This window comes from Microchirus variegatus, assembly GCF_963457635.1.
Source record: "Microchirus variegatus genome assembly, chromosome: 7".
NCBI lineage: Eukaryota > Metazoa > Chordata > Actinopteri > Pleuronectiformes > Soleidae > Microchirus > Microchirus variegatus.
In genome coordinates this window covers 1,954,884-2,026,972 of record NC_139808.1, presented here as the reverse complement: position 1 = coordinate 2,026,972, position 72,089 = coordinate 1,954,884, and the positions used below count along the sequence as shown (strand labels likewise).

At 40.3% G+C, this 72,089-nt stretch overlaps 2 protein-coding genes across 2 annotated transcripts; both read left to right on the top strand.

Moving 5' to 3' along the window:
• Positions 1–37,353: 37,353 nt before the first annotated feature.
• On the top strand, positions 37,354–42,881 carry LOC310929739 (caM kinase-like vesicle-associated protein; the record flags this gene model as incomplete). The annotated part of the gene is made up of 10 exons (XM_083892585.1): positions 37,354–37,457; positions 37,583–37,714; positions 38,605–38,679; positions 38,775–38,913; positions 39,046–39,166; positions 39,306–39,381; positions 40,795–40,931; positions 41,059–41,137; positions 41,273–41,360; positions 42,594–42,881. Exons 1-10 carry the CDS (start codon positions 37,363–37,365, stop codon positions 42,879–42,881), a joined length of 1,230 nt encoding a protein of 409 aa, XP_083748711.1. The 5' UTR covers positions 37,354–37,362.
• Positions 42,882–45,475: 2,594 nt separating this feature from the next.
• On the top strand, positions 45,476–60,329 carry rbm6 (RNA binding motif protein 6). Its single transcript, XM_083892342.1, has 23 exons — positions 45,476–45,527; positions 46,401–46,473; positions 46,792–48,295; positions 48,405–48,494; positions 48,604–48,673; positions 49,485–49,558; positions 52,543–52,614; positions 52,748–53,042; positions 53,534–53,691; positions 53,791–53,891; positions 53,975–54,044; positions 55,759–55,828; positions 55,934–55,983; positions 56,072–56,177; positions 56,762–56,859; positions 57,119–57,475; positions 57,558–57,707; positions 57,956–58,021; positions 58,116–58,343; positions 58,434–58,508; positions 58,599–58,696; positions 59,653–59,704; positions 59,819–60,329. The coding sequence occupies exons 2-23, from the start codon at positions 46,421–46,423 to the stop codon at positions 59,912–59,914; spliced, it is 3,933 nt and encodes a 1,310-aa protein (XP_083748468.1). The 5' UTR covers positions 45,476–45,527; positions 46,401–46,420; the 3' UTR covers positions 59,915–60,329.
• Positions 60,330–72,089: the final 11,760 nt, after the last annotated feature.

Below are 72,089 nucleotides of genomic sequence, written 5' to 3'. Positions count from 1 at the left end.
TTTCACTGTGAATCTTGTTTTCTTAATATCGTTATTGTTATTATTTATTCTAATGCATTAGAGTTTATTTGTCTCTGTGCAGGTTCTGATTTCAAAAGCTACAAAGACAAACGGTAACACAACAAATATTCACCATTAACTCGGTGCTTACTAACAAATAGTCAGTATGGCTAGTATGCTACTTATATTATAAGTATCCTATATTATAAGTAGCATACAAAGGAAAAGTCTTAATTCATGTCATAATAGAGGTGCTTAAAGGTGCATTATGTAATAAATCTAAAGCAACTGGGCATAAAATCCTCCTAATATGTCACAGAGACTCAGGAATAATGTTCATATAACAAACTGAACTCACCAACAACAACAGTACAGACAAAATATTTGGATAAATCAAAAATATTTTGCAGACTGCAAATCGTGTTTATGTTTTGAAATCATGTTTTTAGCATGTGGCGCCACCTACCAGAGTCTCAGCTGCCGAGCAACCACGGGCTGCCAGTAACGTCAGAAAACGAAACCGTTTTTGGCCACATTCTTACATATGGCGCCTTTAATGATTACTAATAAAGGGCTAGTATGCGACTTATATATGTTAGCAAGCACCTAGTTTATGGTGAATGTGTGTTCTCTAATCTCAAGTGTAAGCAGACTAACTATAATACCGAAAATGTTGATTTTGCCAAAGGAGAGGATAAGAATGCTTCGTCAACTTGTGACTTTTGGCTTTGAAAAAACACTTAACAACACATCCTGAAATCATTGGAAGAGTCAAATTAACTGTTAGGAGCTGGAATCATCGGTTACCTGCGGCTTTTCCGTACTTTCTAGAAGTTCGTTTCTATAAGGGGCAAAATGACGAGCCGAGGAAAGACTGAAGCAGCCCGGCAATGGACCGAGGAAATGCCTGGAAGTTCCTGAGCAGAAAGTTTCAGTTGATCTATTTATTCAGAAGCAACACACACACACACACACACAGAAAGAAAGAAAGAGAGAAAGAGAGAGAGACACCCATTCCAACCCAGTAGCGCAGTGAGGGGGAATAGCTGCGCTGAGACTGGACCTCTAAAGTGCCTGGTCTAAAATTCCTTTTGTTGTCTTCAAGTGTATATATTTATAAATATTTTACACGTTTCATTTCACACTGCCCTGTTCTGAAGGCAGGCTTTTGGTTTCGGGAATCTGCGAAACTGCAAATATCATACAGCAGCTGTTGTGCGATCCGTGGCAAACTGGACAAGGGGGAAAAAGCCGGTCTTGGCGAGTTGGTTTTTCTGCTAAGACGCACATATTTGTGCCCCACAGATGGGTGGGGGGGGGGGGGGAAGGAGCATGAGACATGTAGCACTGTCAGAGTCGTTGCCAAGGTTTAAAACTTTAATTACTGCTTGGGAAAGTGGAACCCGGTTTAGAAACCACTTGTGTGTGTGTGTGTGTATATGTGTGTGTGCTTCCAGGCACTTTGGTAAGGACCCACGGCCTTGACGGAGCCAAATGTGATGACGTAACGACACATTATGGTGAGTGGTTTCAGGCTGATAAACAAACGTACCATCTCTAGTTCGACGCCGACCGCTCGCAGTCGCAGCGCGGCCATTTTTTTTTTTGCGTCCAGTCGCCGCGTTCGTGCCCCGTCGTTCGCCGCCGACTCGTCCGAAACGACGCCGCGTTTTTTCCGCGACTCGTAGACCTTTTTTTTTTTTTCGTGCACATGCCAGCAGAGATGCTCTGCAGTGCACCACTTGGTATGAAATGGCCTGAGGAGTTAAAGAAAAGAAGAAGAAGAAGAAAAAAAACACACACACACACACACTCTCGCTTGTTGTCAAACCTTTCCTTGCAGGTGTTTTGAACTGAACTGTGTATGCGGTCTGAAGTTTTTCAGCGTTGCTCAAGGTCTCAGGGTTTTTATTTTTCAAGATATTGGGCGAGAAAGAAAATCTGCAGAGGGAGACGGTGAAAGGAAAACACTGCCTGTGTACTTACGAACGCAGTCTTGTTTTTCTCCCTCATGCACCATTTGTACTAAATTGTGTACGATTTAACTAAAATCTGATGTAAAATCCAGTGTATTTTGCACATTTCTATATAATGCATGAATATCGAAGGGGGAGGGGGGGGGGGAAGTACTCAGAAATATTCATATTCGTATAGAATATCAATCGTCGCCATCGTTTTTCAAACTGCAGTTTTTCTCACGTAACAGGCTGAAAAACCCTCTTGTGCAAAACATCTCCTTTGCAAAGTGAGTTTGTAGCTTTTTTCTTCCACTTTCTGTTCTCTGAACTCAATCCGCCGTCCTTGAGCTTGTGTACATCAGTAAATACCTGAATAGCGAGGCAATCTTCCTCCCCGCTTCCCTCGCTCTTCGCCATTGTTGCGTCGCGCTGAGAGGCGGGCGGAGGTCACAGATGGAGAGAGAGGTGTTGCGTTTGTTCCCATCTCTGCTCTCTCTCTCTCGGAGTGAATGTCTCCGCAGATGGATTATATTGAAAGAGGAGAGAGTGAGAGAGAGAGAGAGAGAGATAGAGAGAAGAGAATAAGAAGAAAAAAAAAATGAAATTTGCCGAGCAATTAAAAGCGTTTAAAGGCACAAGGCCGCCGTGCCCAGGCACACAGCTAACTGTACCTGTATGACAGGATTTTTTACTTCTTTCTCATCATCCATTTTGTTATCAATGTGTCAGAGAGGCTTAGAAAAGCTCTGTTGCTGCAGAGATTTATGCTCTTCGACATAATATAGTGAACATGGCGTACATGCAACTAAAGGGTGGTGTGTGATATTGGCTAAATATCAGTTACTAGTAACTGCCATTCTTAATTTGTAGAGCTTTATAGAGCCATGTGATGCATATACACATATAGACAGTGTTGCATTACCTTTTTGCTGTAACGTGTTAAAGGCGCCATATGTAAGAATGTGGCCAAAAACGGTTACTGCATTCAAAATTTCAAAATACCGAGGTCTTTTAGGATGAATTTTTCTGACGTAACTGGCAACCCGTGGTTGCTCGGCAGCTGAGACTCTACTGACTGCAATGATTGGTAGACGGCGGTAGGTGGCGCCACATGCTAAAAACATGATTTCACAACATAAACATGATTTGCAGTCTGCACAATGTTTTTTTTTTAATGCAAATATTTTGTCTGTACTGTTGTTGTTGGTGAGTTCAGTTTGTTATATGAACATTATTCCTGAGTCTCTGTGACATATTAGGAGGATTTTATGGCCAGTTGCTTTAGATTTATTACATAATGCACCTTTAATGTAAGACATTACTAAAAGTAAATAAAATAATATCTTACTCAAATGTCAGTAAAGTGCATTACAACGCATTTTAAACCTGAAATTGAGCCGTGTGTTGTTTTTGTACACATTTGCCAAGATTGGTGGAGGTTTACTTCCTGTTTACTTCCTGTTAGCGCTACCGAACTATCGATTGAGAACACATACGCTCATTATTTTCAGTTTTTCAGAGACAATAACCCAAAGAACAAAAGATCTGTCTGCCTCGCGAAATAGCACAAGATAGATAGATGCTATACGACATATAATTGATCCCTAAGGGGAAATTCAACGTCTAGTAGCTTGAGATATCATGCACAACGTGCGCTTACGGCAAAAAAAAACAGTGTGATAAAAACAAAAGAAACTCTAAAAAGTAATTTAACGAAACATCTAGCACAGTGCCACGCTATTAAGATAGTCACCAAAAGATCCGTCTACCTCGCAAAATAGCACAAGCAATTTAACAAAACATCTAGCACAGTGCCACGCTAACATTAAGCTAGTAACCAAAAAGAAAGCAAACGGAGGTTGAGAGTGGAGAGAAAAAATCAAAGCAGCAAAAAAAACCTAAAATTCTTCCTTCCTGTGATGCTTGAACCTCAAGAATCAAGCAGAAAGAAAGAAAAATTGTGAGAGGCTAACAATGTTAGCTTACCTTGATAGCCTAGCCTCAACAGGTAAGTGCTACTGGGCTTTTGACTACACTATAAACATCCATAGTTCTAGTTATTTTGGTGAAAGTAATGAAAAAGTATAGTGAAATGCCTCACAATTCAAAGACAGTAATATTATAATGTAACAAATGACTTTGAAAGGACAGTAACCAGTAATAAATAATGCATTACGTTGGCCCAACACTGCATATATAGAGAAGATGCACATATAACAACCGAGACTAATATGCTCCAGTATTTCACACTGACGTCCCCGCATCGCGTTTGTCGTCGTCTAATGTGTTTATTATTCGCCGTTAGTTAAGAGTTATTATGCGTTTACACGCATGTGTGCATAAGTGAGTGCGATGCACTCGAGAAACATTAGGGACGAAAGCCTTCGACGGTTAATGTCTCGCAGCGTTTCCTCCCATGTCTTGTACTTCATTAAGAATGTTTTTTCCAGTAAATAATCATTTGCAGATATGTGTAAATATGATGCTCGGGGGTCGGGGGTCGGGGGGGGGGGGGGGGGGGAATAGTCTACATTAGTGCTGTAATGGACATTTTCAAGCATTTGTAGGACACACAAAATGTGTTCAGGTGAACTCGTGAACCACCAGTGAAGTAGTTAGTAACAATTTTGCTCTTACCATGATTTTGTAAAAATATCACACTTCAGCTTTTTTTTTTTTTTTTTCTTCGTTCTCTTCTCTCTCTCTCTCGTCCTGACACTGAGTCAAGTTTTTAGTTTCACACCAAGCTTTGGAGGCAGCTCACCAGGATGTAATGTGTTTAAGTGTCTGGCGTGTGCTTAAGTGCAGTGACTAAACACTCCAGAGATTACCTCCTGGTGTCGTATCATGTCATCACATCATCATCATCATCATCACACTGTAAATTGTGTGGGATTCTTTATTTCATACCTGTCAGGATGTTGAACTGCTTTGTTTTATTATCGTCGCATGTGAGGACGAGTTTACTAAACAATAGTAGTGTGTGTGTGTGTGTGTGTGTGTGTGTGTGTGTGTGTGTTTTTGTACTTGCAGCATACTGAGGACCAGTGAGGGCATTTTTACGGAGTGAGGACATTTTGGCCGGTCCTCACTTTGTTTTCATTCAAATCACTTCCTTAGGTTGCTATAACATGCTATACTCAATTTGTCCAAAAAAAAAAAAAAATCTAATTTTGGACGACAGGACATTTTTTTGTCAAATTTTTGGACAAAAATTTTGGGTCAATTTTTTTTTTCACATTTTGGGTCAATTTTTTTTTTTCAAATTTTGGTAAAACATTTTTTTTTCAAATTTTGGGTCAATTTTTTTTTTTCAAATGTTGGGTCAAATTTTTTTTTTCAAATTTTCTTTTTTCTTTGGGTCAATTTTTTTTTCAAATTTTGGACAACAGTATAGTATGACGTTTTTGTCAAATTTTGAACTAAACATTTTTGTTGATGTATGATGTTTTTGTCAAATTTTGGACCAAAAATTAGTGAGGACATTTTGGCCAGTCCTCACTTTGTTTTCATTCAAATCACTTCCTTAGGTTGCTATAACATGTTATACTCAATTTGTCCAAAAAAAAAAAAAAATCTAATTTTGGACGACAGGACATTTTTTTGTCAAATTTTTGGACAAAAATTTTGGGTCAAATTTTTTTTTCACATGTTGGGTCAAATTTTTTTTTTCAAATTTTGGTAAAACATTTTTTTTTCAAATTTTGGGTCAAATTTTTTTTTTCAAATGTTGGGTCAAATTTTTTTTTTCAAATTTTGGGTCAAATTTTCTTTTTTCTTTTGGGTCAATTTTTTTTTCAAATTTTGGACAACAGTATAGTATGACGTTTTTGTCAAATTTTGAACTAAACATTTTTGTTGATGTATGATGTTTTTGTCAAATTTTGGACCAAAACTTAGTGAGGACATTTTGGCCGACATAGTATAGTACGATGTTTTTTCAAATTTTGGACCAAAAATTTTTTGTCAAAGATTTTCTCAAATTTTGGACGACATGGTATAGTATGACGTTTTTGTCAAATTTTGGGTCAATTCTTTTTTGTCAAATTTCGGACCAATTTTTTTTTTTCAATTTTTTTTTAACTTTTGGATGACCTAGTATAGTATGACGTTTTTGTCAAATTTTGGACAACATTTTTTTTGTCAGATTTTTTCAAATTTTGGACCAAAAATTGGGGTCAAATTTTCATTCAAATTTTGGACGACAGTATAGTATGACATTTATGTCAAAATTTGGACAAAAAAATAATCAACATTTTTTCCAGCCCTTTTTGCTCTGGGGCTCCACCTGCAGACATTTTATTGTACTGCAACCAGTAGTTCTTTGTAGATGTCATTCATGAAGTAGATATTTGTAATTGTGGTGATTTATAAAGTGGAAATGCTGGTCCTCAGTATGCAGCAAAAACAAGAATGTGTGTGTGTGTGAAGTGTAACACTCTCCTCCTGCTTACTTCTTCTCCTCCAAGTCCACCTTCATTCTCCACAAACCCGCCATTGTCTGTCCGCCCACGAGACATTTACAGACTTTCATACAAGTCCACTCGCTCACCTGTTTTTCTATTTTGTCACATGACAAACTGTCCTTTTTTGCTATCATTTTTGGCTAATTTTTAGCTGTATGTTAAAGGGGCCCATAAGACCGGAAGTTCCAATGAACGCTGTTTTTTTGGTGCGTATCTGCGCCGTTACCTGTGTTTATGAAGCCCTAAAGTTTGGAAACAAACAGTTCAGCCACTGCTGAGAACGCTGGGTTTTATTGTATTCTCGGTCTCTGCAAGCGCTCTGAAAAAAGCCTGGAATGGTGACTTAAGGATCCCGTCTCCTGAACAGCAGATCCTCCTGCTCCGGGCACTAGTCTGGGCACATCCTGTTGCATACATTGAACCGCAGAAGAAGAAGAACGACTGTTGTGACTCTGGGTCCGACTCCCGGTCAACTTTTGACTTTTGGCTCTCTTTTGAGACAAAAAGCACTTAAAGTCTAAAATCACTCGAAGGCTCAAATGCATCGGCAGGAACTGGAATCAACAGCTACCGGGCTTTTCCGTGGCCTCCTGGGGCCAAAACACATCCTCATGGAATAGTTTTAAGAGCAAATAGGCCTTCATTTGCAAAAAAATTGACTTTCTAGAAGTTTGTTTCTACTTAGAACGCTAGGTTTTATTGTATTCTCGGGCTCTGGATAAGCCTGGACTCATTACGTAAGGATCCCGTCTCCTGAACAGCAGATCCTCCTGCTCCGGGCACATCCGGTTGCGTACATTGAACCGCAGAAGAAGAAGAAGAACGTCCGTTGTGGAGGTGTTTCACTTGTGTCTCCTGACTCTGGGACTGACTCCGGGTCAAAGGTCGTAAAAATGGACCGCGACTGGGAGTCGTAGAGGGAAGCCATTTTTAAACATCGTTAAAACAATGTTTTGATAACGAGTAGCAGTGCATCCACCGTTCCAGAGGGGGGAGCTGCCGATTACGTCACTTCCAGTTATTGGCCGATCGCAAGACAGTCGGGAAAGCTCATGTCGGCTGGGCCAATCACAACACAGTTCTGTTTATCTGAGGGTGAGATTTTTAGGTCTGAAAACAGCGCGGCTGAAGAGAGCTTCAGTGAGGAGAGATTTCCGTTGTTTTTATGGTCAAAAACCTCCTAGTTGCTGTAAACTAGCCGATAGAAATCTGTCTTTTCTGACGCTGTTTTTCTGCTGCGAGATTTCAGAGTGAACTTTCACCCCCAGAAGACAGAGTCTTGTGATTGGCCAGTACTATCCAGCACATCCGTTCTCAGAAGCGCAGCGCCCCCCTCTGGAACGGTGGATGCACTGCTCTTCATTATCAAAACATTGTTTTAACAGTGTTTAAAAATAGCTTCTTCACGACTCCCCGCCGCAGTCCCTTTATGAATTTAAACCGGAGTCAGACCCAGAGTCAGAAGACACTGTTGCTCGTGAAACACCTCCACAACGGACGTTATTCTTCTTCTGCGGTTCAATGTACGTAACCGGATGTGCCCGGACTAGTGCCCAGAGCAGGACGATCGGTTGTTCAGGAGAACCGCTGTTTACGTAACTATTACGGGATTTTCAGTGATCTCGTTGAGACCCGAGATTACAATAAAACACAGTGTTCTCAGCAATGGCTGAACTATTTGTTTAGAACCTTCAGGGCTTCATAAACAAGGTAATGACAGACAAACACCAAAAAAACAGCGTTAATAGGAACTTCCGGTCTAGTTCCACTTTAAAGTGTCTTGTTCTGCTTTTATCGTCACGCCCGACAAAGATTGGACACGTGTTCACTCGCTGAAATGTCTTCTCCTGATGCTGATGTCACCAGTTCTGTGTCTCCACAACTTTGTCATGGCCTGTGTTTGAGCTCCCCCTTCTCTTGTTATGTAACCTTATGCAGCACTGGTTTCACCAATTAAAGCAGCCTCTCTCGTTCTGTTTCGAGTCCAGGTCCAACAACCTTGACCTCCAGACATTTAGAGACTTGAAATTTTAAATGTGTGTGTGTAGCATTTCGTATGGCGTCAGCGTAATTCTTTTTTTTTTCTCTCTCTCTCTCGCCTCCAGTGGTTTATCACTTTGCCTCATTAAAACCGCTTCCAGGACAGAACAGCGTGTCCGATAAAACCCCCTGTTGCTGTTAAATCTGCAGCGAGATGCTAAAAGTAGAGGAAGAGAGGAGTAAGTAAAAAAAAAAAAAAGAAGAAGAAGAAGAAGAAATTGCCGACACGTTCACCTTGACTTTTATGTCTCGCATGATTTGCCACCGATGCCTAAGTAAAGGAACGTGCGCGCGTGTCTCGGTCTTGACTCGCATGCCATTAGGTTAGTGGAGCGCTCGCGAGGAAGCAAAACGCACCAAAATATGCAAACTGCACACACACACACACACACACACACAGACGTCAGCTGTTCACATCACACTTAAACACAGGCCTTGTTTATTTCGCTGCATAATTACACATAAAAATGTTAAAAGTGACTGTTTCTTACAATCTTTTTATCATTATTATTATTATTATTATAATATCCCCCCGTGTGAACAGGCATACATGTTGAAAACCCATGTACGCTTTCATCTTTGGGGTTTAGATTGGTTTACAGAGAGAAAAATGTGCATAAGAGAGAGGTTTTTTTTCTCCCCCCCCTCCCCTCCTCTTATGCTGCTCTGTATTTGTCTTCCAAAAGCCCTGTTGTGGCTTGTGAGCCTGTTGCCATGACGACCATCATTTGATACCAGTGTGTTGTGTAGGAAGGCGGAGAGAGAGAGAGAGAGAGAGAGAGAGGGAGAGAGATATGGTTGAAAATTAGCAGCAAACTGCTTTATGCATGTTTTATAATCTATTCATAATTTCCATGTAGCGTGTGTTGCTCCTCTTCCTCATCTAATCCCCTGACACACACACACACACACACACATGCAATAAAATTCATTCAACTGTTTTAGTCAGTGGGTCATATTCCCTCCCATGATTAATTCAAGAAATATCATACTGTACATGCCTCAAAGTGAATACTTTACTGGATGCATTTTTTTTTTACCTCCCCACTAACTCACCAAATTGCCTTCTTTACCCATCTGCGTTAAATGGCTACAGGTGTGTGACCCACATCTTTCATGAGGATCACTCCCTGCACATAATGTGCGACAAAATGTGCTGAATAATTGAATAATTTCACTTTGCTGACAACAAATGGTTTGTGTTTTTTCTGTCAGGATGCGTATTAATATATATATATATATAAGTATGTAATATCACACTCAAGGAAGTTATTTATTGATATGATATGTGATATTTATCTAGAGCTGCGTCTAGCGATTGTTTTCATTATCCGTGAATCTGTCGCGTATTTTCACGATGAATCGAGTCGTTGTTTCACTTTTTTACTGATGTGAATATTTTAAAATTCAGAAAATATTCACATTTAAGAAGCCGAAACAATCAGAAATCCTGTTTTAATGATGAAAAAAAAAGAAGCTTAAAACCGATTAATCGATGGTCAAAATAGTCGATGATGAATTGAGTCACTATTTTTTTTATCCGTAACGTAATGTGTTTTTAAAATTTTTGAGATCGAGGCAAAATTGTAGCAGAATGGACAAAGACAACGAAAGGACAAACAAACTGTTGACGAACGTGTTTCAGTGATGTAAACTCTTAGAAATAAGGGTTCCAAAAGGGCCCTTCTACAACAGGGGTGTCAAACCCACGGCCCGGGGGGGCCAGAACTGGCCCGCCAGAGGGTCCAATCCGGCCCCACTGGGTGAATTTGTGAAAATGTCAATGTCAAATACAATATTTTTCACTTCCAGATACCTAGTGACTAAATGTTTACGCCTTTACAGATCCAGTGTTATGTGCACATGGTAAATCTAGGCATAACATTGTTGAAATTGCACGTATATCACTCAAGAATGTCATGTTTTGTAAAAAGATACTTTTATTATTTTATTTTATGATTATTTATAGAGTTCTTGTTGTTCATAGGTTATTATGCTATTATATTTACTGGTTCGGCCGAATTGAGATCAAATTGTGCTGTATGTGGCCCCTGAACAAAAATGAGTTTGACACCCCTGTTCTACAAGGGCTGAGGTTCTACCTGGAACCATTTTGCTTCTGAAAAAGGGTTTTTCAAGGGTTCTTGGTAACACTAATGGTTCCAGTAAGAACCCTTTAAAACTTTCCTGAGTAAAGGGTTTTAAAAGTGTTCTTGGTAGAACCTTTATAAAAGAAGGTTCTACCTGGAGCCAAAAAGGGTTCCCTTATGAGGACAAGCCGAAGAACCTTATAATATGGTTCTACTTAGCACTTTTATTTCTAAGAGTGTATCATAAGAGGACTTGCTTGCCTTTCCACACGCGATAATTACAATTTGAACCATGTTGATTTCTTTGTCCCGAGAGCGCGGTCTAATAACGAGACGCAGCTAAAGTTTTCTTTGGTGTCACTTCTTTAAAAAATATATATATATATATATAAAAAAGAGAGACCCCGGGTTATTTGAGCTGAGACTTGTCAGAGACACCGACTCCGACTTGGAATAGTTTCTTGTGAGCGTTACACAGGAGGCATCATATATATATGCACCACACCATGCCACCAGCTGATCGGCGTTATGGACATCCGGTTTTAGCTGTGTTATGGTAGCTATGGTAACCTCAAAGAGCACCAAATGTTCTACTTTGAAGTGTGAGGGTAACGATTGTGACACCATCCCTCCATCCCTCCATCCCTCCATCCCAGCGTGGAGGCAGAAACAGTCAAAATCCACATGACTTCTCCAACTGTCCAAGTCATTTCATCTGTTCACACACCGCACAACTACATCTACCAGTTTAATCTCATGTTTATTGTTGCAAGTTTGTCGCCGCAAAATACTGTTGTAGAAAGATTGTCGGAGACATTTTTTTTTGTAATTTGAATGATTTTTAAAATTTTAAATTGAGTCACTGGATAATAAACACTTTCAAAATCGTTGAAATAACAAAAACAGCAGCACATTATTGATAGAAACATCAGTATGTTTTGTTGCTGAGCTTTTTGTTCTCTCGCAAGTTTAATTGAGTTCATTTTACCTTAATTGGCTAAGATTTTGGTTTTAGATTTTCACTAATGCCGCTAGGAGAAAAAAATCTCTGCAAATGTTTACTTCCTGTTAGCGCTAGAGAACTATTGATTGGGAAGATGACTGCAAGAGTGAAATAGCCTTGTGCCTTGTGAAATAGCACAAGTAATTTAACGAAACATCTAGGGTAGTGCCATGCTAACATTAAGCTAGTAACCAAAAGATCTGTCTACATTGCGTAATAGCACATGTAATTCAACAAAACATCTAGCGCGGTGCCATGCTAACATTAAGCTAGTAACCAAAAGATCTGTCTACCTCGCGAAATAGCACATGTAATTTAACGAAACATCTAGCGCGGTACCACGTTAACATTAAGCTAGTAACCAAAAGATCTGTCTATGTTGCGTAATAGCACAAGTAATGTAACGAAACATCCAGCGCGGTGCCATGCTAACATTAAGCTAGTAACCAAAAGATCTGTCTACCTCGCGAAATAGCACAAGTAATTTAACGAAACATCTAGCGCGGTACCACGTTAACATTAAGCTAGTAACCAAAAGATCTGTCTACCTCGCGAAATAGCACAAGTAATTTAACGAAACATCTAGCGCGGTACCACGTTAACATTAAGCTAGTAACCAAAAGATCTGTCTACCTCGCGAAATAGCACATGTAATTTAACGAAACATCTAGCGCGGTACCACGTTAACATTAAGCTAGTAACCAAAAGATCTGTCTATGTTGCGTAATAGCACAAGTAATGTAACGAATCATCCAGCGCGGTGCCATGCTAACATTAAGCTAGTAACTAAAATATCTGTCTACCTTGCGAAATAGCACAAGTTATTTAGCGAAATAGCACAAGTTATTTCACGAAACATGTAGCGTGGTACCACGTTAACATTAAGCTAGTAACCAAAGATATTGGAACCTTACAAAACAGCCCAAGTAATTCAAGGAAACATCTAGCACGGTGCCATGCTAACATTAGGCTAGTAACCAAAAGATCTGTCTACCTTGTGAAATAGCACATGTAATTCAACAAAACATCGAGCGCGGCGCCATGCTAACATTAGGCTAGTAACCAAAAGATCTGTCTACGTTGCGTAATAGCACAAGTAATGTAACGAATCATCCAGCGCGGTGCCACGCTAACATTAAGCTAGTAACTAAAATATCTGTCTACCTTGCGAAATAGCACAAGTTATTTAGCGAAATAGCACAAGTTATTTAACGAAACATGTAGCGTGGTACCACGTTAACATTAAGCTAGTAACCAAAGATATTGGAACCTTACAAAACAGCCCAAGTAATTCAAGGAAACATCTAGCACGGTGCCATGCTAACATTAGGCTAGTAACCGAAAGATATGTCTACTTCGCTAAATAGCACAAATATTATAGTATAATATATTACAGATTTTAATAAAAGGAGAAAATGTCATGCGTGATGTAGCCTTAACCTCCTCTCTGTAAATAATTAAACCTATTCTGATATCAACATACCATTGATGTGTATAATATAGACATGTATTGATTGTATTCCCGCCAAAACTTCTTTCTTAACATTCTTAGCAAATTGCCATTTTATTTGTTGCATATCTTTCTGTTTCTACACAGTGAATATTTCCCAGTGCTATTATTATTAGAATTACATCCTAATGTCGAAATCATTTGAATTTCTTTGGCTAATTACAATCCCGTAACCCGTCAAGGTCTCTCTCCCTCTCCGCTGACGCCGCCGCTGCGAGAAGCGTGGACCTCGCGGCACCTTCAGAAGTTTCTATCACATCACAGACCTCCATGACTATTGGTTTTTAGTTTCTATGACAACTAAGATGAACCATAAGTTGACTCATCTTTTACAAGCAGTACAGGACTGTGGGAAAAAAAAAAAAAAAGAGAGAATATTTCGGTCAAAGGATCATTTCAGAGCCGATCCTCGTTTGTTTGTGTTCCTCTAAATTCAACGACTTAAACTCGTAACGTCGCCTGTTTGCTAAGAAACTGTGTTGATTTGAACTTTGGTTGATGTTTTTCTCACCACGTGAGTGTGATGCGATGACATGAAAACTGAAAGTCACTCTGTGGAGGAACTGTATTCCAGGTTGCGAGCGATGAAACGAGAAGACAGACATTTTAAAAAAAACTGTGAGAACAGGGAAGAGGAGGAGGAGGAGGAGGAGGAGGAGGAAGGGGAGGGAGTCACTCCAGTCCATTCATAGACTTACAAATGCTGGATTAACTAGATGCAGCCATGGTAACATAACGATGAGCCGAGCGTTCGAGTATAGTTTCACAGAGAAAGCACAGTGAGGCGCCGCCTGTGAGCTCAGTGACGCAGATTCCACTTTTGCGTACATGACTCTGACGGAATAAATAGCCTTGTTGTGGGTAACTGCGATGATGGGTGATGGGATCACATGAGAGGAATATATAGTACTGTTATTGTTTGGGGGGGGTGGGGGGGGGGGGGGGGATTAGAAATAGTCTATTGTAATACATGAGGCACAAAAAGAAAAAAAAAAAACTTATATCATACAGGGGATCCAGTTTTACTGCAACACTCCAGGCTCTCTCACCTGTTCATTATTCATGAGATACGGAGCTACAGAGCCTCGGTGTTCAAGGTTGAACTCTACCTCGCGCACTTTCAAAGCAATGCAAACAATTGTGACAACTCAAACTGATTCCATAACAGAGATATGGAGATAAAAGAGGGAGGGGGGGACGAGGGGGGGGACGGGGGGGGGGGGGGACTCAATTATCGCGGCGCCAGCGTGGAAGATACGACAAGAGGAAGCACTTTGACGAGAATAATCGAAATTTTGGACCCGTTTGGTTCGTCCGCCGTTTACTTTTATTGGCTTTTTCTTTCAAAAAAAAAACACGATGCAATATACATATCCCTTAAGAGACCGTTACTATGGTGACGGTGCACCAAAAAGGCACATGTCAATGACAATTTTGCTGTTGTGTCACGCACGCATACAAATGCTAATGCTACGGCGCAGCGTTGGCCTATATAACGCGCCGGCATTGTGTTCGGCATCTTATGAAACCAACCTCTTCACTATACTTTCAGTGGATAAGTGTTTTTGTTCTGTTGCAGCGGTGTCGCGCGTGCGGGGGGGGGGGGGGGTTATATACACGGATGCTCCCGTGAGTACTTTTAGTAGTTTTCCTCGTTAAAATCCACATTTTGCATGTCTGAAAACCACCGTTTTAGGCGCCTGACACTGAGGTGATTGACTTCTTCCTGCAGCAGAGGCTCATAAACGTCTCACTCTTAAAACGGATGACAGTGATATGAGGGATTTCAGGTCTGGGATGTTGTGATGCAGCACAAAACCCTGCACTGCAACGGCGAGGAGAAGTGGAGTTTTTCTGGAAAGCCCATGTGTAAGAGAGCGGAGTGGGTGGTTTTGTGGGTAGGTGTGGGAGGGGGGTGGGGGGGGAAGAGGTTAAAAGATGCTCCATCACTCCCCTTTTCCTGTTATCCAAGTGGCCTCTTAGCGGTGTTACTCATTTTAGGAAAGAGACACTCTCCTGTTACATAAGCCCGTGCTACAGAGGCTGCCTACCATCTAAAACCCCTACAGATCCTCCGTATACTGTACTTGTACATAATTGCAAAAACGCTGCCACTGGTCAGATAATTTTTTTTTCCTCTCTCGAAACGGATGAACGCACACATGAGAGAGAGAGAGAGAGAGAGAGAATTCTGTGTGCAGCTGCAGAGACTTTATCCCTTAGAACACATTACTATGTTAAAACGCACATTATATACACAATGTGCAACATAGAGTCTCATATATCCTTTTTTTGTGTGAAAGATGAAAGAAAAATGTAGTTTTCACCGACTATATAAACACACCTGAGCAAAAAGAAATTTGTGAAATACGTCACAGTCCAAAGTTCACTTGGCTCGTTTTTATGGACAAAAAAAAGTAGAAAAACACGTCTATTTTGTGACTTCTGCGCAATTATCGCGACTTAAAGTTGCCATAATTATGTAAGAATGTGGCCAAAAACTGATAAATCAAAACACAGAGGTCTTTTAGGTTTCGTTTTCTGACGTAACTGGCAACCCGTGGTTTTACTCGACAGCTGAGACTCTACTGACTGCAGTGACTGGTAGACGGCGGTAGGTGGCGCCACATGACGCCAAAACATGATTTCAAAACATAAACATGATTTTTAATGCAAATATTTTGTCTGTACTGTTGTTGTTGGTGAGTTCAGTTTGTTATATGAACATTATTCCAGAGTCTCTGTGACATATTAGGCCAGTTGCTTTAGATTTATTACATAATGCACCTTTAATGTCACTCAAGTAAAATACAAAATCCTAATTTTAAATTGTACTTAAAAAAAACAAAATACACAAAAAAAGTATTCTTGTTCAATAAACAGACCGCTCCAGTTCCACTGTAGGCGCGCTAACCGGCGCTAAAAGGAGCTAATGCAGCTAACGGAGCTAACTGGTTAAACGGTGCCCGGACTCCGGTGTCGCGGCGCGTAAAACACGACGTCATTCGCGTCTTTTTACGGTCAGTCGCCATGGAAACGTGTCAGGGGTTAACCTTTTGCACAGCGCTAGTAAACACACACACACACCCAGGATGTCCATATAAGGAGTTGTGTCTTATTCCCCACGGCTAATTACCATGGGTGCACCTATACTGAGGGTTAAACATAGTGTCTGAACACAATGGAAACCCTTTATTTTTGTCTTTTCACACACAAGTGGGAATTATTTTTGATAAGATATGACAAAAACAGAAAAAGGTTGTTTTAATAAAGACAACAAAGAGGCGGAGGATGTTGTGTTGACAGATCAACACAACATCGAGAGGTTTAAACCTTATTTAGCAGACAAAGACGGCATCATCTCATCAGGTTAATTCATTAAACCATTTATCATCCATGTACTTTTTTTTTTAAATCCGATTTTGATTTCACTTCCTCAGGAGGAGGTTGTTTTATTTCAAAGTCTGACAACCAGCAGGACAGCAGGGACCTGGAGTTAAAGTCAGTGTTTCTAGAACTTTTTTTTTTTTTTTGTTCAATTAATCTTTGTCTCAGAAGATCACTAGCTTTTTTTTTTTTTTTTTTTCTTACCTCTCTATGGGTTGGTGATTCACACTTTGATGAGGCCCGCATAATTTCGAGAGTAGAGAGCTGGATTCAGCACAACCGAGGAGAGAACCCATCTGCTGCTCGCTTATCAACAGGATTGGTGTGCTGCTGGCAGATGCATGGAGCTACATGTTCTTGCCTGCGACTTGCGTGCATGACTCAAAGTCAATGAGGCAGCGTTGTGCACTATTATTTTGTTTTTAACTGCCTTCTTGCCCCCCTGTTGGGTCCTGTTTCCAGAAAATATTATTCTATCACTTGTTTTTTTGTGTGTGTGTCTTTGTCACTGCCTCAACCATGGAAGAAGAAAAAAAAAACACTCTTTTTTTTTCATTTTCACATTTCAAAGGCATCACAAAAAAATTGCCTACATGCCCCAGACTTGTGTGTCTCCTTGTTTCAACTCCCCGACAGTGGACCATTTACGCCATGCTGTTCTTTTCCTCTCTCCGTATGTTTCCTGTCTCAGTCTCGTGTTTGGCAAGACGCCATAAAAGCATCTTAAGGACCAATTCCAATTCCTATCTTAACCCTTAATCTTAACTGGCCCCTCAAAACCAAGTGTTGAGGGTTATTTTGTCACTTAGAAATGGGACACCCCCCTTAAATGCAGATACGTCTTCAGACTGTAGGGGGCAGAATAACGTCCAGTCTGTCAACTCCAAAAAAGAATAAGAAGAAGAACACATTTACGTCAGGATTATTTATTCTGATCCGTTTGTCAGTCAAGTTATTAGGTTGTCAGTTAGTTATAAGATGATACTCATACAAATATTCAGCTGACAGTTACCACACACCACGACTTATTGAAAAGTAAACCACACCGGCCGACTATTGACAAAAGATCGTAAAAATAAAAATAAATGTTACGCAACAATGACGTCAGTAATCCATAATATGGGCCTAAACTAAGATAATACAATGGTTTTCATCATTTTTATATCTCTATTAACAAAGAAAATACTTCATTTGTAGCGTACTTGTTTCGCTGCTTTCGACGCCATCTTTCTTATGAGAAAACACGCAATGCATTCTGGGTAGCCCTTGCTCCCAAGGGTGGTCTCGGAAAATCTCAATATTGAGGGCGATACAGCCCTTAAACTTGGCCCTCAACTTAATTTTTCTGAGAATCGGGACAGAACTTGGACTAGAGGGAGAGCACATTTTTGAGATTGAGGGTTAAAGGGACAATGTGTAGTATTTATGGGTTTATATGACCCAAAATCCACTCTTTTATACATATTATGTGCTCCTGCATTGTCTAGTCGCTGTATAATAGTTTTTGTTTCATTTTCGTAGTGTTTCAAAAAGTCATGTAAAATAACATGGTCGCGGGCCGCGGTTGCATAGCCACTGTTAGCAGAGAGACGCCATGTTTCTACCGGAGCCTGTAAGGACAAACGCGAGAGAACAAATCAAGCGTCTCTTTACTTGTAGCTGAAGTCCCGCCTCCTCTCTCTCCGCTTCGTCTGCTACGGCCGCGGTAGAGGACGACATTTGACCGGCTGAGGACACCGTAGCGCTCAGGGAAGGGAGGGGGTGAGCAGAGGAGCAGTTCTTTGTTGTAAATTTCCGCCTCTCCTCTAGATGTCACTATAAACTACTTATTTCCCCTTTAAGCAAGGAATTGGAATTCACCCTTTATCTCCTCTAAGGTTCTAAGTTCAGTTTATTTCATTTGTTTCGACTCCTCCTGCCTCTTTTTTTGGTGAACATTTTTACCTTCTTTTTACAGTATTTGGCTGCAGCGTCTGTTGAAGAGCGGAGGCTCTTTAATTATTTCCCGCCGCTCTCTCTGCTTCAACCTCACCGTTTTTTTTTTGTTTTTTTCTCCTCCTCCTGACCACGATAACAGTCGATTTCACTGAGCAACTTCAGAAGCAGGTGGAGAGAAGGTTGCTAGGTGCGTTGCTGAGGGATGTGATGACATCACGATGCACAAGTCCTGAGGTTCTGTCAGCTCACACTCCCACATGCTGTTTGCAGACAGACCCATTATGAATTACGGGACCCCGGGAAGTGTGTGTCTTCGCGATCGTCGTGGACCAATAACAACTCCTCGCTTGTCGCTGTCCATCTGTGGCGGTGCTGAAACATGCATCGTGTCAGCGAGGGACAGTTTGTGTTTAGTCAAACAGTTTAACCAATAACACTATAATGCATGTATGCTCCTCCTTGCAATTTTGGAGTAATTGGTAGCTCCCTGACTGCCGACCCAATTAGGGGTCGGGAAATGTATGAATTAATTTAGTTTAGGGTTAGGGTTTAAATGATTGACGCAGGACTACATGTTAGAGTGTGATATGTGAACACGTGAAGTCGTTAACCGTTTGGCCTTTGAGTAAATATTCTTGCAAGGAAAGGAATATCGCTCTGTAGACCTTTTGATGTTATTTAAAAAACGTAGATAAAGGGTACCGTCGACCCTTTGATACCCTTTGATAGATATGATAGATAAAGGGATAGGTAGGCATTTACTGGACAATGGTGGACATGGACCCCCGTTAGAAGCCGTGCTGCTAGGTTTGGTGTGAAAAGGTTCTTTCACCGTTATGTTACGGTTCAATCTATAGATCGTCTCACAATTCACAACCTGGAACATCAAGGGAACATTTCTATGTGTCGTTGATCCAAGAGAGGGCTTGGATATAATAATATGTGGATGGAAATGTAACCTGGATGTACAACAAGTGGAAATACATGTGCAAACCCCTCTGTAACATGACTCTTCCTTGCCTTGGTGATAGAGGAATATTGAAACAGCACATGTACGAGTCAAGCCCATAGGAATCCTGGCTATAGCTGACGACTCCGGGTCTGCTTTGGAATTAAAGTTTACGTTTGCCACTACAGTCTAATTCCATATTATTGTATTTTGTCCTGTTCATCTCATTATTTCTTTGGAACTTTGGGTGGAAAAAATGTGTTGTTCTCTTCCTGTTTTACTTACAGTTCATGACGTTGTCACTGTTGTCTTCGTAGCTTGACCAGAGCCATTATTTTCCTCCGTCCAGTCCAGATATCCTCGTCCGGACGTGGTACTGACATACACACAGACGCTATGTTGAAATTGTTACATTTGGTTGTGTGCATCTGAAAAAAAACTTTAGAAGCCGAGTGAATAAATGCTCTACTTCCGCTGCTGTAACACAAAATAAGACTTTTAATCATGAGAAACCAAAGAAATCATGAGGTGATATAAGTGTTGATATTGTCTGTAAAGTCGCTAAATATGCACACGGAAACGGCACGAACAGTAAACTTAAAGGCGCCATATGTAAGAATGTGGCCAAAAACGGTTACTACACTCAAATTCACTCAAATACCGAGGTCTTTTTTTGGTTTCGTTTCCTCCGCCAATGTAGCTCAGACGTAACTGGCAGCCCCCTGGTTGCTCGGCAGCTGAGACTCTACTGACTGCAATGATTGGTAGACGGTGGTAGGTGGCGCCACATGCCAAAACATAATTTCACAACATAAACATGATTTGCAGTCTGCAAAATATATTTTTTAATGCAAATATTTTGTCTGTACTGTTGTTGTTGGTGAGTTCAGTTTGTTATATGAACATTATTCCTGAGTCTCTGTGACATATTAGGAGGATTTTATGTAGTGTGCGAAATACCCATTAATAATTGGGGGGTCCCATCTCCCATTTGTTGTGCAATACTGTTTCACCACCACAGGTGCCACCCTGCAGTATTGGCTATCTTCTTCCCTTTCAGATGTGGGCTTGTGTGGGCCTTTTCCACAGGGCCATTTGGAAAGCAATTAATTAAAACATTAAATTACAAATAAAATAATTTGCATTTTGTGTGGTCATAAAGGATAAGAAAGCATGCAAAGTATAGTATGTATGTAGATCATATAAAACTGAAATCAGAAAAATCCAATGACTGTCACATGTTTAGACCACCCTCAAATTTTGCCTTTGAGGCTTTCAGGGGGTCTCAAGTGTTGATCAGGGGGGTCTAGCACATTTTATTATTTTATGGCCAGTTGCTTTAGATTTATTACATAATGTACCTTTAAACAAACAGACATTATTTCCCTTTCTTTTCCTCTGGCTCTGGCTAATAACGCAAAATAACCGCGCCGTGCCGAGGTGTGCCACGCTAGTGGGAAACGCATCACAACCCCTTCCACTGTATTTCATTCCATTTATATATATATATATATATATATATATATATATACATTTATTTAGTTTAATTTGTAATCATTATTTTTCATTGAGTCCTCTCGTGATGTTAATTCCTTTAGATCAGATGGGAGGGGCCTCGGGAACGTCCCTCCCTCTAATAGTCTGGCTCCGCCCCTGACGTTGTTGACTGACTGGTCTGGCCACCAACTTCCGGAGAAACTTTAAGGGGGGTAAAAAAAAAAAAAAAAAAAATAATAATAATAACAAACATGTATTGACTCTGCTGTTTTGTGTCAGCGCAGCGCAGCAGCCTCCAGCTGAGCATCACACACACACACACACACACACACACACACACACACTGATACTGCTGTCAAACCACGCTGCTGCACTGATGTGCACACACACACGCACACTCACACACACATTACGCACACACACACACACGCTTCCCCTCCTTCCTGCATCATAGCCCGCTGTTCCCATCATCATCATCATCATCATCATCATCATCACACGTTCACGTAATGCTCCCGTGAACAAGCTGACTTGTTAGAAAATGCTCGAGGAGCTTAAACCGCTCTGATAGCGCGCGCTGCTGCTGCTGCTGCTGCTGCTGCTGTCTGTCTGCAACCAAACACACGTCCTCGGTGGAATCATCCAGAGAAAAGTGAAGCTCGCACCACGGGAAATAATCCCAGATTAAGACGAAGGCGAGTGGATTATTCACCATTTGCCTGTTGACTTCAGTGAAGGTAAGTGGACACTGTTTTTGTTTTTCACATCACATTTTTTTTTTTTTTTTTGAAGTGAAGTGAAGGAATCTCTCTGCGGGAGGAAAGTGTGTGTCCTCTTTGTGCACGTTTGTCACAAGTAATGTTTGTTGGTGAAAACTTTTACGCATCGTTTTTTTGCGCACGCGTTTGCTCGGGTTTTTTCTATATGCGATAAATCCGCGCGTGCAGCTTCGTCCTCAGTCCAAACCTGGATAATGATGATGATGATGATGATGATGCGCAAATCATCCACTGCCTTCATCTGTCAAACTCATCATTATGACGACTTCATTCACAATAAAAGCATCGCATTTTTACACTCGTCGTTCACGAAAGAAGTCTCGTGAAGGAAAGAAAGAAAGAAGAAGAAGAAGAAGAAGAAGAAGAGTGAGTAAAGCGCGCTCCAGTCTTTACATAATCCGGCTCTTGTTGCACTCAGACTGCAGCACTTCTTGAGTTCACAGTCTCACAGTCTCGCGGTGTCCCTGCCTCCTTTTATTGTCGTTATTTGTCATCATTTCACAACCAACAAGCTTGTGATCGCAGTACACACTTAATTGCATGGTGCCTGAACCCACACACACACACACACACACACACACAGAAACAGACACACACTCACACACACACACTGGTTTCCATCACTTCAGAATACATTGCATTGTCTTACATTAATTTCCTGGAGACTAACCCACAATAACTACTGTCCTTTAACCTCAATCTAACATTAAAGCATGTCTTTGCCGTAAAATGAAGTCATTTACATGATTACATATTGATTGTTGTCCCCATAACGGAAGACAAGTTCCACATAATCTGACAGATTTAGGTCCCGCCGGTCCCCACGACATAAGGAATACCAGGTACACGCACGCACACTCACACATGTTCGCGCAGCTGACCTCGCAAGGACCTCACATTGATTTTTTTGCACAGAGCCTATAACCAGTTAATCCCAATCACACAAATCCACATCATCTGACTGATTTAGGTCCCCGCGACGTAAGGAATACCAAGGTAAACGCACGCACACTCACACATGTTTGCGCAGCTGTCCTTACAAGGACCTCACGTTGATTTTGCACAGCCTTACAAAGTCTAACCAGTTAATCCCAATCACGCTTTAACCTTAATCTAAATCTTAAAACACGTCTTCATCTTAAAATGTAGTCATTTACATTATTAGGACTTGGTTTTTGTCCCCATAAGGAAGACAAGTCCCCATAATCTGACTGATTTAGGTCCCCACGACGTAAGGAATACCAGGTAAACGCACACATACACACACAGGACCTCACATTGATTGATTTTGCACAGTCTAACACCTTAACCTTAATCTAATCTTAACACGTGTTCACTTTAAAATGAAGTCATTTACTTTATTCAGACTTGGTTTTTGTCCCCATAATGTGACAGTGTGTGAACAGATGTAGGTCCCCACAACATAAGGAATACCAGGTACACACACACACACACACACAGGTTCACGCAGCTCTCCTTATAAGGACCTCACATTGATTTACATTGATTTTGGCACAGCCTCACGACGCCTAACCAAGTTAATCCCAATCACACCTTAACCTTAAAACCTAAAAGAAAACGGGGTTCTGCCTCACTAGGACCAGGTTTCGGTCTCACACTACCACACACACACACACACACACTCACACATATAGTTAGTGCTCGTCCTCTTCGTGAAAAAACAAAAACGTGTGAAACTTGCGAGGAGGACGGATCAGATTTCCTTTTATCCGTTGCCGAAATAGATTTTTGATCGAATCACGGGGGCCACCGCATAGGGAGCTCATCGTGTTTAATATATAAACTGTGCACACACACGCACACACACACACAAACAAAAGTTTGTTGGTTTGTGAGGCAGTGGAGGACACGCGAGACAACAACACACAACAGGAAAAATAGTTATTTGTTCTTGTACGAGTGTGATAGATTGAGATTATTCGGATTATTTCTTTAGAATCGAGTCCGAGCTTTAAAAAGAGACAAACTCTGCTGCTCTTCTTTTAACAAGCTTATGATTTATACATTTCTAGTTTCTGGTGAGAATGAAAGTCTTTTCGTTTAGACACCAAACTTCACGCTGCATCGTGACTGGATTACCCCTTTTTTATTCAGTTGCTGACAGATTACAGGGACGCACAGATGAATGTGGGGGAAATAATCTCATTTTGTTGTCGTCTTTATGTCTGTTTTGTCAACGACTGCTGACTTTAGGGGAAAGTGTTGACTGCGTCGCTGTGATGTCATCGAAGGGAGAAAAAAAATCAACGACGTGGAAAAAAGATTGTCACGAGGACCCCGCCCCGAAAAATAAAAATCCTAATCCCCCCCCCTCCGCCCCCCCATTTTAAACTTGAGTTTTGCTGCAATGCCACTCATGACTGGAGACACGGCAGCTCAATCTCATGTATTATTTAATCCAGCGTGCCGTCACGGAATCAAACCGTACACATGCATGTTTGTGCGCAGCGTCTTTTTTCTCGTGCTGTCAAATGTTTTTGTTTTTTTATGTATCATTTTTTCTCCAAATGAAAGCAAATTGAGTTCCAGTCACACGGAGTGGCGGCGGCGGCGGTCTTTGTGGATGAGCGCGCGGGGAGCCGTTTTTCTGTGCACACAGTACCGTGGTGGTGCATTACTGTAGAACTTGGTCGCCATGGCAACAAAACAACATCAAGAAAGAAGGAGCCCCGGTTAGATGAGCCGGCAATTGCCTAAAGAGATGAATGGGTTAGACACGGCCGAGCACAAAAGCTGTTTCGCGATTCACAATATTCTTCACCTCTGGTGGACGAAGAAAACGCTCGATTCTGAAACAAAACGTCCTCGAAATCTGAGCGTTCACAACCAGCGTTTAAAGTGACGGTGAGGTCTTTAAATGAGGCTTTACAGGATTGAGGATCTGGCTCACACACGCTCTCACCACCATCTGCCCCCTATCACCGAGCCTCTTCCCTTTGAAGAGACTCGACTGTGGCCAGATCCACAGCTCCGGCTCTGGCTCTGGCTCTGGCCCACCGCCGCCACCGTATCTGACTTTAATCGAGGGAAGAAAAAAAAACACACGGGTTCTAAAATAGCACTGGGGAATTATTTATTTGATTACGAGCCCCTTTGTATACGTCGTCACGTGATGGAAACACAGGACACAAAGCGTGTTTTCTTTATTTAAAAAAATCTGTCTGAGGGAAAAGAGAAATGGCTTCGATTTTTAGTGAGAAGGAGCTTTTTTATTTTTTATTTTACATTTATTTGAATTTCCGGACGTATTTGTTCAATATCGACCTCTGTGAGTGTCTCCGTCTTCCTTTAAGAGCGAGAGTCGTGCAGGACGGCGTGGCCTTGACGCCGAGCACTTTTGATCCTCGTCGGTGTGCTGTAGTTCTTTTAATCCAATGAGTGAATAAATGATTGACTTAATTCTTGTTTGTCTATAATGTAATTTCGTCTTTTTTTTTGTTCAGTTCATTATGTTCTCACACCTGTTCTCACACTTCCTATCCAATCTATTGTTGGGTATTTTTCGGGTTATCAAGCTTGTAATCTGAAGATTCCTCCCTATTTTTCTGTATGGACACTGAATGGCTTATAATCCACTTTTCTCCCCACACCAAAGATTTTCCATCACTACAGTCAGACGTTGTTAATCCACCACCGTCTCCTCTCGTCAGTTCAAATGTTATTATAGTGAATTCGTGCGTTTTGAAATCCTCCGTTCGGATTCACCTATGTGACAAATAACCAAACACGGAAGCAGACGACCAGGGCGTGACGGTGTAAAGCCCAATTTATACTCCTGCGTAAAGTGCTCTGCGTAGGTTACGCAGAGTCCTCAGCGTCGACGCAGAACCTGTTGTAGAGTCTCTGCGTCGTCTCCGGCTGCACGGAATATTTTTTAAGTGTCCGTCACTCCGTCAAGGGACAACGGAGACGGCAAGAGCTGCGATTGGTCCTCAGGACAGGCCGAGATAAGCTGCTCTGTGCCGGCTCACAGTGAGCACCGAGCGTCCACAGAGGGCGGAGCTGATCACCGCCGATAACGCCGCTGCCAAACTATAAATACGTCATATCTTAACACACACAGCACATGTTTAGACTCTAAATGGCCAATTTCTCGCCTCAAATTATCTTAAAACTGCGTTCCGTCACACAGAAAAGTGAGAAACGGCCACTGTTTCAACAAAGACAGTCTTTCTCTCTCGACGCCATTGCTCACTGTAGCCAAAAGCACAACAACCTTGCGCAGCGACCCCTACTGATCGGTGCGGGAAATTGCAGCGTCTATCCGTCACCACGACGCAGAAGTATAAAGGCTCGAGTGGTCTACGTGGTGACGCAGACGGATAACGCATTACGCAGTCGGAGATGTATAATGTGGCCTTTAGTGTGGGATAAAAAAAACACTGGTTTTCTTCATGGGCTTTGGTGCAGGAGAGTGAGTCTTTTGTTTCCATGTTTTTAGCATACGAACCTTACGTATCACTTCAAGCTCACGGCTCTTTCTGTTGTGTCTCCCATGCCATTTGCATGATATCTTTTTAGGTTGCCAGTCCTCACTACCGTATATTATGTAAATGGTCTGTTCTTGATAACCACTCAGAGCTGCTTTACACTGTGCCCTTCACCCATTCACACCCATTCGCTCACGCTTTCATACAGCGGCTCTATGTGCGGAGCTTGCCCAAGGAGCCCGGGAATCGAACCCCAAACCCAGATCTCTTGTTGCCCCACAACCTTTGAGTTGAAAGACAACTCACTCTACCAATGAGCTACCGTCGCCCCTAATAGTGTGTGGGGATAATAAACAAAATTCAGCATATTAAATCAGCATAGTAAAACTAAAGTCAATAAACTGGCCATTTTTGTGATTATACTTAAAATAAAGTGACACTTGTTTGGTGTAAATATCACAACTTTAATTACTGTTATAATCAAGCAATGTCAAATTCAGTTTAGGGCCCCATAAAGGCTTGGGCCGGCCCTGTTGGGATTGTTTTTCAGGAAAGTTTTTCAAATTTGGTTCAACAAACAATTATTTCCATCACCTATCAATCTGTCGAGTAATCGTTTGGTCCATAAAATGTCACACAATCTTGAAAAATATTGATCAGTGTTTGTCAAACCAGGAAATGACCAAAATGAGTTATGAAGGAGCAAAGAAACCAGACGATATTCACTTTTAAGAAGCTGAAACATCACAGAAATGGGTCTAAATTCCTTAGAAAACACTCCAAACAGTTGATGATTAATTTAGCAATCGATTAATAATCGACTTGTGCGACCACACAAAATAAGTATTTAGACACAACTCAACAAAAATAACGATATAACACACAATATAGAATGATAAGGCGATGACTTCATCGTGTGCAATCGTTGATCTTTATCGCAATCATTTAAAAGTGTAGTGCATAACAATATGACCTGGTAAACACTTCTCGCCCCTGCGCGACCTCTGCATACACACTAACGCTCCCTCAGTCACTGTTTTTCAGATGAAGGATGCACATAAAGTGTCGTTATTATGTTCGATTCACGCAAAAACCACAACAGAGGCAGAATAGCATCGAAAATCACCCCAAAATTTATAGGCACCGCAGCTTCAACGGAGTAAAACACCTCATCGGAGTAGGAGGGGAGTTGAGATTGTGACTGTATAGTTCTTCTTGTAACGCTGACTTGGTTGGCAGACACATGCAGCTGCTGTGCACTAGCTCCATTCCCCCCCTTTAAAGATTTACAGGAGCTGTTGCCGTTTTCCACAGGGGTAATGTTGCTCCTGTCACTGACAGCTCTGTCTCCCATAACTCCCCACAAATATCGAGTGCGACTCATTCGACACCCAGTCACCGCATGATGTTGCCACTGTACCAAAAACTGCAGCACTTACGTTATTTTGTTTACAGCCGTGCTTTTGTGAGGAATCTTAAGTGATACTTCGACGTCCTTTCCATATTTTAAAGGGACACTGTGTAGTATTTATGGGTTTATATGACCCAAAATCCACTTTTTTATACATATTATGTGCTCCTGCATTGTCTAGTCGCTGCATAATAGTGTAGTAGTTTCAAAAAGTAACATGGTCGCGGGCCGCGGTCACATAGCCACTGTTAGCAGAGAGACGCCATGTTTCTACCGGAGCCTGTAAGGACAAACGCGAGAGAACAAATCAAGCGTCTCTTTACTTGTAGCAGAAGTCCCGCCTCCTCTCTCTCCGCTTCGTCTGCTACGGCCGCGGTAGCTCCGCCCTCTCCCTCGCCTCACGAACCTCATCTGCTGACACGGAGAAAGACGACGAGGACGACATTTGACCGGCTGAGGACACCGTAGGGCTCAGGGAAGGGAGGGGGTGAGCAGAGGAGCAGTTCTTCGTTGTAAATTTCAGCCTCTCCTCTAGATGGCACTATAAACTGCTTACTTCACCTTTAAAGGTGCCATATGTAAGAATGTGGCCAAAAACAGTTACTACGTTCAAATTCAAAATACCGATGTCTTTAAGGTTTTTGGTTTTTTTGACGTAACTGGCAACCCGTGGTTGCTCGGCAGCTGAGACTCTACCGACTGCAATGATTGGTAGGTGGCGCCACATGCTAAAAACGTGATTTCAAATATGAAATATGTGATTTGTTATATGAACATTATTCCTGAGTCTCTGTGACACATTAGGAGGATTTTACGGCCAGTTGCTTTAGATTTATTACATAATGCACCTTTAAGCGTTAAAAAAACGGCACAATCGTGAACCCATAGCAACAAAAGAGGCAAAAAACACTGACGTTTGGCTTTGACCTGGTCCCGAACTGTGGTTTGTTTCTTAGTGTAACGTAAGCACAATTTGCCAAAACTGATGATTTTTTTAAACTGAGAATGAAGCATTTTGCATGGTTTGCAGAAAAGTAAAAAAAAAAAAAAAAAAAAACATTTTTTTTTTTTACTGGAAGACCAGGCTGACTGGATTTGAACCCTTGAACCTCGGGGCAGTATTTGCAAAGTGCTCTCACTGCAGATTCTCTCTCCTCGTCCTGTCTTGGTCTCATCAGCCATGAATGCTCTAAAAAAAACCAACCTTTTTTTATTTTTTCCATTAAATTATGCCGACAAATAGATTAATATTGAAGGAATTATGCAGTTTATTTTCCGTTGTTTGTTAATCGGGGTTAATGTGTCGCGTACGTGCTGTTGTTCCCTCAACACAGAGAACCGTTTTCATTTCATGCCGCCGCTGGAAAACTAGATCAAACTTGACTTGAAATTTTTAAATGTGTTAATGAAACAGCAACAGCTTTGCCTTTTCTTTTTCTTTTTTCTTCATTAATTCCCCTCAGGGACGCAGTCACAGTGAAGTTTTCTCGTCGCCAAGCGTCTGCAGAGACTGACTGTCATTCCCATTAATGAAGAACACTTTCATTCAGATATTTTCGGAGGACAGAGATAAAAGAAGTCTGATTCAGCAATAGTCAAGTGCCTCCTATCTGTTTCTTCTTCTTCTTCTTTTTATGGAATCTTTCATCGAAAAGGAGGAAAAACAAGCACGCAAAAAACATTCCGCCTCACTTGTCACAGTCAGTGTTTCGTGTTTGGTGCAGTGTGAGCTTCCACGAACAGGTGTAGAGATCTGTCGTTCATTTTTAAAGTGACGATCGCTCTAAACGGGTCCAACATTAGCTTTTTTTTCCTTATTTTACTCAACATATTGTTTGTAATGTTGAAAATGCAGTGGTCACAGTGAGAGAAAGAGACCCATTTTTCTGATTTTGTTGAATAACACCGTGGCAAAATGCGGTCAGCTGTGGAGCTGTGTGTGCGTTCACCGTCGAATGAAGATGGACAGGGAAAAACGCAGAAGAACTAAATCGCGGCCGTACTTCTCAACAAAGACAGAGGCCGACACAGATCTCACTTCTGCTATGTCAGTGGACTCGTCAGCGTTAGCATTTAAGCTAACGGATTTTATGCTAACGCGGGGAGCGTACGTTTGTTCCCCGGGTCCTATGTTCCCTGATTTTCCTTAACGGGTCCAATAATATATAGGGATTATTTTTTCCATGATAATTTCCATGAAAGATTTTTTTTTCTTTCGCGCGTAATTTTCGTCACGGAGCTGTGGTCACGTGACGATGCGCTATATCCCCTAACCCTGTCCCTTTCCCTAACCCATAACCATAACCATAACAGTAACCGTAACGCGAGGTAGAGACCTGAAAAATCTCCGTAATAACTGAGAAACAGAGGGTTAGGGTTAGGGTTTCATAATTTCCATGAAAGATTTTTTTTTCTTTCGCACGTAATTTTCGTCGAAAGAAAATTACGTGCGAAAGTAATTTTCGTACGTAAAATTACGTGCAAATGGTCACGTGACGATGCGCTATATCCCCTAACCCTAACCCTTTCCCTAACCCTTCCCTTTTGAGGGAAAGCGGGGAACAGCTAACGGACTTTATGCTAACGCAGGGAGCGTACCTATGTTCCCGGGTCCAATAATATATGGGGATTTATTTTTCCACCATAATTTCCATGAAAGATTTTTTTTTCTTTTGCACATCATTTTCGACATAATCTCCGTAATAACTGAGAAACGGAAGCTCCCTTTTGGGGGACAGTGGGGAACATAGGGATGATGCCGCATTTAAGATAACGGATTTTATGCTAACGCGTTAGCTAAAATGTTAGCATACTTCATCGCAAAAAACAACAAACGGACGGATGACTTAGCGACACCTTGAGGCGAACAGACACAGCGGTTAAGTGTGAATTTGACTGCACAAACTTTGGCGAAAACACGACGAAAACAAAGCCATCGATCTGGTGTTGTCTTGTCTGCACTTGTGTGAGCTCAGGTCAGAGCCTGAATTAATGGCGAGTCTGAGTGGTTTCCTTGCAGGATTCAGGCAGATGGGGTGATTTAGCTGAAGTATATCACCCGAGTGCTCAAAGTGCTCCAGACTAATTGAACCCACAGCCCTCGTCTTTTAGGAAAAGGAAGACATCGTATGCAGCATTTTGATCGTGGGGGGGGGGGGGGGTATGGTTCGGTTCGGAGTAAAAGATGGCTCCCGCGTTTGTTTTCATTCACCCAGAGGAAACGTTCTCCATTATTTTCCATTTCTTTACTCGTGTAGACGTCTGGAGAAAAAAAACAAAACAAACAGCCCTGAGTAAAAAAACATTATCAAGCACGGAGTTATACTCAAATATGGGTCGAATGGAAGAAGCTCGGACCCTTTGGCTAAATGAGATGTCCTCGAAAATGGACTCGGTCGTAGGTGCTTTGTCACGTAAAAAGTAGTAGTGACTTCAGTATCATACAACACACTCGATGAATGAGTGTGATTAAAATCTCGTCGTAAAACACAGATGTGAGCTTCAGGGCAGGCGTGTTTTTAGAGATACAACAACAACAACAACTACTACTAAATCACCTCCAGGTTATGTAGAGCTGCAACTAACGACTATTTTCATCATCGATTCATCTGTCGATTATTAATCAAATACTTGTTTGGTCCAGAAAATGTTAAAAAAAAATGTTGAAATGATCATGTTCCTGAATGTCTTGTTTTGTCCAACAAATGGATTCTTTGTTATATGGAGCAAAACAAACCCGGAAAATATTCACATTTAAGAAGCTAAGACAAGATAAGATAAACTTTATTTATCCCCACTAAGGGGAAAAATTCACTTGTTAAAGCAGCAAAAACAACAGTTAATGTAATGCAGACAACACAAAAACAAGCAAGGGATTAAAGAAAGATAGAACAGAGAAAAGGGACTAAAGTCTATGTGCAGTTTATATACACAGAAAAAATATGGACATTATATGTAGTGAAATATGTATAGAAATATTGAAGTATCGTTGCAGGTATGCGTAAGCTGAGAAATCAGAAAACCTCATAATAATGATGAAAAAACCTTGTTTCAGTCCTAAAGTTCTGTTTTCACCCTGTAATCTGTTATTAATCTGTGTTGACAACATGCCAGTATAATTTGCCATGAAATAGCATTTTATCTACTTTATTGATAGAACTGGCAACCGCACAGTAATCTCAGGCCAGCTTTTTAAAAACAGTGAAATAACTCAATAAATAAATAAATAAATAAAACGAGATGAAAATGCACGTCGTCATATAAAGCCTCCGCGTCGACGTTTTCCCCTCTCTCTTCATAATAAAAGGTAATTCAACCACCATCTGCCTGGAGGAGAGTATCGACTGAAGCAGTTACTTCAGTACCGGTATTGGCGCGTTGGTCGGCTTCCAAACGCATAAAAAAAAAAAAAAATAAATCATGGATTATTTCTTTCCTCATCAAAGACCGACAAGATCCATGAAATCACTGTCAATAAAGAGGCTGAAACACTGGTGGGAAAAAATAAAAAATAACACTGCTCTTTTTTTATTTTTTTATTTATTTATTTATGATAAACCAACCAATTTAAATAATGTAATGTTTTTGTTCAGATCTGTGGAGACAGGATCACAGAGTCATAATGAGTCCCCTCGTGGACAGTCGCTCGCTTTATAACACAGCTCCACTAAAGGTCTCCCTGCTGATTTTACTCTATTATATACGACGTAACACGCGATGCTTTAAATTAACGCACGTTAAAGGTGAAGTAAGTAGTTTATAGTGCCATCTAGAGGAGAGGCTGAAATTTACAACAAAGAACTGCTCCTCTGCTCACCCCCTCCCTTCCCTGAGCGCTACGGTGTCCTCAGCCGGTCAAATGTCGTCCTCGTCGTCTTTCTCCGTGTCAGCAGATGAGGTTCGTGAGGCGAGGGAGAGGGCGGAGCTACCGCGGCCGTAGCAGACGAAGCGTAGAGAGAGAGGAGGCGGGACTTCCGCTACAAGTAAAGAGACGCTTGATTTGTTCTCTCGCGTTTGTCCTTACAGGCTCCGGTAGAAACATGGCGTCTCTCTGCTAACAGTGGCTATGCAACCGCGGCCCGCGACCGTGTTATTTAACATGACTTTTTGAAACACTACGAAAATGAAACAAAAACTATTATACAGCGACTAGACAATGCAGGAGCACATAATATGTATAAAAAAGTGGATTTTGGGTTATATAAACCCATAAATACTACACAGTGTCCCTTTAACTTCCAGCTTTACGTAACGCAGTCCCTTTGTTTTGTTGCCCCTGCGGATTTTTTACCTTTTTTTTTTTACGTCAGATATCTCTGTGCTCTGTGATCGGGTCTGGACTGAGACTCCAGACATCACCTCAGTCAGATTCTCTCTCTCTACTCCCACTCTTCTTGTGCTTGGCTGCCATTTCTGCTGGAAGTTGTGCCAAGAAAAAATAGAAGAGGGAAGAAAAAAATAGAAAAAAAAAAGAGTCTGTTTTTCATGCAAGCATCCCATGTCACTAGTAAAAAAAATAATAATAAAAAAAAAAAAAAGCTGCTGTGGTGGAATTGTGTAATGTTTAGTGCAGCTGAGGTGATTCAAAATGGTTCAAACGAGGCCTTGTTTGTGTTTGAGTCACCTGCAGCCGCTCAAACGTGTCCGAATGCCCTTTTTTTAAAAAGAGACAGAGCTACTGTAGCGTCTGAGAGGAACATGTTAAAGCAAATGATCCAGTGTTAGATCACCCTGTGTCTATGCAGTAGAGGAAAAAAAAAAATCAGCTACAGCATTTTGTAGCCCCGGCTGTGAAATTGGCATATAAACGTGTTAAAGGACCTCATGTTGGTGAATTTCATTTAATAGGTTTTTTTTTTTTTCGTTCTCTGCGGTGAGAAGATTCTGCTGCGCCGCTCGTACTTTAACCCTTTAGTAAGATCACGTGGCACGGATCTGTGCCGCAGGTGCACCTGTGGTAATGCGTAATAAGTCCTTATATGGACATCCTGGGGGTGTGTGTGTGTGTCTTTATAGGTCACATATTCAGGCTTTAAAAAGTCGTCTCCTTGTGTGTCGTTGAGTCAAAGTTATGATTCATTTTAGCAGTGATGTAAAGACACAATAATTGTGCAGAAGTCACAAAAGAGACGTGTTTTTCTTTTCTTTTTGTTCATAAAAACGAGTCGAGTGAACTTTGGACTGCGACGTATTTCACAAATTTCACAAATTCGATCCAATTTTAAACATTTTGAGTACTTTTTGCTCAGGTGTGTTTATATAATTGATGAAATTTAAGGTTTTTTTCATCGTTTTTTGCTTAAGTTGTACTGAAAAAAAGGCTAGAAAACACTCTAATTGCACATTCTTATATCCTCTGTATACACTCTTAGAAATAAGGGTTCCAAAAGGGTTCTTCTACAAGGGCTGAGGTTCTACCTGGAACCATTTGCTTCGGAAAAACCCTTTCCTGAAGAAAGGGTTTTTCAAGGTTTCTTGGTAACACAAATGGTTCCAGTAAGAACCATTTTGAGCCAGAGAACCCTTTAAAACCCCTTTCCTGAATAAAGTGTTTTAAAAGGTTTCTTGGTAGAACCTTTATGAAAAGGTTCTACCTGGAGCCAAAAAGGGTTCTCCAATGAGGACAAGCCGAAGAACCTTATATGGTTCTACTTAGAACTTTTATTTCTAAGAGTGTATATAGAGGTTGGGGAAGTTATGTTATGTTAAGAAATTAGATAACATGTTTTTTATTTTACCACAGAATCCATCTAGAGCTGAAACAAATGCTCGATTAATCGATTATTAATCGATAACTAAATGAATCGTCAACTATTTCTATATTTTTGATCATTTTTCATGATTAAAACAAGATTTCCGATTGTTTCAGCTTCTTAAATGTGAATATTTTCTTCATTTCTTTGCTCCACACAACAAATAAATCATTAAAAACTGAATCATTTCCACAGACAAAGACATTTGAGAACATCGTCATTTTAACGTTTTCTGACATTTTTTGGACAAAACCATTACTCGATGTACGTTTTAACACAGTAATGGGATAAAAAAGCAAGTTAAGAAATTAGATAGATGAGATAAGTTGTGTTTTTGTACCCATTGTCGGCATCAAGGAGAACTACTTTGTTGATGAGTTTCTCCAGAGATTAATAAGAAAAGATGCTGTCGTTAAAAAAAAAAAAAAAAAAAGTTTTTTGTGTTGAATTAATTGTTATATAAACGTAAATGTGTGTGTGTGTGTGTGTGTGTGTGTGTGTGTGTGTGTGTGTGTGTGTGTGTGTGTGTGTGTGTGTGTGTGTGTGTGTGTGTGTGTGTGTGTGTGTGTGTGTGTGTGTGTGTGTGTGTGTGTGTGTGTTCTTGTACTTGCGGCATACTGAGGACCAGTGAGGGTTTTTAACCAACAAAGTGAGGTCATTTTTACAGAGTGAGGACATTTTGGCCGGTCCTCACTTTGTTTTCATTGAAATCACTTCCTTAGGTTGCTATAACATGTTATACTCAATTTGTCAACAAAAAAAAAAAATTCAAATTTTGGACGACATAGTATAGTACGACGTTTTTTTCAAATTTTGGACCAAAACATTTTTGTCAAAGATTTTCTCACATTTTGGACGACATGGTATAGTATGACGTTTTGTCAAATTTTGGGTCAATTTTTTTTTGTCAAATTTTGGACCAAATTTTTTTTTTCAATTTTTTTTTCAACTTTTGGATGATATAGTATAGTATGACGTTTTTGTCAAATTTTGGATGACATTTTTTTTTGTCAGATTTTTTCGAATTTTTGACCAAAAGTTGGGGTCAAATTTTATTTTCAAATTTTGGACGACATAGTATAGTATGACATTTTTGTCAAAATTTGGACCAAAAAAATAATAAATAAATAAAAAAAATAATCAAAAAAGTTTTCCAGCCCTTTTTGCTCTGGGGCTCCACCTGCAGACATTTTATTTTACTGCAACCAGTAGTTCTTTGTAGATGTCATAAATGAAGTAGATATTTGTAATTGTGGTGATTTATAAAGTGGAAATGCTGGTCCTCAGTATGCAGCAAGTGTGTGTGTGTGTGTGTGTGTGTGTGTGTGTGTGTGTGTGTGTGTGTGTGTGTGTGTGTGTGTGTGTGTGTGTGTGTGTGTGTGTGTATACCTCATGTCAGTGAATGTGAGATGGTTGTTCCAGTTTTCAGAGTCTGGAGTCAGTGAGTGAGATGATCAACTATGGAAAGAGTTTTTCCCAGAAAAAATAAAAAACCTGTGGAGGTGATAGATAAATAAATAATAAACAAAGGGCTACAGCTGCAGCAGTGTGGTGTGGTAAGGGGGGGGGGGGGTTCAGGTTGATGTGCAGATTCTTTTTTGGCTGTGAAAAGCAGATAGAGATGAATAATGCGAGCGCTGCCTGCTGCAGCACAGGCGCTGACTCACTGCAGAGACAGAGGCGAGAAACAAGAGTGGCAGCACTGACAGAGCTCACTGAAGATCATGTTCATTGAAAAAGTCTTTGTTCTCGTGGAGTTGTGTATTTTTGGGGCTGATTTTGCTCATCACATGTTCAGATCATATACTTGACACAAAATAGGCACAGATTATTTTTCTGTAATGCAGGGGTCTCAAACTGACGGGCCCCCCAATTGATTACATGCGGCCCCCCCACTTAATATCATGTAGAACAGGGGTTCTCAAAGTTTTGATACCTGAGGGCCAATTTAGGAACCCAACATTGGACTGAGGGCCGCCAAAGAAAAAAAAAGGGGGAAAAAAAACAGAAAGAAATCCCATTTGTAATAATTTTAATGACCAGATTGCAGTTCTACAGATTAACGTTAAGTAATATAAGCATTAATTTAATAACGCTTTACAATTTACTAGGTAATTACCCAGTATTTTGGCCATTGTTCTTACCTTCTAATTACAGGTTAATACCATGTAACACATTTCTGTTACCATATATTTACTGGGTAAATAGCTAGTAATTGGGGGCTGTAGCTACCTGCTTATTACCAGCTTATAACACAATAATACACTAAAATTCACCATATAGAAATATAGGCATATAGGCTCCTGGCACAAATTTTAATTCCAGTTGTCCACACTATTATTTATGTAATTCAAAATAAATGTCAGTTTTTGATATGAATACATTCATTTTGCATCATAAATAGTATTATTAAAGGGACAATGTGTAGTATTTATGGGTTTATATAACCCAAAATCCACTTTTTTATACATATTATGTGCTCCTGCATTGTCTAGTCGCTGTATAATAGTTTTTGTTTCATTTTCGTAGTGTTTCAAAAAGTCATGTAAAATAACATGGTCGCGGGCCGCGGTTGCATAGCCACTGTTAGCAGAGAGACGCCATGTTTCTACCGGAGCCTGTAAGGACAAACGCGACGAGAGCAAATCAAGCGTCTCTTTACTTGTAGCTGAAGTCCCGCCTCCACTCTCTCCGCTTCGTCTGCTACGGCCGCGGTAGCTCCGCCCTCTCCCTCGCCTCACGAACCTCATCTGCTGACACGGAGAAAGACGACGAGGACGACATTTGACCAGCTGAGGACACCGTAGCGCTCAGGGAAGGGAGGGGGTGAGCAGAGGAGCAGTTCTTTGTTGTAAATGTCAGCCTCTCCTCTAGATGGCACTATAAACTACTTACTTCACCTTTTAAGTATATGTGTGGTATTATTATGATGCAATATTGTGAACAGTTGTTTTTTTTTAGGCCGGCCCCCTCTTGACCACAATAGATGCGCATTGGCCCCCCCAGATCATTTGAGTTTGAGACCCCTGCTGTAAATTATTGTCTAAATAATGTTGTGTAACATTGTGTGTGTGTGTGTGTGTTGTGTGCAGGTTGTGTTGTGGCAGAGCACTGACAGGGCAGGAGCTGCCATGCCATTTGGTTGTCTGACACTCGGGGAGAAGAAGGATTACAACAATCCCTCAGAGGTGACCGACAAATATGACCTCGGACAGATTGTCAAAGCGTGAGTACGCGTCGCGTCGTCGTCGACATAAGTAACATAAATCCTTTTTTTTTTTTTTTTTGTAAAGACACCTTGGGTTCAAATATGTGACACATTCTCCTCTTTTGTGGCTCTTCTTTCTGCAGCGAGGAGTTTTGCGAGATTTTCCGGGCCAAGGACAGGAACACCTTGAAAATGTACACCTGTAAAAAGTTCCACAAAAAGGACGGGAGGAAAGTGCGGAAAGCTGCCAAGAACGAGATAATGATCTTAAAGATGTGAGTGAAAAGGGTTTTTTTTCGTTTTTTTTTATCTCCTCGTTATAATACAGTTTTACATGCCCGAGGCAGAGTCTGTCGGCGCTGCCAGTGTAATCACCGGTGATCAGCGGATTTTTCTGATTCTCTCCAAGTCGAGCACAAAAGTGTCAAATACCCTCAGAGTTTTTTTTTCTCCTTTTTTAGTGGCAATAACACAACAGTTAAGTTGAAGACTCACAGTGTATCGTGCACTTCTGAGTTGGGTGACATGTTCTTTTATTACCGTGGACATTCACAGTAGAAGCTGCAGGTTATTCTGAGTCAGACTGAAGATTGCACAGATCAGGACACCAAACCACATCCTGACAGTAAATGGAACCATTTTATACTCTGTTTGACAAATGTACTGAGACTCCTTCATTTGTGTGCCGTATTTTTCCTTAAATGTACGGTGTTATGGGACTTTTTATGGGATTACAGAGATTATTGTTGACGTTTGAGCCGATTTGTCCTTTAAATTTGCTTCAAATATTGGCAGTAACTGGATATTTTACAGTCGGAAATAGGAGGATAGTAGGAAAGATAAGAAAATAACCCAAATTAATTGAAGAAGTTGTATTTTTGTGGCAACGATGATCAGAATGAAACCTATTCTAATTACAGGATATACTGCTGCTGTTTATCCATTCACTGCAGTGTCTGATGTAAATTAACTGTCTTTTAAACCTTTTACTTCATTTTTAAGTTAATTATTTTACATTATACAAAGAAAAAAGGGGAAGAAGAGAAAAAAAAGAACACGGGAAGAGCACAGTTGAGCGATTAGTCTAAATTAAATTAAACTTTTCGAGCATCTTTTCGCCCTCTTGCTGTTAATCTCTGTCCTGTTTTTTTAATGCTTTTTAAAGGGTAAAACATCACAACATCCTTCAGCTGATCGACACGTTTGAAACCAAGAAAGAGTACTTTCTTTTTCTGGAGCTGTGAGTATCGATGTGTACTTTCCTTGACTCGTGTACATTCAACATTTCCATATTATATTATTTTTTGAAACGTGTCTGCGTCTCTTTCTCTTCAGCGCTACGGGCAGAGAGGTCTTCGACTGGATCTTAGATCAAGGCTATTACTCGGAGAGGGACACGAGCAACGTCATGAGGCAGGTGCTGGAAGCGGTGGCTTACCTGCACTCCCTGAAAATCGTCCACAGAAATCTGAAGGTGCAGTACGTTGCAACGCTGACACCTAGTGGGGGGGCAGCTGCACTGTCCCTCGTTTTTTTTTAAATTCTGTAAATTTGGTTGTGTTCCAATTCTTTCTTTCTTTCTTTCTTTCTTTCTTTGTGCACACAGTTGGAGAACTTGGTGTACTTTAACCGTCTGAAGCACTCCAAAATCGTTATCAGCGACTTTCAGCTGGCCAAACTGGAAAATGGACTCATTAAGGACCCGTGTGGAACGCCAGAATATCTTGGTATAACAGTGAAGCACACACACACACACACAAATGTTAAATAGGTTTGTTTGATAGTTTTGTGCGCGGTGGAGACAAACAAATCTTGCTGCAGCTTATGTTTTTCGTCTGGATAAATAAGTCTTGTTTGCGCCTTCAGCTCCGGAGGTGGTCGGCAGGCAGCGATACGGGCGACCCGTGGACTGTTGGGCCATCGGTGTCATCATGTACATACTGTGAGCGGCGGCGCACTGCAATTTCATCTCAATTGTTCCTGTTTTCTCATTTGAATTTACATGATTGCTTTTTTTTGCAGGTGCAGCCGCGGTAATTTGCCGTGGGAATAATACACAATACGACTTCTGCGTATGGACGTCCTGGGGGTGTGTGTGTGTGTGTGTGTGTGTGTGTGTGTGTGTGTGTGTGTGTGTGTGTGTGTGTGTGTGTGTGTGTGTGTGTGTGTGTGTGTGTGTGTGTGTGTGTGTGTGTGTTTATAGGTCACATATTCAGGCTTTAAAAAATGTATTGTTGAGTCAAAGTTATGATTTATTTTATTTAGCATTTTCAGTAGTGATTTAAAGTAGCTATAATTGTGCAGAAGTCACAAATTGGATGGGTTTTTCTTTCCAGATTTCACAAATTAACTCCGATTTTAAACATTTTGAGTACTTTTTGCTCAGGTGTGTTTATATAGTTGGTCAAAATGATTCTTTTTTTCATCAGATTGCCAGAAAAAGTATAGAAGACACTCTATATTGCACATTCTTATAACCGTAAAATATGTATATTTTTAACCCTTACTGTTCCATTACTATGTTTAAACATACAGTATTCACTCTTAGAAATAAGGGTTCCAAAAGGGTTCTTCTACAAGGGCTGAGGTTCTACCTGGAACCATTTGCTTCTGAAAAACCCTTTCCCAGAAGAAAGCGTTTTTCAAGGGTTCTTGGTAACACTAACGGTTCCAGTAAGAACCATTTTGATCCAGAGAACCCTTTAAAACCCCATTTTAAAAGGGTTCTTGGTGGAACCTTTATAAGAAATGTTCTACCTGAAGCCAAAAAGGGTTCTCCTATGAGGACAAGCCCAAGAACCATATATGGTTCTACTTAGCACTTTTACTGTATCTCTAAGAGTGTATACAGAGACTATAAGAATGTGCAATATAGAGTGTCTTATATCCTTTTTTTCAGCACAACTAAGACAATCTGATGAAAAAGAAAAACATTTTTCACCAATTATATAAACACACCTGAGCAAAAAGAACTCAAAATGTTTAAAATTGGATCGAATATGTGAAATTTGTGAAATACGTCACAGTTCAAAGTTCACTTGACTCGTTTTTGTGAACAAAAAGAAAAGAAAACATGTCTATTTTGTGACTTCTGCACAATTATTGCTACTTTATATCATGACTAAAAATATGAAATCATAACTTTGACTCAACAACTTTGACTCAACAACACATAAGAAGACACATTTTTTAAAGCCTGAATATGTGGCCTATAAAGACAGACCCCCAGGATGTCCATATAAGGAGTTGTGTGTTATTCCCACAGCACCGTGCACTAAGGGTTAAATTAAACATAATCATGTAAAATAGCGGCCAAAATGCTCTGTGTTCTAAGTCTTTTTCCTTTTCTCCACAGTCTGTCTGGGAACCCTCCGTTCTACGACGACGCCGAAGAAGACGACTCTGACAATCGTGACAAAAACCTTTTCCTGAAGATTTTGTCCGGGGACTACGAATTTGATTCACCGTACTGGGACGATATATCAGATTCTGGTAAGAGACGATATCAATCAAGGGCACTTTTCGTAGCGGTGTAACTGCATTTACGCCGATCACAGTTATTGGAAAAAAAAACGCGACTCCTGCACCGTTGATGTTTTTCCTCTCCTGTGCTTTTCAGCCAAAACCTTAGTGGCATCTTTGATGGAAGTGGATCAAGACCAGCGTCTGACTGCACAGGAGGCCATAGCTCATGAATGGTAAAAAAAAGAAAATACAATTTGTCAAAAAATACTGGGACTGGTACGACCAACACAGCGGTTATTAATCACGCCGTATAGGTGCCGCAAATCTAATAATATGCTGGAAAATGTTTTCTTTATTCCTTCTCTTAGGATTTCTGGAAACGCGGCCTCAGACAAGAACATAAAGGATGGTGTTTGTGCACAGATAGAGAAGAACTTTGCCAAAGCTAAGTGGAAGGTATTGCTTCTCATATATCTTATTTCTGCTCCTATATATATATATATCGTTATTTATCACGTGTCTGTGTTGTGTTCATGGCCTCAGTGTCAGGACTGCAGTGCAGAGTTTATTTGAAATGGCCTGGATTTTTTAATACTCTCTTAATGAAAATGTGTTATAGATTTTCCTATAATATAAACACACTTTTAAACAGTCTCGTTCAAACACATTATAAAATCAGGCGTTTGGAACGCCCACGTTTTAGTGACATCAGTACAAATATTGCTCACATGAGAAATAATTGAGAAAAATAGGATAAATAGTTGATTATAAAATGAATACAAACATTAAATGAATTAACATATTTACAGTATATAGAAAAAAGTATTTACAGTATATACAGAGGTTATAAGAATGTGCAATATAGAGTGTCTTATATCCTTTTTTTCAGCACAACCTCTGCAACCTGATGAAAAAAAAAATTACTCAAAATGTTTAAAATCGGCTTGATATTTGTGAAATATGGAAATACGTCACAGTTCAATGTTTTTATGAACGAAAACAAAATAAAAACGCTCTATTTTGTGACTTCTATACACAATTAGTGCTACTTTATATCACTTCTAAAAATGCGATATAAAATTAATCATAACTTTGTCTCAACAACACATGAAAAGAGGGAAAAATACACAGTTTTAAAGTCTAAATATGTGACCTATAAACACACGCCCCCAGGATGTCCATATAAGGAGTTGTGTATTATTCCCACGGCAAATCTCCATGGGATTTAAGGGTTATAACAGTTAAAACAGTTTTTGGCGGGAAAATATTCTCGCTGCTGTGTTCGTCTTGTATATAAAGTATAGTGCTGGTTAACAGCGTCCACGTTAACGCACATTGATGCAAGACGTGTTTCCGCGACGACTAACTGAAAAAAGACGCGTGTGACGACATTACGTTTACTCCATTAGCTGCGTTAGCTCCTTTAGCGCCGTTAGCGCGCCTACAGTCGAACTGGAGCGATCTGTTTATTGAACGGAAAGAGCAGCGCTACAAACAAGTAGCGTACCTGTGTACTGCGTACGTGTGCCTCTGTTTTTAAAGTTCGGTGTTACTTTCGAGACTCATTTTAACAATCGAGAGTCACGTGTCATGCGTTAACGTTGCCGCCGTTAACGCCGTTAGCCACCGTTAACGCGTTAACGTTGACCCAAACACTAAAATGTATACATCTGTTTGAATCCCTCACAGAAAGCCGTCAGAGTGACCACCCTCATGAAGAGGCTGCGAGCGTCTGAGCAGGGTGAACCCGGGGCAGGGGCCGCCGCCGCCGACCCCAACACGCCGGGCGGCGCCCCTGCCGCCGCGACGCCCCTCGCCGCCAGCATAAAGGCAGCGCTCAGCGAAAAGGCTCCCGAAACACAGACTGCCACCATCACCACTCTCACCCTGCCCAGCGCGGCGCGACAGGACGAGCAGCCTCAGACCAGGTGCAACGGCGACGTCCCCCAGATGTTGCCACAGAGAAAGGCCGAGTAGGCGTCGGGGGGGTCAAAGTCGTGGGTAAGAAGAAGAAGAGGAGGACCCTCTTTGCCATCTGAGAAGCACACCCAGTGCAGTACAGCCATAAGTTTGGCATGATGATACCATATCTGTGATGTTCGGCTATCCCCAGTTTGCAGAATAATTTCACGCCCATGCATTTCATCCCTTTTTCGCTCTCCTGTACTGGTTAGTCTATTGAGTAGTGTTCTCTAGTCTCCCCTTGTTATTTTATGTACAAGTCCCTTTAAAGATAGTTGCAAAGTAGCTCTTCTGTTCCCCCCCCCCCCCCTTTTCCTTAAGACTTTAAAAAAAAGAAGTGTAATTTAGTGAAATCTCTCCATCTTTTATTCGTCCAGCTCATTGTATATAGTTGTGTTTGTCCGTTCTGGAAAAAAAATGTGCTAGTTTTTAGCCGCAGAACTTAACAATTCATGTGAGTTCATGTCTTGTGACTTAAAATTATGAGTTGAGAGAGTTTTGTAAATTGATCAACGTCAAGGTTTGATTTCAAGAAATACTAAAATAAAAGTATATTTAAAGGTGCCATATGTAAGAATGTGGCCAAAAACGGTTACTACGTTCAATTTCAAAATTTTAAAAAATTATATTTTCTGACGTAACTGGCAGCCCGTGGTTGCTCGGCAGCTGAGACTCTACTGACTGCAGTGATTGGTAGACGGCGGTCGGTGGGGCCACATGCCAAAACATGATTTCAAAACGTAAACATGATTTGCAGTCTGCAAAATATTTCTTTTAATGCAAATATTTTGTCTGTACTGTTGTTGTTGGTGAGTTCAGTTTGTTATATGAACATTATTCCTGAGTCTCTGTGACATATTAGGAGGATTTTATGATTTATTACATAATGCACCTTTAAAGACGTTTTAGAGACCATACCTCAAATTAGGATACAGGGAATTGCATCATGATCATTTAATTTCGTTTGCCTTGATTAATTTAAAAAAAAGTATATTTAAAAAACATAAAATATTTAGACACAATTCACGATTCGACGCCCTGGAAAGATATCTCCTGGTTTTTTTTCAGCGCAGCGTAACTTTTAGACAACTTAGAATTTTAAGGCACGAAGAAAGTCTATTTTTAAGTTAAAGTGCCTTAATATTTGTTGCTGTAGTGTTTTAAAAGAAAACTTGATGATTATGCTTAGTTCTTTCTTTTCTTTTATACGTTTTAGCCTCTTTCCTTTGCCTCCTCCTCTGTTTAGTCTGACGCTGTTGTACTGAAGCTTGTATTACGTCCACTCTTCACACTTCATTTAAAAAAAACTAACAAAAAAACACACAGAGAAAACTATAGGTTTAGAGCATTTCCTATGTGGAGTGATGTTTTTAGCTGTTATTGTGTTGTCACTTGTAACCAGTAAAGAAATACAGAGTTTATTGCCCAGTCCCTATACTGTACTGCTATGTATATTTGCATTGTATACATGTGTATTTTTTTATTTACATGTGTATTTAGCAACATTTAGCTGAGCTAATGGGTTGCTACAGCGCTTGTGAATGAATAAAATGAGCAATACTAATCCTGTCCTTCATTAAGTGCTTTAATGTTTTCACTTAGCGTCTACATTTTTCAATATTTAAAAATAGAAAACATTGTGTTTTTTTTCATAATGAATATCAGGAGACGTTATTCAGGCGCTCAGCCAATTTCACAGTACATCGTAAAACGATAAAACGATCAATTCCCTTTGTCGGTTAGCGGTAATGAGCAGCTCGTTTACGGCACGACTGACGCGTCATAAACCTTAGTTGAATTAACATCGTAATTCATTTAAATTACGATACGCAGATTTTAAGCACGTTTTAAGAGAGTGGCCCCTAAGGAATTCTACTGTGATAAACTACAGCTCTTAACATCTTCTATAATAGTAATGCAGTAAGATATAGTATAGATATTTACATAGTACATGCCATGCTATTCACACTGTATATATGTATATATATATATATATATACTGTATGTGTGTGTGTGTGTGTGTGTGTGTGTGTGTGTGTGTGTGTGTGTGTGTGTGTGTGTGTGCGTGTATATGTATGTATATATATACAGTATATATATATACACATGTATATTTGTGTGTGTATATAGATATATATATATACACATATATATGTATATATATATATATGTGTATATATGTATATATATGTGTGTATATATACATGTGTATGTATATATTTATACATGTATATATGTGTGTGTGTGTAAGTACAATGCCATGGCACTACATAGAATAGCAGTACTAACTATTACTATTAATGTGCCATAGTTAGTGGTAATGGTATACACTAATCGTATATAATTGTATATTATAGTAAATCATATATATAGTTCAAGTAGTCCACGTCGAATAATAATAAAGAAATAGTTGTAAAATCATTACAGTAAGAGGTTGTTTTTAAAGGTAGGTGAGCTTGGGTGTAATCTCTGATCCACACTCCGGAACACAAGGTGGCGGTAGTGCGCCCACCGCGGAGGATCGCCAGCCGCTATCAGAACACAAAAACACATGAAGAAGAAGAAGAAGACTCTCCTCCATTTTTCGACCATATTGCTAAAGCTGTTCCGAGACATCGTCCGAGTCACCGCAGTATTGACGACAACAAGGCCGAATAACAAGTAAGATACGGCTTTAATAATAATAACATTTACGATTTGAAAACAATGTCCGTGAGATGGTTTGTTCTCGAAAGGACGGCGTCGACGACGCAAATTAAACCGCTTGGTCGTTTGACGTCAACGTTAGCAAAGACGCGTTAGCTGCGAAACAGTCGTCCTTCTGAATTGTCTCTTTGGTGGAAATGGTTCTCTTTGGCTCGCTATTGTAATCCGGAATTCCCAGCACGATGCTCCATTTCCTTTTGAATTTTCCTGAATGTTCCTGTTTTTTCCCCCCATCCGTTTTCATTTACTGAATTCGTGTTATTTGATTTAGTGGTGGCGCAGATTCTGTAGGCCTATTGATAACCCAGTGATGGGCCAGTATGTAGGCTAACCTCGGCACTCTTGCTACCACCGGCTTTGGATATTAAATCGAACACTCACCGGCCTCTTTATTGTGGAAAACTTGTTCAAATGCTTGCTAACGCAAATCTTTAACCAGCCAATCACATGCAGGCATGGCCAAGACGAGGAAGGGAATCGCTTTAAGAAGCTATGGGTGTATGGATTATTGATTGGCCGGTCTGTGTATTTCTACTGGGACTTTCATGCACGACCATCTCAAAGGTTTAGATGTAAAACGGTGTAGAAAAAAAGGGAGAATTGATCCAGTGAGCTAAAATGCTAAATTTGTTGTAAATGTTTACATGCTGCAGGGGGACAAATGTGAAAGATCAGACTGATATGTAATGCATGCATCAGTAAATCAAGAGTGCCATTTCTGGGTGTCGCTGCAGGTCTCCTGTGAAACTAATAAAGCGGTGTTACAGTTATGTGTTAGGTCTGCTAGTTGTTGCAAAATAGAAATCGTTGGATTCATCTTGCTTCCAGATAAAATACCGACTGCAAACATGTGGGATGGACCTGGGCCCAGGCAAGGACCACGAGGAGGACCAGCCTTTCGGTAAACAATCATCATCTATGCATATTGATTCTATCTGTCTGGAAACTGTGTATGCACTGTATGGTTAATTTACACCACTTTTCCAGCCCCTTGAAGAGTGGTAGAATGTACTTATTTTACTCTGGTAAAGAAATTGAGTATTTCGGGCTTTATGGCTGTAATTTGTGTGCTCACGACAATGAAGTCGATGAAAGACTGAGTCGTGTGGAAATAAGCCGGTTAATAGTTCTCCTGCTTATGTTATTTATTGAAGGCTTTGTTTTGTGGCTATGTGCATGTCAAACAAATCAGTTTCTAATATATTAACAAATGTTCCAGTGGTGATCATCGTGGAGAAATGTTCGGGGGCAGAGATCGCCCCATGCCTGACTATAGAGGTAGAGACGAGATGAATATGGGTCACATGGGCCCAAGACCTCACGATCTTCCATCTATGGACATGAGAAGGATGGACGGACCACCCACGAGAGGCCGTGATATGGACCCACGTGACATGCGGGGTAGAGAGCCTAACAGAGATTTTTTCAGACGGGGAGAGGAACCCGATTTCACCCTCAGAAGGCAATATGAAGTTTCCATCAGGGAAAAACTGATGAATTCTTCTGGTCCAGGCAGGAACGTTTCTGACATGGGAGGGAGGAGTATGCCACCATGGGATCAAAACAACCAGTTCAATGACATGAGAGACAGAGAGTCATTTCATCCCAACATGCCACGGTTCAATAATCCAAATGTTGATGGAAGAAGAGGGTTTCCAATGGACCGAAATGATGGATGTAGGGACATGCGTAACTGGCAGCCAATGGGCACTGGTGACGGAGACCGCTATGATATGGATTTACCTCCAAATGAGAACAGAAGGATGGACTCTGATAGGAGAGGAGGTCCACCCTTCAATCCAAGAGGTGAATTTGATTCCGATATGGATTTCCGAAATCGTCCTGGACCATCTGCTGAATTTAGAGGAAGAGATCGATCACCGATAAGATTTGGAAGCAATGATGTTCCCCCGGTGGACAGGGCGAGATCAGATAGGCCTCCAGACTTTCCTGGCCCTCAAAGATCTGAGTTTATGGGTGCAGAAGACGCTCGCCGACAGAGCGAGTATCCGGAGTCGAGTGACAGTCCCCTTACGGATTATCGCAGTGGTGAAGAGATGACACTTGCAGAAGAATGGAAAAACCGCCAAAAGGACAAAAAACCATATGTGGGTAAAAGTACTGGAGGTGTATCTGAACCAAACTTCCCTGTAGGTTTTGGCAGAGATGTGAAAATTAGAGATGCACCGCCTTTCCAGGAAAGGAATAGGCCTCCTGTAGAATTTCCAAGGAAAGATATTGGTTTTACTCGTGACGAGCGCTTTCCGGTTATGGACCGACCACCAATTGGTAGCAAAGGCCCACAAGAAAATCCACCTCCAGAAATGAGTAAGTTTACCGGACCCCCTGGTAGAGAAAATGAACGTGAACATTGGCTTGGGGAAAGGCCCCCAAAACATATTCAAAACAAATCACACTGTGAAGAAAGACCTCATTACCATCAAGAGAAGAAGCCCAAAATGGAGAATCAGGAGCCAAAAGATTGTTTTAAAGGGATGGATGATGGTCCAAGTCCTGCCAGGGTTAAGATGGAACTGGAACACGATTTCCAAAGCTGCAACACCATGCAGGTGAGAGATCAGGACTACAGGGACATTGATTACAGAACAGCTTCTGGCAGAACCTTTGAGTACAAACATGAGGATCTTCAAGGACCACAGGAGAAACTCATTATGGAATCAAAACCAATCACACCTTCAAAATTTAGTGAATCTGGTTCTCAGGTATGTGCCATAATTTCTCTCTTGGAACGATTTGTTATAAATGTGTTGTGTAAAGTTTACATGTTCATTATTTAATAATCAAAATTGTAATCTAAATGTCTGGGAAAAGGATCAGGATTACAGGAATGCGTCAGTGGAGGAGAAGGTTTCCAATACAATATCCATCATTGGTATTCCAAAGACTGCCACAATGGAGCAGGTAATTATTACACCGAAGCCCAGCCCATGATTCATGGCTATTCATCGTTTTGTAATTGTTTGCTTCGATGGTCACACAAGTCCTTCAGTTTGACTTTTTATTTTCACAGATCCTTGGTGCCTTTGCAGTCCGTGATGGTGTTCCGATGCAGGGGATGAAAATCAAAAACGTCGTGCCAGGTAAGAATGAAGCGTCTTTTTTCGAAACCGTTTTACGGCAATCGATCGCACGTTCCTCGACATTTCGCTTTTTTTCTTTTTTTTTTAAAATGACATTTCGATCCTCTGCACTCTTTCATCTCTACAATCATTGTCTCTGTTGTCGCTGGTCTGTGTGAACTTTGCTCATAAAGAACGGGTTAAGCCATGGCGCAGTTGGTTTGGGGACATTGTTAGCAAGAATTACCAACGGAGAGTGATAGTCGCAAGGGAAATGTGACAAGTGACTGAATATTAACAATTTTGAAATGGAAACTGCCCTGTTCGTGCCTTGTTCATCCTGCTGATCTTAACATCTTCATTAGACTGTAAAGTCTCCGACAGATTGCTGTAAATATGGTTGTATATGATTTCAAGCCTTTTCGTCAAGATTAGATTAAATAGTTTACGTTACACAGTATATCCAAAGATCATAGAAAAAGATTTTGGGTCCTTTATTTCCTTTATAATATAAATATAAATGGTAAAAAATGGTGTGCACGTTCACTGCCACTGGTCCAGAATATCTGTTTTGTTCAGACTTGGCTCTATTGGAGTCTGATATGACCTCAGTCATCAGAAGACTGAATAGAAAGAAAAAAAAAAGCATAAACAAAAAATGTTTTCCTGAAAAAGGTATGTGTGTCACTAAAAGGGAAAAAAAAAAAAAACAATCCGCTCACACGACTCTCGATGTGTTCACGAACTGGTGTCTTTTGTATTTTAGTGGGTGACTTGTCATTTCTGGTTTTGACTAACAAAAACCCATCTGTATTTCAAATGCTGTCCCCAGGTTACAGCTACGATACGGCCTATGTGGAGTTTTTAAACCTCGAGGATGCAGTCCACTTCATGGAGTCCAACAAGGTGGCCCATCCTCGTCACTCTACGAAGGCCCATCAGGATTATGAGGGGTTCAGAGGGCATTTTCTCGATGGGGGTGGGAGAGACTCTCGGAACATGGGGTTGCTATTCATTGTGGTCCACTTACATTAGATAAGGAGATGAAGGTTCAAAAGTTAGTCCTCATATTATGTAAATATAGGTATTTTTACTTTTTACTGACCAAGCTATCATGCTACTTTAGGCTTCTCGCTTAGAAAATAATTATTCCACTCTTTATATGCAAAGATAGACGCACTATTTTTCCAGACTAGATTTTCCAATCAATCCCAAAATACCTGGATGAATTTAACCAGGAAATGTTTGGGTAAACAAAAACAGTCCTCGTGGTGGGAGCTCTTAAAAACTCAATATCAAGGATATTTAAGAAATATTTATTGGTGATATTGAATGGGAAGGTAGTGAACCATCACTTTGCAACAAGGTCGGTAGAGGAACTTCTTACCGATTTGGTTTCCTTTTAGCTTTTTGTGCTGTTGTTTTTTTGTGGTTGAAGAAGCAGCTTCAAACATGGAACACTTTCCTAACCTGATTGATTGGCCACTATCACGCATCTCTTCTTTTTTTTTTTCACAGTGGCATCCCCTTTGTGTCAGTGGATTGGCCTCATTGGAATGACTTATTTGTAGGACTTTTTCTACGGCTGTTCCGAGTGTAGGCTTATCACTGAGAAACCTACTTTTACAATTGGCTAGCTCATAGCTATTGAGTCTATTTTGTCAAGAAGAGAAAATAAAATGTTTTATTTAATTGTCATCTCTGGGGGAAAAAAACCCAAGATTGTTTACGTTGAGCAATCTCAAGACGATGGTCACAAGTTGTCTTAGCTTACAATGCTTCTGATGGCCGTTGGCTACGCTTCCATTGTGATTGGGTAATGACGGCAGTCGGTCTATCGAGTTGGTTGTATCACCACTTTGGTTTTGTGTCGACATCTATTCTAGACATCGTCAGAAACATTGGCACAGGCATGTCCTGGTTCCAAGAGGAAGGAACCTGCTCACTTGATGATCCACCGACTTTCCCTCTTACACGAGTATGAGGTTGATTTAATTTTTACTGAACCAAGTGAAACGTCTGTTGGATGATAACGGCTGTAAAGGTTATCTTTCATTAAAAACAGCATCACTTCAGCCTTCTTTTCAAATATCCACAGGAGTCCGTCACTCCTTCTTCTGTGACCTTTCCCACAGTATCCGTCTTCTTGATGCCATTCTTCTTCTTCAAATTTTCATTGTATGTTTTCATCTTGAGACAATGAACAGTCTCCAGTCAGTTTGCTGTGTTTTTACCTTAAAACATTCAGAAATGACAACCGTATGTTTGACGGGATCATTTGTTATGCTGGTGTGTAGCAGTTAGTTTGGTTTTGTCAATTATCTGCTGTATTTTGACCACTTACTTATCATGCAGCTTGAAGCTAGGTCATCGTAACGGCTTACGCGGTCAGCAGTGTGATGGTTTTAAAATTCATGAAGGGATTTAATGGCCACTGTGAGCTTACCATGTGCAATATAGAATATGGTCTTGCAATTAAGCATGTGTTGGTTTTAATGGTTTTGGTGGAATTTACTGTTAACGGCTTCATTAAACACAGCGGAACATAATTTATACTAATGCTATCTAGCAAATGAGCTACTTACAATAACTTTTGTTGGGTTTGTTCACCTTACCAAGAGTGTGGTTCTAATTTGCTCTTTGATTTTATTTATTTATTATTTTTTTGATATTTATGGATTTGAAGCTGGAAATAAGAGTTGGGACTATTTGGAGTAGAGCTGTTCTAAAGGTGCACAAGTCAGGAAGTGCTAGCAAGAGCAGGTTTTGTGAAGCTTAAACCCCCTCCTCCCTTTGGTGCTCTCGCAAAAGCACATAAGGAAGGTGCATTAGCAAATCGCTATCGCTAACTTAATGCATTACTGAATTGGTCTGGACAATAAATCAATCACAACCTTTCCAATTCACACAGACACGACTACACAACACCTCCACACACACACACACACGGGAAGCTTTCATGTCCTTCAGCTGGACTTTGCTGAAAAATGGTATCGATGTTCATCTAGGTTTTTGCCTTGTTTGTTGTCGATCTCTCTTTTTCTTTCTTTTTTCTTTTTTCTTTTTTTTTTTTGCAAAGCCTCATTTTAGCAGGTTTTGCTCCAGAAGTCAAAGGGACTGAATTCTGGCTGTAGTTTTCTCTGCCGTGACTCGCTGTATCTCTGTTGCTGCTTCTGCATGTCTTGGTGTATTGTCGAGTACTGTTTCCTGAGGCAGGTGATACCTGGGCCCCGGGTTAGCAAGTCCATGCTGGTCTGAGCCAATACGACCAATCGAATTTGCGAGTGTGAAGAGAATGATTGGTTGTATTATTGCAGCATCTATAGACTTTTTTTTTTAATTTGTATTTATTTATGGATTCCTTTCCGGATACGAAGAGGGATTAAATGATTAAAGTACAATGTTCTATAGTAACCAATTATAGCCAAATGAAACTGGTCAATAACTGATTAAATGCAGTTATAAAGCAAAAATGACAAACCAATCTAGTTCTTTCTTGAGGGTTTGTTGCTTTTTTGTCTTGTGATCTCTCGGTTTTGCTTAGACGAAAGCAAGCAATCAGAAGTTGTCATCAAGGGGTTTAGAAAAAAGTGTTTTATGGACCAAAGTATCACATGATTTATTGACAAAATAGTCACTAGATAATGAAATAATCAATGTAGTTAATGTAGAATGGGGGGTGCAAATGGGCTGTGTGAAGCGTGGTTCTCGACCCCCGGGCTTTGCACACACCACCACCACCACCACCTCCTCCAAGTGTTTGGTCTATTTGGTTCTCTGCAGTGAAGACGAGGGCAGAACCTGCCTCAGTGCATGTCATTGATATTATTTTAGGTTTTTTTCACCAGTGTCTGATAACGCTGATCGATCCGTTTTGTTTCTTCCTCCAGGGATCCCTAAAGGTTGGCACTAAAACGGCAACCATGAAATTCGTCCAGCCAGACAAGCATGAAAGAGTCCATGTAAGTGTAGTGGGGAAATAATACTTTGATGTTTTTGTCATTATACTCTGGTAGAATGAAATTGTTGAAGGATTATAAAATACACGCAGTACTGTAATAAAGAGTTTAACTTTTCCCTGTTTTTGTTATCCAGGAATCTGATCACAAAGTGCCTCTACTCCAGGACCCCCAGTTGCCCAGACCAGACGAACCCTCGAAGGATTTTGACAGTAACCTGAACGGGACCCAAAAGCTCAAAGGTCCCGTGGAGCCAGTGTCCCACGGCGCTTGGCAGCGCAACTCTGACTTAACTCCAGAGGCGTGGCAGCAGCAGGTGGATCAGCAGCTGCAGCAGCAAGAGAGGGAGCAACTGGCAGACTCTTGGGGCTCCCGCGTCCATCCTCCACACGGCTCACAGCGACCGGAATCGGTCTTTAAAGACAGCAAAAGTACGTCGCATAAAGCCATCGGTGCTAGAAATCATTGGGGTGTTTATTGTATTTTAATGTTTATCGAGTAATTTATTGTATATATTTATCACTGAAATCAGTGACGTTAGGGCTGGGCGGTATAATAATTCATAGCATCCATGTGTTTAACCTCCACAAGACCTGTATATGAATAACAGGACCTTTTTCACTGTCTTGCCACCAATGCTGAGGCGTTGGCTGAATAAGAAACTGTGTTAGTTATTGTAGCAACGAGCAAATTACTCCACCAACATCTCCAAGAATGTATGCAGTCACAATCTCACACACCTTCGCTTCCTCCCTCCCTCCCTCTCGGCCACTAGCTTAATATGAACACACACAAGTACACACTCCGCTGTGTCCGTCTCTCACTGCAGCGCTCACTCAAACATTGTATACTGTAAAACTGTAATTGTCTGCTCGTACTGCCCAGCACTTACTGATGATACACTCCTTCCGTCCCTGTGCAGCCATGATTATAAAGAATGTGAAGACCACCACCTCAGTAGAGACTATCCTGAAAGCCTTGGATCCCTTTGCATATCTGGACGAACGAAACGTCCGCCTCGTCAAGGGCAAGCCGCCCGGAATAAAGTGCTTCTGCTTTGTGGACATGGACTCCCATGAGGTACACGAACTTAATTCGGGTTGCTCATTATTTCATGTTTTAATAGTTTTAAAATGATCATCTACCTGTAGTGTTGCTTAAGTGTCTTTCTCTTTGTAGCAAGTGACCCGTCTGGTTGAACTCCTCACTAAACCTAGACCCCTTCATATTGACGGAGTCAGAGTTTACGCTGAGGTCGCCAAACCCCTGAAGAACCAAAAGTAAGTCACCGAGCCGTCGGGATTTGTTCCCAATTTCACTCATTCAAGAAATACCTAATCTAATTTGTTCCTTTCTGTTTCAGTTTTAGAAGAGATTCTGACAAAACAAACACTTCTATCCTCGGATATCCACCTGAGCCCAACATGATGGGGGTACTGTTTTACTGTTTACTGTTTTCATATTATTATCGTTTAAAATTACCAAAGAAGTAAATTGCCATATATACAATATCTATATACAGGGGTATGCAAACATTTGGGCACCCCCTGTAAATTTTCATTATTTTCCTTTAAAAATCATTGGTTGTTTGGATAAGAAATTTCAGTTAAATATATCACAAAGGAGACAAACACAGTGATATTTGAGAAGTGAAATAAAGTTTATATGATTTGCAAAAAGTGTGCAAGAATTATTTAAAGAAAATTAGGCATGTGCATAAGTTTGTCATTTTATTGATTTCAATACCTTTAGCACTAATTATTGGAGCTCAAAATTGGTTTGGTAACCTCAGTGACCCTTGACCCCCATACACAGGTGAATCCAATCATGAGAAAGGGTATTTAAGGAGGCCAATTGTAAGTGTTGCTCCCCTTTACTCTTCTCTGAAGAGTGGCACCATGGGAGCCTCAAAACAACTCTCAAATGACCTGAAAACAATGATTGTTCAACATCATGGTTTAGGGGAAGGATACAGAAAGCTATCTCAGAGATTTAAGCTCTCAGTTTCAACTGTGAGGAACATTGTGAGGAATGTGAAACCCACAGGCACAGTTCTAGTTGAGGCCCGAAAGTGGCAGACCAAGAAAAAGCTCAGATAAGCAGAGGTGAAGGATGGTGAGAACAGTCACAGTCAACCCACAGACCAGCTCCAAAGACCTACAACATCATCTCGCTGCAGATGGTGTCACTGTGCGTCGTTCAACTATTCAGCGCACTTTACACAAGGAGATGCTGTACGGAAGAGTAATGCAGAAAAAGCCTTTTCTCTGCACCCGTCACAAACTGAGTCGCTTGAGGTTTGCTAAAGCACATTTGGAACAAGGTGCTGTGGACTGATGAAACTAATATTGAGTTATTTGGGCAAAACAAAGGGTGTTATGCATGGTGGAAAAAGAACACAGCATTCCAAGAAAAACACTTGCTACCTACAGTAAAATGTGGTGGCGGTTCCGTCATGCTGTGGGGCTGTGTGGCCAGTGCAGGGACGGGGAATCTTGTTAATACTCAATAATACACTCAATATCAGCAGATTCTGGAGAACAATGTCCAGGAATCATTGACAAAGGTGAAGTCGGGGCTGGATCTTTCAACAAGACAACGACCCTAAACACTGCTCAAAATCTACTAAGAGGAACTAGTGCAACGTTCTGGAATGACCCTCTCTGTCCCCAGACCTGAATATTATTGAAAAGTTGTGGCGTGATTTAAAGCGGACCGTCCATGCTCGGAAACTATCAAACCGGACTGAACTGGAGATGTTTTGTAAAGAAGAATGGTCCAAAATACCTTCAGCCAGAATCCAGACTGTAATTGGAAGCTACAGGAAGCGTTTAGAGGCTGTTATTTCTGCCAAAGGAGGATGCACAAAATGTTTCTTTTGTGGTGCCTAAACTTATGCACATGCCTAATTTTGTTTAAATAATTCTTGCACACTTTCTGTAAATCATATGAACTTTATTTCACTTCCCAAATCTCACTGTGTTTGTCTCCTATATGATATATTTAACTGAAATTTCTTATTCAAACAACCAATGGTTTATAAAGGAAAATCATGAACATTTACAGAGGTGCCCAAACTTTTGCATACCACTGTATATACATATACATATATATATATATCTTTGTGTCTTTGCTTTGGTATTTTAGCAGCCACCGTTCTCGCAACCTCCACCGTTTCTGCAGCCGCCTGCTGCTCCTCCTCCTGCTGGAATGACAGGTGACACTTCATCAAACACACACACTCTAGTATTATTTTTATTCATTTCCAAACAGAATAAAACATTCTCAACTGGTCTAACATTTTATTGTTTTCTTTCACCAGGTGATTTGTTACCTGCCACCAATCTGTCATTAGATCCCAGTATTAGCCAGGTAGGTTGTGAAGCGAAACGTGTAGATAGAAATAATAGAAATCTTAGTGACGGCATTTCTAATTGGATCTTTTTGTTAAATTTCACAGGGACCTGGTTTCTGTGAAACCCAAAATATGGATCCTTCATTTCATGCCGGTGGACCTCATGTGCCCACAGAGTCCGCTGGTATAGATGGACAGGCTTACATGTCTGGTAAGTGACAAAAGAAGTCTTAACCCTTAAATACCGAAGCCTCAAATGGCCGATTTAAAAAAAAAAAAAAAAAAAATTATTTAAACCATAGACGGGCCAGAAAATGCAGAATGTACTTTTGCCTCTTTTTCCGAAATAACTTTCAATAGCTGGCAGGTATTTACAATTTACTGCATGTTAAAATTCTGTTTTAACAATTTAAAAAATGAAGAAAAACAAGGTTCTATTTAAACATTTAAAAGAAAACACTGTAGTTGGGCATGAACAGTATAAAACATATTCAAAATAACATTTGACGTGCAAGTTCTCAGCTTTCAGAAACATTGGAATTTTTTTGCGATACGCTCTGTGTTAATGGGTTAAAATCCAGAGCAATAAATGATGACATTAATAATAATAATAATAATAATAACGACTTGTTTAAGAAGGTCAGTGAGGGCCATGTTTGATCCTTAACTTCTTGTAGATGTAAATAACCACAGGTGTCATAAACATATGATCTTCCCTGTTTGTATCTTTTTTCTTTTTGTGTAATTTTATTACTTACTTTGTCCTGTTTTTGGTTTTTTTCTGAATTCATTTAGGCTCTGAAATCCCAGACATGGCCAACTACTTGTTTGATGCCACATCGGGCTTCTACTACGATCCTGAGACGACATTTTATTACGACGCCAACTCTAGGGTAAGAGTTTTGGTTTTTTTTGCATATTTATTGATCATTTTTGCATCAATTAATAAGAAGACAGATATTGTTTTATCCTACAATCAAGACAAACGCTCAGAATCTCTCAGTAATACTATAGTGCAAGTGTTGAAACTGAGAAATATCATATCAGGGATGACGAAGACCATATTTTAAACATAAACATGTCAGCCTATAGCTGCTATAAAAGTGTTCTGAGTAATTGTTTTTGATTTTGACCTTTTTTTTGTGTGTGTAGTATTTCTACAATGCTCAAACCCAGGAGTACATGTACTGGGAGCCAACAACAAAGACCTACATCCCAGTTCCAGGAGGGAGCCCTGCTGCTGCTGCAGAGCCCCAGCCTGTGGCCATGACTGCCGAGGACCAGGCGATTCTTTCCAACCCGGCGGCGGACGCTCCTCTGGAAATGAAGAAACCGTCGGAGACTCCCCCGACGCCGACCCCGACCGCTCCGGTAACGGCCGCCGACGCGTCCGCTCCGGAGCCGGCTCCCGTTTCCGCGGCGACTCCCGAGAAGAAGGAAGACGACGACGCCGCGAAAAGGGACAAGGACAACAAAGAGGACAAGCCCAAGAGTCTTGCTGCCGTCAAGGTCGTGCATCAGTGCGCAACACATGTCGTACGTACGCGTGCTTTAGTGGCAGGCAGGTTCCATAATTTGTTTCTGTTTGCAGATCATGAAAGACATGGAGCGCTGGGCGAAGATCCAGAATCGTCAGAAGGACGTCGTCCGTTCGCCGGCGCAGCTGCTGAGGGCTGGACTGGACGATGATCGGAGGCAGTCCAAGTCGGCTGACGCTGGTTTTGCTATCTTTGAGAGAAAGGTTAGGAAACCCCCGCTTTTAACAGTCCTCTATTAAGTCAAGTCCAGTTGCTTTGAAGGACTTTACAGTCTGTACAGGAAGTGACACCATCCATCTTTAGACCCTCGCATCGAGTGAGGAAAGTTTATTTGTTAATACACGGGAAAACTCAAAGTGCTAGGCATATAAATACATTAAGAAAAATCTAAATAAAAGATAGACTTAAAGTCTTAAAGTTTAATCCTAACAATATTCTCTATTATCCTCAGATCTCAGGTGGTGATGATCTTTTTAAAAAGCCCATGGCTCCAGCAAAGAAAGATGAAAAGTCAAAGGTAAAATTCACTGAATAATCATCAACATCAACAAAGGTGTTGGGGGAAAAAAGGGCTGTTTTGATAAACCGTTCGTTTGGTTCATATTTCGCAGCGTTCGATGGGTTCTCTCGGTATGCTGGCGTCGGACTATGCGGCCGGAAGTGACGACGAAATCGAAGAGGACAAGGAGGAGGCGGCTAAAAGCAGTCAGAGCGGTCAGTCCGACGACAGGGAGGACAAACTGACCGACTGGAGAAAGATGGCGTGTTTGCTGTGTCGGAGACAGTTCCCCAACAAGGACGCTTTGATACGACACCAGCAGCTCTCTGACCTGCACAAAGTACGACCGCCTACTTCTATATAAGCGGCATTTGATAAGTGAACCCTGGGAAAAACGGCTTCTTAATACTCGACGTATTTGTCTCTACAGCAAAATATGGAGATCCATCTCAAGATCAAGAGGTCAAAGAAGGAGTTGGAAGCGCTAGAAAATCAGGAAAGAGAAGTAAGCTGAAAGTATTTAGGTGTTAAAAATAGACGGCTTTCTTTTTGGTTGTTTGTTTAATACTAAACATGGTGTGTGTGTCTTTCACAGTTGAGCGCTAAAGAACCCACAAGATCACCAGAACAGAAAAAAAGAAAACAACCGCAGCATCATCAGCAACAGCATAACGCCTGGGCTGGAGGCTCCAGGTAGGTTTACTCAACTCAGCTCAAATGTATTTCTAGAGCAACAAATAAAAATCTGTAAAAATAGAAAAAAAAAACATAGAAACACTTAGAAATGTCATTATTTTTGAAGGAAAAATCACTTTTTTTCAATGAATCTAACATTAAATGAATCAGAAATACACTCTATACATTGTTAATGTGGTAAACGACTATTCTAGCTGCAAACATCTGGTTTTTAATGGAATATGTACATAGGTGAATAGAGGCTCATTTCCAGTGTTCTAATGGTACATTGCGTTAGAAGGGTATTGGATGATTAGAAAACCCTTGTGCAATGATGTTAGCACAGCTGAAAACAGTTTTGCTGGTTCTAAAAAACATTATTTCTAGTCTCGTCAATGTCTCGACTATATTTTCTATGCATTTTGCGACTCTTTTGATGAATAAAAGTGTGACTTGTAAGGGAAAACACAAACACTTTTGAACGGTATTGTAGTAAAAAACACACAAAAAGCAAAACAAACAAAAACAATGGGAGTCCAACTCAATCTCTATTAAATACCATGGAGTAATAGTAGGTTTTTAAAGACAAAGACTTCTAAAAGCAGCTGGTTATCTGACCTAAGCGTTCTGACTCTGGACTGTGAAGGTGCAGAGGTTAAGTCAGATATTCAGGTGCCCGTGCATTTAATGATTTAAAAACAAATAAGAGAATTTTAGAATCGTAAAACGGACCGGTAGCCAGTGGAGTGAGACATCTAGGATTTATCGATGCCAATGTAGAGTAGAGTTTCAGTAATCCAGCTGCGAGGTGTTTAAAAAAACGTGGATTACACTCTCCAGATCTCTAGGGGTGAGGTAGCATTTGACCTTTGACTCTGATATTGTTTACTCTCTTTTTTTAGTGATAGAAATGGAAAACGGTTGCTTTCATTAAATATGTGTCGATAATTGTCTAAAATGTTCTCTCTGCGTAGGGACATGAGTAAAGTCAGTGAGAGGCCCGGCTTAGGGGCTGAACCCGTTCAAGTACGTATGGAGCTTTATGATATTATCATTCACAAATATCTTGGTTGGTGCCGTGTGTTTTAATTCAACTTTTTATTTTTTTTATTTGATTTTTTTGCACTTGTGTCTCTTTAGCAGAGGAAAAAGAAAGAGCATGTCGTTTGGGACCATGCCACCTACAAACAAGCAGTCCGCAAGGCCATGTTTGCACGGTTCAAGGAACTGGACTGACCGAGTTCTTACTTTTAATATGTGATATACAGTATATATATAGAAAATGTGAATCAAGTGTTTTTGCCCCACCGTCGGCTCGAAAATCACCTGGACTGTTGACCCTGCCATGGACGCTGTCCTCACTGTAAAACCACAGTTTTCTACACTGAGATTAAAAAACTGATCACACGATGTAGGCATGAAGGACAGGTCGTCAAACAAACAAGAGTTATTATTATTATGATTATACATCACCGGCGATGTATGTATGTACAGAAATGATCTTGTGTCGTTCATTCGAGTATTCTTTCCTGTGTGGCCTGTAATGTAGAACCCCTGAAATGTGTCCACACCTTTTTTTGTTTTGTTTTTTTATAAATATATAAATATTGCAGTCACACTGGTTAAAAAGGTGATTTTTACATTTTAATTCTCGTCGGTCGAAATTGCTCTTATGTGCATATTTTTAAGTAAAGAAAAAGGAGAAAAAAATGACTATGTGTTGAATTTTGATTCGCTACTCGCGCATGCACACCATGACCACTAGATGGCAGTAACGGAACATGCTTTTTTTGGGGTCGTTTCTGCTATAAAAAATGTCAAGATTGTTGAATTAACATAACACTTGATGGATACAAATCAAGAATCGTAATTAGATTGTGTTCTTGTCAGATTTTATACCCACTTTCTGCTTTTGGCAGCAGTTTTTACGTGTTTCCTTTTCACTGCAGGAGTTGGAACGTTAATCCTCCACCCTGACATTAACTGATATGAAGAAAGCTGCCCTCCCTCTGGCTGTGGCACGGTGAACGTATGTAGAGGATTGCATGGGTTTTAGTATGCCAATATACACCAGTGCAGTAACCAGAACGCTGTAGGGCCTGCAGGCGCTGACAAACAGCAGAGACCCATGTGTATGCGCAATATCGTCCATGCTTCCTGTTTTCTCTTTTAATCATGGACAGTGACTTCAGGACACAAACGGAGAAAGATTGTGCCTCCCATGGTCTGGCTCCTCTCCAAACACCAGTGGGGTAAAAAATGCCAAAGGTGAACATCATTTATTCCTGAGTGACAGACAGTACGTGGAGTCTCTCTGTCTGAGGCGATGGGGCAACAACGGTGACAAAGCCTCGCAATTAAGCGTAACCCCCTTGTTTTGTGGTTTGGCAATAAAAGCACAATAAACTGCCGAACCGCGACGATTATCGCAGGTTCGGATGCGTTTCGCAGTAAATCCTGACGACGTTAAATTGCTCTCGCCTTTGCTGCAAGGTTTTATTAAAACCCATTCGTTTTGTGCTGTCGGAAGAAAAACGCTGCCAATGCGTGACCGGACAAACTATACTGTAGGTTTTGGAAAGAGAAACCTGTAGCTAGTTTATTTCTGCATACTTTGAGCCGCGTGTGCCTCACACCTGTAGGATGGAGAAACATGTTTGTGTTGAGTTGAACTTGTCTGTACGGGAACTGTTTTTACATAAATATAAAACATTCCCCTCTATATTAAATGTAATTCGGGGGGGAAAGTCGTGAGCCAAACACAAATTAAGTTAAATTAATCTTCTATTTTTCACATTATACCCAAATTTCAGTTAGTTCAGTTAGTTTACCTCCATATGAAAATGGATAAACATTGTACCTTTGAAGCTTATATACGGTCACTGTATTCCAGTGTGTCCTTGGAATAATGTGCTGCTTGCAGTATTTGCATATAAATAGAGTATTTATTACCAAGATTCGCATGAATTTACAGGATTCATGTAGTGACATGGGATTGCTGGGATTAGATTATGAGTCTTTCTTTATCGACTTGAACGGTAACTTTGACGTCCGGATTGTAATTGTGTAACTGTGCGGAAGATAGTGGTACAGTCTCAGCCTCTTGATTTACTGTGTGCTAACATCTCAAATTAACTGGTATTTCCCAGAATATGAAAATGGGGATATTTTTCTTGTCTTTTTGACAAATGATTTGGTCTTTTACAAAAACATACAACATAAGATGGCACATGAACAACAAGGTCACATCTGAAGAAGTAAGTGATGCGTGTTTCTGCATTTTTTTTACTACTCTTATTTGGGAGAAAAATAAGAAAAAAATAGATAATCACAAAGATAACAAAAAGTAGTTAAGATAGATAGATAAATTGTTTTTATAACGATGACAACGCGTATACATCAGTCCGTGTTTGAAAAGGAGTAGATTCTAGCTAGGTAGCCCGCAAGCTAACTAGCAAGATAAACACAGTCGTCACATGTTTTAGGTAGAAGTATATAAACTTATATGTACCTATACCCCATTCTTACTACACACAACTCAATGTATCACTAAATATTTACATATTTACAGTATTTTATACAAAGTTCTTAATGTTCTCAGTACAACACAAGAACACGTGTGGCTTTAAACACGACCATTTCCATCGCTGTCCTGGATTAAACTGCTGTTCTTCATTCTTATGTTTTAAAAGAAATACTCGTCTTATTTGGGAGAAAAGAAGAAAAAAAACGATATATTCTATTATAATTAGATAGTTATCACAATGATTAGTTAAGATAGATAGATAAATAGATTTTATAACGATGACAACGCATTTACATTAGTCCATGTTTGAAAAGGAGTAGATTCTAGCTAGGAAGCCCGCAAGCTAACTAGCAAGATAGACACAGTCGTCGCATGTTTTAGGCAGAAGTATATAAACTTATAATATTTACCTATACCCCATTCTTACTACACACAACTCAATTTATCACTAAATATTCACATATTTACAGTATTTTATACAAATTTCTTAATGTTCTCAGTACAACACGAACAAGATGTTTGAAAAGGAGTAGATTCTAGCTAGGTAGCCCGCAAGCTAACTAGCAAGATAGACACAGTCGTCGCATGTTTTAGGCAGAAGTATATAAACTTATATGTACCTATACCCCATTCTTACTACACACAACTCAATTTATCACTAAATATTTACATATTTACAGTATTTTATACAAATTTCTTAATGTTCTCAGTACAACACGAAAAAGATGTTTGAAAAGGAGTAGATTCTAGCTAGGTAGCCCGCAAGCTAACTTGTAAGATAGACACAGTCGTCACATGTTTTAGGCAGAAGTTTATAAACCTATATGTACCTATACCCCATTCTTATTACACACAACTCCATATATCACCAATTATTTACATATTTACAGTATTTTATACAAAGTTCTTCTCGGAACAACACAAGAACACGTCTGGCTTCAAACACGCTGTCCTTGATTAAACTCCTTCATTCTTATGTTTATTTAAAATTAGTATTTTGTATATTCTTTTAAACTAATTGATGCTTTTTACACCGCTTTAACTCATATGTTCGACTGCACCATCGTAATTTAACCCCCGAGATTGTAACGCTCGCACTTTTTAAAGTTCCACACTTGGCGACGCTGCATTTTTTAAATTTAGTTTCCCTCTCTGAAAACAACGTCTTTATTTTATTTGGAAGCAAATAAATTCCTTGCTTTGAGTATCATATTGCGCTGTTTTAAACTGAATTAAGAAGCTTGTATTTTTAGGAAGAGTTCATTCGTGTGGTCTCTATATATCCTGCGTTATTTATTTATTAATCTAATGGCCCTTTTCTGCATTATATAGCATATCAGCAAAATCATAAGAAACAAGCCCCAAATACTGAATTTCTCTTTAAAGGCGCCATATGTAAGAATGTGGCCAAAAATGGTTACTACGTCAAATTCAAAATACAGAGGTCTTTAAGGTTTCGTTTTCTGACGCAACTGGCAACCCGTGGTTGCTCGGCAGCTGAGACTCTACTGACAAAACATAAACATGATTTGCAGTCTGCAAAATATATTTTTTTTAATGCAAATATTTTGTCTGTACTGTTGTTGTTGGTGAGTTCAGTTTGTTATATGAACATTATTCCTGAGTCTCTGTGACATTTTAAGAGGATTTTATGGCCAGTTTCTTCAGGTTTATTACATAATGCACCTTTAAATACAGAGAATTTCCTCCATTGCGCGACGATGTACGCCATCTTCTAAACTTAAGTTAAAAAGGGGGACTACATATGAGGAATCAGACATAAACACAAAAAGCAAAAAGTATTGTTGGTATTTTCCTCACAATACAGATATCGTTATCCACCGAGTCACATGAAATTGTGCTGCGGTTTATAATATGGATGTCAGGCCAAACAAAGACTCGCTGCTGCTGCTGCTGCTGCTGCTGCTGCTGCTGCTGCTGCTGCTGCTGCTGCTGCTGCTGCTGCTGTTGTGTCTGGCACATGTGAAGAGTTGTTGTCACATTTCAGGCAGAGCAGATCTCAGATAAATAGATAGATAGGTGGCAATTATCTCAGCTGGACGGCCCTTAGCAGCAGGCGAGAGGATCTGGAGCAACAGACTCGAGACAAGACAGAAGGAGACAGACAGCGGCAGGACTCTCAGATGTTGAGATGTGTTGTCAGCTCACTGACGCAAGAGAGCTTTTTAATGGTAGTTTGACACCACCATGCTGCTGCTGCTGCTGCTGCTGCTGCTGCTGCTGCTGCTGCTGCTGCTGCTGCTGCTGCTGCTGCAGACAGACAAAAAATATTGAAAACACACACAGAAATAGTATTTTTTTTAAAAACATCCAGCACCAAACTGACAGGCGTCTCACCACATGTTCTGTGAAAGAGGCAGAGATTTCTGCATGAAAGTCCGTGTGGTATTAAAGATGAAGTGGATTATATTTACACAGTGTGTGCTCGCATGTAGGACGAACGTGTGGTTATCTGAAATCTCTCGTTGTTTTTGTCTGTTATGACAAATGATCAAAAACACAAGCCCCGTGCAAGAAAGACTGGGTTAAGGGGAAGCATGTGTTTGTGGTTTGCCCAATGCAAACACAAGAGACCGTATAGCGTCGCAAGCTCATCGGAAAACTCACGCTGCGCCGGAGCAGTTTTGCACCATCTGGTTCGTGCTCTTCAAGTGCGAGTCGAGAGATTACGGCGGTTATTGATTGCTAATCTGTAACGTCGTCTTGGAAATGTCCCGGTGATTGTCAGGCGTCAGAGCACAGCTTGCGTTGAGGATGTTTGGACCGTTTGCTCGTTCACAGCGGAACCAATTCCACAGGCGGACGGACCTGTCACTGAGAACATTATAGACTCCAACAAACATTTGGAAGTCATATAACGGTTGTGCACTTGCAGCGATGGAGGAACGACAGGAGCGATAGAGCGGAATTCAGTCAGGAAACGGGAATGTTTCGCTTCATTTTCCAACTGATGGTAAAAATATATATATTATCTAACAACTCAATTTGCAAACGTATGGAAGAGTATTAGGGCCACATGTAAAACATTGAAAGAAAGAAAGAAAAGTGAATCAAACAACATGAATTCTTAGATTAAAGTCAGAATTCTGAGATTAAAGAAAAAGTCATAATTCCGGGGGGAAAAAGTGAGAATTCTGTGATTAAAGAAAACATCAGAATTCTGGGGAAAAAAGTCAGAATTCCGATATGAAAGTTGGAATTCGGATAATAAAGTCAGAATTTTAACTTTAATTTCAGAATTCTGAGATTAAAGTTGGAAATCTGAGAGCCAAAAATCGGAATAGTGACTTTCATTTCGGAATTCTGAGATTAAAGTTGGAATTCTGAGAGCGAAAAATCGTGAATTCTGAGATTAAAAGTCAGAATTCTGACTTTTAATCTCAGAATTCATGCTGTTTTATTTTCTTTCTTTCTTTCTTTCTTTCTTTCTTTCTTTCTTTCTTTCTTTCTTTCTTTCTTTCTTTCTTTCTTTCTTTCTTTCTTTCAGTTTTTTGAATACTTCTCCGTACAAACAACACAAGCAAATTTGAAGATGAAAATACATATAGTACATTTGTAACAGCATGTAAAATACAAATGTATATCAAAATCCTTCAATTCTCAATCTCACTAAACATGCATAAACAAACAAATTGGGAGTTATGGATGCTATCGTGCACATTACTCTCTTCTAGACAGTCCACATGTACGGTGTCATGTGATCTTTAATAGTGACATATAAACACAATTTCCATACATTAGTATAAATGCTGATCAGAGTGGGGGGAGGAGAGCGGGACGAGTCCACATTAGGGAAGCATCGTATTTGCCTGGAGGCACCAGTTAGAGTCTACTGCAACAAAAGCAATAAAAAATAACCATTGCAACATGATTATCTCAATTTAAGCCTCGTTCAAGAGATCACATACCATAATAATAAGGGTCACTGAAGACTTTTCCAAGCAAGGGCAACCAAGGACACTATGACTACGGCTACCAATAATAATAATAATAATAATTTGGGACAATTCTTTTGTCCTTGTATATTATTAATGGCCCTTTTTATGTTTAGTGGAACATGTTAAGCGTAAAGCTGAGGGAATAACAATATTATTATGAGTCGATATGAGCAAGGAGGAAACGTAGGACCTGTGGTTAATATGTTGGAGTAGCACATGTGTTTGGCCGGGAGGGGACGGCTTTATTTTGATTATCTCGTTAGAAATACCTGCCAGTGTTGTTATTAACGTTTCTGTATGCTAACGATAACCCAGGAGAATATATCTTGATGACTTCCACATATGGATGGAACATTATTCCAGGTCAGTTCCTTTTCCTCAGTTTATTATTGTAAGTCACGTGAAGTGGAAATACACATCCCTGCAATCAGCCATTACTGCCGCACTCGTCCATTTTGATTGTGTTTATTGATGTCATGGAAACTGCACCTTTTTCTTCCTGTAATTTGAACTAACTGGTCGTCCTCTCTGACATGTAAAAGCAATGTGTCCGGGCAACTCTCAGAGAAAGTATTCATCTTCTCTGTGTGTGGATGTCAAAACTCTCCACATAAAGACACGGAACAATTATGAATTGTATGTACTGAATAAGAGTATTGAATAATTTTAAGGAATTTTTGAAATTCCAAAAATGAGCCATTTGCCCTGATGCACTTTGACAGTGAGCTGATTTTCTTCAGAAAAACAAAAAGTATCTCGAAATAACTTGAAATTTTCCATCATAATAGTCAGCATCGCCCTGAACAAGGATCCGTTGGAAATATTTGCAAAGCTCTTAAGGAATAATTTTAAGGAATTTTTGAAATTCCGAAAATGAGCCATTTGCCTTGATGCACTTTGACAGTGAGCTGACTTTCTTCACAAAAACAAAAAGTATCTCAGAATGACTTGAAATTTTCCATCCTAATAGGCGGCATCGCCCTGAACAAGGATCCATCGAAAAAATGTGCAAATCTCTTAAGGAATAATTTTTATGAATTTTTGAAATTCAGAAAATGAGCCATTTGCCCTGATGCACTTTGACAGTGAGCTGATTTTCTTCAGAAAAACAAAAAGTATCTCGAAATAACTTGAAATTTTCCATCATAATAGTCGGCATCGCCCTGAACAAGGATCAGTCGAAAATATTTGCAAAGCTCTTAAGGAATAATTTTAAGGAATTTTTGAAATTCAGAAAATGAGCCATTTGCCCTGATGCACTTTGACAGTGAGCTGACTTTCTTCACAAAAACAAAAAGTATCTCAGAATGACTTGAAATTTACCATCATAATAGTTGGCATCGCCCTGAACAAGGATCCATCGAAAATATTTGCAAAGCTCTTAAGGAATAATTTTAAGGAATTTTTTAAATTCCTAAAATGAGCCATTTGCCCTGATGCACTTTGACAGTGAGCTGATTTTCTTCAGAAAAACAAAAAGTATCTCGAAATAACTTGAAATTTTCCCTCATAATAGTCGGTATCGCCCTGAACAAGGATCAGTCGAATATATTTGCAAAGCTTTTAAGGAATAATTTTAAGGAATTTTTGAAATTCCAAAAATGAGCCATTTGCCTTGATGCACTTTGACAGTGAGCTGACTTTCTTCACAAAAACAAAAAGTATCTCGGAATGACTTGAAATTTTCCATCCTAATAGGCGGCATCGCCCTGAACAAGGATCCGTCGTAAATATTTGCAAATCTCTTAAGGAATAATTTTAATGAATTTTTGAAAATTCAGAAAATGAGCCATTGCCCTGATAGACTTTGACAGTGAGTTGACTTTCTTCACAAAAACAAAAAGTATCTTTAAATTAATTGAAATTGGCTAGCATCACCCTGAACGAGGATCCATTCCAACTTTACTGTGGAAATAAGTTTTAAGATAAGTTTTGCCTGATATGACTATGTAAAACTATAGATTTATACATGCAATTAGCACTTAAATCCAACACAACTACATTAAATTGAGTCAACAAATGCCTTTTTTCAACATTATGGGGATTTAAGATAAGACATCAGACCAGGATCACCTCTTCTCTATTATATAGTACTTCAAATTAAAAAATCTATAGTGGAAAACTTCACATGTGAATGACCGTTCCCTGCTGCTGCTGCTGCTGCTGCTGCTGCTGCTGCTGCTGCTGCTGCTGCTGCTGCTGCTGCTGCTGCTGCTGCTGCTGCTGCTGCTGCTGCTGCTGGGTCTCAGGATAACACAAATGTTTTACATAATAGCATGTGTTGGAACAGCTGGAACACAGATCCCCTCGATTCCAAACCCCCCCGATGAGAGAAACGTGGCAATGCTTTTTTTAACCTTCTTCCAGAACAATACCTGTGTGGTGAAGCCCAGTAAATGTGAGGGGCTGCTGAAAGGTGCTTGCAAGACCGGCGTTTTTTAACCCGCAGCACAAAAAGCTCCCCTCTATACTCTCTGCTCTGTACTGCGGGGTGAACTAGAGGAACACATGGCTCATTTCATCAGCACTGGGTTTACATTAGTTTTCCTCAGCTGATAAACCTATCAGCACAGTGTTAGGAAACAGATGAAGACGTAGTGTCGCTGCCTTTTTCTCGTTCTCCCGACAATACGACTTCATCCCGCTCTGACTTTCACACTCTGCCTTCGGGAGATTTCATTACCGCTGTTGGCCGCGCAGCATCCAGCGTGTGGTTTTTTTATATGACGGCGTCGTTGTTGTAACACAATCGGTTTGTGTGTCGTCGGCCCAAATCCCGGAATGACAAAAGAAAAACCGTGCAAATTATTCATTGTCCCCGAAGCTACGGAACAAACATCCACAGCCGTATCACATTTGTCAGCAGTGAGGGATTATAGTAGCGGCGTGTAATATGGCCTGCAGTCCTGCACACACACAGCGCTGGAACATGCAAATATAATCGTCTTCGATTGTGAGCTCAGACATTAGATTCGCACTGGGATGGAGGCTAGCCTCATGTTTATGCTCATCTATACTGTGTGTCTAAGTGGGTTTGAAAACCAAATCAGCTTTATTGTTTACGCCTGATTAAAAGTATCACACTTTTCTGCTCTTATAAATGTGAAGTCATCATTATACAAGTTTATCTTGCCAGTGGAAACACAGGAGAAAACCGGCTGAAAACATTTTATATAAACTCTTACTCTCTAAAGCAGCAATGTGTATTGTGAGAGCTTAAGACAGTCCTTTGTCTCTTTCACAGACACAAGTGAAACCTGTGTCGCAGGTGCACCTGTGGTAATAATACACAAGTCCTTGTATGGACATCCTGGGGGCGTGTGTTTATAGGTCACATATTCAGGCTTTAATAAAAACGTGTTTTTCTCGTCTTCTTACGTGTTGTTGAGTCAAAGTTATGATTGATTTTAAATCGCATTTTTTAAGTAGTGATATAAGGGAGCAATAATTGTGCAGAAGTCACAAAATAGACGTGTTTTTCTTTTCTATTTTGTTCATAAAAACGAGCCAAGTGAACTTTGAACTGTGACGTATTTTCAAATTTTACAAATTCAATCCGATTTTAAACATTTTCAGTACTTTTTGCTCAGATGTGTTTATATATATATATATATATCTTATATATACCTCTGTATATACTGTATGTTTAAACATAGTAATGCACTCTTAGAAATAAAAGTGCCAAGTAGAATGAATATACGGTTCTTCAGCTTGTCCTTTTGGAGGGTTCCACCAAGAACCCTTTTAAAACCCTTTATTCAGGAAAGGGTTTTTTAAAGGGTTCTCTGGATCAAAATGGTTCTCACTGGAGCCATTAGTGTTACCAAGAACCCTTGAAAAACCCTTTCTTCGGCAAAGGAACCTCAGCCCTTGTAGAAAAGACCCTTTTGGAACCCTTATTTCTAAGAGTGTGGGGGTAAAAAGGGTAAAATAAACAAACTCAACATAACGATATCATCTACATATCTTTTATTTCTCCGTGCCTCACACAGTCGGTGCTGAAAGACCCGATCGAGACGTTTCCACGTCGGCAGAAGGAAGCGCCGACAACGCGTCAACGCGGACGCTCGAGGAAAGTCGATCCCCGAATGCAGCGTAGGTTTGAGAGAGCAAAGAACGGAACCATTTTCATTTGCTCGTCTTTACAGGGAGCAAGTGTGGCAGCAGCACATGTGCACTGAACACACCGTGTCAGCACTGTTTGAATTAAGTAAATGAGTCGAAACAGCCGCCGTCTCTCGGGGACACGTCACCTCAGTTTGGCTCTCGTCTCCTCCTTTGAATATCTTTGCTCGCTTCTTAAAGTTCACGCATCACATCTGATGTCAGACTGCAAGCCCTTCAGCTCATATGTTCTTTTACTCCATAATTAGTGTCAACACAGTGACTTTTGCCTCTTCAACCTCTCAAATAGTCTGAAACCTTCTGTTCTGCCGTGTGTGTGTGTGTGTGTGTGTGTGTGTGTTCTTGTACTTGCGGCATACTGAGGACCAGTGAGGGTTTTTAACCAACAAAGTGAGGTCATTTTTACGGAGTGAGGACAATTTGGCCGGTCCTCACTTTGTTTTCATTGAAATCACTACCTTAGGTTGCTATAACATGCTATACTCAATTTGTCAAAAATGTGGACGACATAGTATAGTATGACGTTTCTGTCAAATTTTTGGTCAAAAATTTTGGGTCAAAAATTGTTGGTCAAATATTTTTTTTTTGGACGACACAATATAGTATGATGTTTTTGTCAAATGTTAAGTCAAATGGTTTTTTTCAAATTTTGGACGACATAATATAGTATGTCTTTGTAAAATTTTTGACCAAAAATTTTGGGTCCAATTTTTTTTTTAAATTTTGGTCGACATAGTATAGTATGATGTTTTTGAAAGATTTTTGGTCAAATTTTTTTTTTCACATTTTGGACAACATAATATAGTATGACGTTTGTGTCAAATTTTGGACCAAAGATTTTGGGTCAATTTTTTTTTTTAATTTTTGTCGACATGGTATAAGTATGATGTTTTTTGTAAAATTTTGGACCAATAATAATAATAAAAAAAAAATCGAAAAAGTTTTCCAGGCCTTTTTGCTCTGGGGCTCCACCTGCAGACATTTTATGGTACTGCAACCAGTAGTTCTTTGTAGATGTCATTCATGAAGTAGATATTTGTAATTGTGTTGATTTATAAAGTGGAAATTCTGGTCCTCAGTATGCAGTAAGTACAAGAATGTGTGTGTGTGTGTGTGTGTGTCGTTACACAGAGTTAATCCTAAATCACAGTTAAGTCTGGGTGGTCCTGTCCTGTCAGAGTGTGTGTGCTGGCCTATACTTGTCTAGGGGGGGGGGTCTACTGTTATTTACCTTTAACTGATGACTGATAACTTCACAAAGAACCCAGGTGTGGTTCATTTACATGTTTAGATCCACCTTTTTTAAGCTCTGGTGTCTGTAGGAAGTATTCAGTACAAAATGTCTGGTGCAGGTGTGGGCTGTCGGCTTGTTGTCGGACTGCGTCAAAACGTTTCGTACTCTGTTGTCCAGAAAAGCGTGATTTACATAACACAGTGACACCGTTCCTACGTTCTGGCCTCGTCTCGTGCACCTGTCTTCATGTCAATTTCACGCAAAACACAAATCAAAACCTGTCGGACCGAAGCTACGTCCTGCGTGCATGAGATGCGTGTGACCAAAGTTCTGCCTGGATATTGCGTTATGATTAAATAAGGATGTAGGATTACTCTTCTGTGCACAAGCTGGAACGTTTGAATGATTTATATACATTTGAATTTGTTTTTGGGAATGTGTTGAAAATCTCCAAAGGACACACCTGGCTTTTCTCTGGAATTAAATATTGATCACTTTTCCAGTTGAGGACACAGAGTAGGACATAGAGTCATCTAGTGCTGATGTTATAGGTTTAGGCAACGTCAG

Excerpts from the sequence above, each read along its gene's own strand:
- rbm6 (XM_083892342.1), top strand. The coding sequence starts at position 46,421 with ATGTGGGATGGACCTGGGCCCAGGCAAGGACCACGAGGAGGACCAGCC. Across the intron at positions 54,045-55,758 it reads CTGAGCCCAACATGATGGGG|CAGCCACCGTTCTCGCAACC; the intron begins GTACTGTTTTAC and ends TTGGTATTTTAG. Across the intron at positions 56,860-57,118 it reads ATTACGACGCCAACTCTAGG|TATTTCTACAATGCTCAAAC; the intron begins GTAAGAGTTTTG and ends TTGTGTGTGTAG.